At 44.3% G+C, this 72,089-nt stretch overlaps 1 protein-coding gene across 1 annotated transcript; it reads left to right on the top strand.

The window, feature by feature from the left end:
* The first annotated feature begins 49,164 nt into the window (after positions 1–49,164).
* On the top strand, positions 49,165–71,728 carry tshz3a (teashirt zinc finger homeobox 3a). The gene is made up of 2 exons (XM_035798276.2): positions 49,165–49,490; positions 67,148–71,728. The coding sequence occupies exons 1-2, from the start codon at positions 49,451–49,453 to the stop codon at positions 70,690–70,692; spliced, it is 3,585 nt and encodes a 1,194-aa protein (XP_035654169.2). The 5' UTR covers positions 49,165–49,450; the 3' UTR covers positions 70,693–71,728.
* The last annotated feature ends 361 nt before the right edge of the window (positions 71,729–72,089 follow it).

The following is a 72,089-nucleotide window of genomic DNA, read 5'->3' as shown; positions in this document are numbered from 1 at the left end:
ACAAAATGGTTCTTTGTGGGTCCTTCGTTGGGTGAAAAAAGCTCAACCTTGAACCCGAAAAGGGTTCTAAACATACTTTCCACCCTAATGGGCTCTGTGAAATAGTACATACAAGTAGTCCCTCACCTGAAGATCCATTCACATACATAGAGACACATACGTTTCAGAGCAGACCAGGCAGTATGGTATAGTAAACACAGGTACTGTATAAACACTGCTGTGGCAGGACTGATTGAACACCAGCCTGGTAGCTAGTGTCTGTGTTAAAGCACAGTGATGTATGTTCGGTGCTGTGGAGGCCTATTGTCTGCTCAGCTCTAACTAGAAAGATGTATGTGAGGTACAGGGGAAAGGGGAGAAGGGAGATGACAGAATATGCAACAACAAAAAAATACTTTGCTGCAGGGCACTGATTTTAATGATGAATATATTCATTATGGAATAGGGTAATTATGCTTTTGTTGTGGTGGAACGTACACATTCATCATGAATCCACCCTAGACCAAGTCTATTGTCCTGCTTAACAGCACCATCTTGGATGTAGCTTTTACACAATTGCATGAATATACACACACACACACACACACAAGCATATATATATATATATATATATATACACACACACACACACAACTAATGTGTTATTGCTACATTTTTCAAAATTGAGAGAAAAGGAAAAAGGTTTTCTACACCCCCCCACCCCCCCTGAGCCTGTAATCAAACATTTTATGCTAATTGTATTTGTTTATGAGCAAATTAGCAAATTAATGGCAGGGATGCAAAACGAATGATGATGTGGGTGCACACAACATGATGAGATTCCTGAAGAATTCATTAGCTGTTTACAGGTAATTAGAGGCAATAATTAAGGTGATTAGTGTGAATGACACACACACTCACACACAAACAATCACACGTACACATGCGCACAAGCGTGAACACAAGCAAGCACAGATGCACGAACGAATGCACACACACACACACACACAGACACACACACACACAGACAAACACACACACACAGACAAACACACACACACACACACACAGACAAACACACACACACACACACACTACATCAAAGGATCTAAATCGCCCCTGTACCTCCCTCCCTGGGTTTCTCAAAGTCTTAATGGAATGTGCTGACATAGCTGTCTGCTCTAAGGATGCAGAGTTTTTTTAGCCCCCTCTATATCCCCCATCACTCTTTTTCCTCCTAGTGCTCCCTCCTTTCCACCCTTCCCCTCCAGTACCAAATCCCTCACAGCGAGCAGAGGAGAAATCTGACACAGGCAGATGGTATATATTGGCACACTAAAACTATTGCAGATCTATGCTCCTGTGGTACAGTATAGTAGCCTAAATCATTAAATCAACATCTCCAATCCCGTATCTCACAATAGACAATATCTCACTTCCCACCTGGGTCCAAGCCTCCAAGTCCTGTAACACACAACATAAAACCCAGTGATTATTTTATGGGGCATAATTGGCCTGCAGTAGGTTCTGACTGTAACTGTGGCTCATTAGTGTCAGTGGGGGAATAATGATGCTGTAAAACCGAACGCTGTGACTGATGACCACATGGCACAGCCTCACACTGCTGATGTGGGAGGACTTTATAGTCTAATTCTGATGGGTTTATTATCTGGGTCCGTATTCATAAAGGGTCTCAGAGTAGGAGAGCTGATCTAGGATTAGTTGTTCCTTTCACATCAGAAATGAATATGATGATATTGACAAGTGGGATCTGGTCCTAGATCATCACTCTGAATAGTCAAAACAAGAAAGAGAGCTAGCTGGAGATGGGTGAATCCATCTGTGCTGTGTTTAGGGTGAGTTTATTTATGATGGATTAAGACTAGCTTTGGCTGTGCACATTTGGAGAGCTAACTTTAGGTTTCTTTAGGAGTATTATGGATAGGCAGTAGATAGATGGCTGCTTCTGAGCCTGAGAGAGAAGTCAACGTGAAACGTTTATCATATTGATCAACTGAGAGCTGAAAATGTGCCAGTGTGTGAAGGGATTATTGGGTAGAAATTGTATAACACTGTCTCTCATTGGTTTAGACAGGGGTTCTGGGCAGAGTGTAGGCGGTGACTGATGATCCTGGATCAGATTGGGACCCAGACAGTCTGAAACTCAGACTCAGACATTTACTGGTACATGCCACCTGCACTAGAAGTCATTTAAAATGTCCTCTTGGGTCACAGTTACAGCGAGAAATTCAATCACCTTGTCTGCTACTGCAGGGGGACAACTTTCTCTCAAGATTACTAAGTAGAAACTTTATAGCTAAGAGCATTAAAGCAGGTTCCTGCAGGCCGGCTGCCAATAGTGAATAAATGATAGGGCCTCTGCATCCAGACAGCAAAATCAATGCAGAGTACCAGAGGGCTTCTGGTGTTAGTTGTGCTGCTGTGTTTGTGTCAACATGGGAAGTGGTTCCGCTCACACCTCTGAGCTTCATTAGCCTATACCTCTTACCAGCATAGGCCTAGCCGTGGACCAATCCTCCACCTTCTGCTTCATTCTCATTTGGTGGAATGTGAGTGAGTAGGTTTACATGCACAGTCAGGTCCATAATTATTGTTACCTCGATAAAGATGAGCAAAAAATGGACTGTATGAAGTAAGTCATACAAATACTGAACTATACTGTACGCTCATAGCAATTTGGAAATGATATTATTTTACACTAATACAATTACTCAGAGAAAGATATTTTGTTGAACAAGTAAAAAAAAACTCAAAAAGATAGGAGTCAAAATTATTGTTTTCAATACTTTAGCACCCTCCCCTTGTGATGATAATGACACTGATCATTTTCCCAAAATGTTGTATGAGATTGAAGAACACGTCAGAAGGGATCTTTGGCCATTCCGCCATACAGAATCTTTCCAGATCCTCGATATCCTTCGTCTGCTCTTGGGGACAAGGGAGATAGGAGAGAGGAGTGGAGGGGGAGAGCTCTGCTAAGCCGGAGTGACCGGGTGAAAAGGCAGTGCAGATGTAATTTGTCCTCAATGGCTGTTTGGGAAGAGTAATTGTGGTGACATTGGCCGGTCGATAGTATGGATTTTTTGTTTGGAGTGCCCTGTGTGTGTGGTGCTAGGGGGAAGCCAGGAAAAAAAGAACACGGCAGCTCAAATCCAATAAAAATGGATTGAGGGTGTGGTGGTTGTTTGCCGGGCTGGTAGTCATCGTTTGACTGTTTGGCTGTGTGTAGATGTCATACTGTAGATGGGCTGGTTCACAATCACAAATACCCCCTCTGACCTTCCCTGCATGACATGCTATTACCATTGGCTTGTTGGTAATTGAAATTGATATAAATCATTAACAAAAGTATTAGTCAAGCCATAACCCTAAACAAATAGTACTGTGTACGCCCACAAAGAAATGATGGCACACTGAAAAGAAGCCTTGTCATCTTTAACGCCATCATGCCATCAAGATGGCTGTTATCCAACCACACACTACACTGTAGTGTAGTAAGCTCTGACTGCTACAGAAGGTAGTTCATGTATGAAAAAGCTCTACTGTGTTTCTACTGTAACGTCATGGCGGCGGGCAAAGGGAGTCAGTGGGTGGGGTGGACTGACCCCTGCACTGCTGGTACATACAGTGAAGTGACAGTGGGGGACGAGTAGCCCCAGGGTAGACCACTGGAAGCCTGCTATGGTGTCCCATTCAGCCCTAACAAAATGAGGCAACCATGTGTGAGCGCAGTGTGTTGCTGTTTGCTGTATGCTCAACCCAACATGAGAGAAGTAATGAGGGAGAAGGAAAGGGGTTATGACACAGTGGACGGACATAGGCTACACTCTCTGCCCAGGCGTTACACACACACGCCCACACTCTCACACGCCCACACTCTCACACGCACACAAACAGACACACACACACACTCACACATGAATGGACGCCCACACAGATGCGTGTTCACACACATGGACGTGCACACACACGTACACACACACATGAATGGACATACACAGACGCATGCGCACGCACCCACGCACACACACACGCACACAAACATGCGCATACAAATATCTTTGTGATCCACAGCAGGGAGGTTCATTTCAATCATGTCAGTTTCACACTGTGGTTTTATTATATCGTTCACATATTCCCACTGCAGTATACCCAGAAGGCTTCCTTACTCCCTTACTGCAGTATACCCAGAAGGCTCCCTTACTCCCTTACTGCAGTATACCCAGAAGGCTCCCTTACTGCAGTATACCCAGAAGGCTCCCTTACTGCAGTATACCCAGAAGGCTCCCTTACTGCAGTATACCCAGAAGGCTCCCTTACTGCAGTATACCCAGAAGGCCCCTTACTGCAGTATACCCAGAAGGCTCCCTTACTGCAGTATACCCAGAAGGCTCCCTTACTCCCTTACTGCAGTATACCCAGAAGGCTCCCTTACTGCAGTATACCCAGAAGGCCCCTTACTGCAGTATACCCAGAAGGCTCCCTTACTGCAGTATACCCAGAAGGCTCCCTTACTGCAGTATACCCAGAAGGCTCCCTTACTGCAGTATACCCAGAAGGCCCCTTACTGCAGTATACCCAGAAGGCTCCCTTACTGCAGTATACCCAGAAGGCCCCTTACTGCAGTATACCCAGAAGGCTCCCTTACTCCCTTACTGCAGTATACCCAGAAGGCTCCCTTACTGCAGTATACCCAGAAGGCCCCTTACTGCAGTATACCCAGAAGGCTCCCTTACTGCAGTATACCCAGAAGGCTCCCTTACTGCAGTATACCCAGAAGGCTCCCTTACTGCAGTATACCCAGAAGGCCCCCTTACTCCCTTACTGCAGTAAATGCCGATTAGCCTGGTCTTTTTCAGATCATCATTATAATGCATCCCCCCCCAGCAGCATGGAGGTGTCTGGGCTCAGTGTCTGGGCTCAGTGTCTGGTCTCATTGGCACAGCTCTACTGCAGTATGTGCTGGGAGTCTGTGACACTGTGATGGGATATGGTTATATGGGCAAGCCTCCTCCTCTTCTACCTCTCTCTCGCTCCCCCCCTCTCTCTCTTTCTCTCGCTCTCTCTCCCCAACTCTATTCTCTCTCTCTATCTCTCACCTTCTCCCGCTTCCCCCCATTTATCTCTCTATCCCCCCTTTCTCCTCTCCTTCCCCATCTCTCTCCTCCCTCTCCCCCTCTCCTCTCAGTCCAGTGAAGATGTGTGGATTAATGTCTCTAACCTGAGTTGACTGGCCCTACCTCCACACTGTCCTCCCTGCAGTCTGACGGTGTCACCACACGGCCATCGTCTCGGCATTCTTCTTGGCAGCTGTCCACCACCGCCTGGGTAATGACCAGTGTGTGGCCCGTCTTCCTGGGACACCTCCAACTGCGCCCATACCACCATGCCTTCCCTGCCCTCCTCGCCCTCTTCGCTGCGACCTCCGCCAGACCTCCAAGTCATTGTCACCGCTGTGTCACAGCTGTCACCTTGCGTCGGATCCTGTTTCACTCCAAAGTGGACACTCGTTGGGAACTAACAACATACGCTGGGGAACGTTCACCGCAGTGTTAATTCTGTCAACAATAACTATGACAAAAAATACTCATCAACAACCTATTTATCCTGACAAACTAATGACGATAACAAGACGAGAAACCCTGAAAAAGTTCTAACTATTACCAATTACTTTTATTGTTTGTTGATGAAAATGTAAGGAGACGAAAATTCCCTCCAAAGGTTATGATAGGGAGAAAATCAGAGCTAAATTGTTTAACCTGTAGCTTTATATCCTATAGCCTATGCTTAATTATGGCTGGCATTGGTTACAATGTTGCCAGCTAAGATTTAAACAAGGAGATAGTAGGCCTAGTTGGACAAGGCTATCTGAATGTGCACATGATACAAGTAAGAGGTAATATGAATTGTTTAATGGTAAAACATTTACTGACTAAAACAAAACTAAAATTGTCCAGAGTATTCATAGACTGATAATAACTAAGTTTGAGACGACTAAAATGTGACTAAGACTAAAATATATTTTAAGACTAAATCTAACTCCAAATATATCTGAAATAGCTTCCAAAATGAACACTGGTTCACCGAGTCAGTAGAGGCTGAGGGGGCTCCTATTGTGACACAGCATCCGCTGCCCTGACTTAATGGATCCCGACACCTGACGTGGGGAAAAGTTCACGCGGCTCGTCAGCGAGCGGAGCGGAGGAAAGACAGCGAGCGGAGCTCCAGACGGGATGGACACATGGCTGGAGCATGGCCTTCTGGGAGCGGTGGGTAGGACGGGAGACCTGCTGGGAGGTGTCCCTTCTGGTTTCACAACCAGGGTGATGAGCCGACCTCCGAGCTGGACTGAGACGATGAGGATCACGCTAAGTCATCACATGCAAAGAAGAGAGTCTCCTAAGAAGACATCTGAAATCAAGACAGTTGCTTGAAGATGTAAGTCCCCCATGAAATAAGTATAACAAACAAGAGAGTGACTTTTTACAATGACTAAGAAATGGTCTGAAACCAGCAGTTATTGCTTAAAGATGATGCTAAAAATCAAGTCCAACATAGAGATAAGCCACCATCACTGATCAGAAATGTATAGGAATAGCCTAAGGAAATAGGCATGAGACAGACAATGCCAAGTGTTGGGATGGCAGAGTGAGTGAAGATGCAGCTTTGCGTTTTATGTAAGATGGCACAGTGGTTGTCTGTTTGTGTGTCTGTGTGCATGTGTATCTCCCCCTAGCTTCCACATGGAGCAGCAGTATGCTAGTGGGAGATCATCCTCCTAGTGAGAGGCCAAAGACACTGTCTCTTGGGACCCATTAGTGTGGCTTTGGTGTTAGCTGGTGACATCTGACTTGATCAGCGCTGCTCCAGACTGCTGCTCTCCTCTTATCCACTCTTCACTGAAGTCAATAACACATCACCTACACTGTGTAACGGGCCCCCAAGGGGAAGGAGACGTTTACTAAGCTGGTTTCTCTTTGTAAAGGTATAGAATGTAATGAGACATTTAGATTGTCTCTTCCATTCCATCAATGCCATTATTGTCATTTGTAAAGTTTTGATGATCGAAACGCAATCCATAAAAATGTGTCATGTTCTTGAATGAATTATCTTACATATTTTGTGACAACATAAACACATTTACACATTATGATGCTTTAATTTTACATGATAAACGTATTTAAAAAAAATTGTTGATGCTTACATTTCTAAATTCACCAATTTAACTGAGGAGTAGAAGTTTTGATGAAAAATGCACTTCCTAACAAGATATTTGCATGTGTTCACTAAACCACAAGAATAACCAGTCTCTTTCCTGTGCAAGCATTTCTCCCTCCATAAAGGGTGAAACTTTGAAAGTCAAGCGGTCCTTCATCCCTCCCTGCTCTGACCTTTCTGCTAGGCTGCCCTGTATTCACTGGCTGTCAGTGGCTGTTTGTCAGCAGCAATCCGTCTCTGTCCATTCCCCGCCCCCTTCCCCAAGTCCCAGCCGACCCATTAGGAGCGAGGAACCAGGGAGAGGCAGCGCCTCCAGCCTATGGGAGTCGGGCTCAGCCTGCCTCAGGGTCTTGGGAGCCCGCCTGGTATCCTCTGGTATCAAGGTAGCGTTAGCCACGTCCCGCTAGCTAGGCTCAATCAGGTACCCCAGAGAGCTAGCTAACTCTATATATAACATATAACAAAAGCACAACTGTCTGACAGGGACCCATGGGAGAAGGGAGCTTCGGGTTAGCTGAGAGCTATAGGGGGAGAGCGAGCCGATGCTATCACTGCCGGGGGAGAGAAGCTGTTATGCTGTTAGACAAGACTCTAGAGTCTGGTCCACTCTAACTAGCACCTGAATTTGTACAAAATGAGGGGATTACTTTAGACCTGCCTTGAAAACGTGGTGTTATGTCTTATATGGCTGTTATAAAGGCTTTAAGAATGCATGGGGTTACCAAAATGTTCAGGTCTGTTGGTGTTGTATTTAAAAGCATTCTGCATTTCTGCAGTTTTGTTGTTGTTTTACCTGTTGCTCACCCACCTACCCTAAAGACGAGTCAGTGGTGAATGTCACCCTGTGTAAGAAATTCCATGAGAAACAGTGACACACTTTGAATGACCTAAAATGATAAATCCCATATTGGGCATTCAAAGTCAGGCCAACCCAAGTTGTACTGCGCAAGTAGACTAATAGTAGGCCTACTATTGAAACAGATAAATGAGTGTCAACTGAGTCAGAAATTCACAGGTTTCAGATCGTTTTTTAAAATGATTCCTTAAAAAAATAAAATAGAAAATCAACAAAATTGTATGTTCTATGTCCATATAAATGTTTAAACCACATCAGGAGACCACTTTTGAGATCTGAGAAATGTAGATTTCTTTTTGTGTAGTTGCCATTTAGTTCAAGTGTGCAGGCACCTAGCACTGTTGTTTGATTAGTGTGTTTCTGTAGCACATGAGATAGTTTGCTAAAGAAATCGCCACAGGATGTATGCAAATAATGATGATATCATTCTGCCAGGTAGGCATAGGGTACTTCGTAGCTAGTTAACATTGAATTGAGAAGATTTTTGGGAATGCCTTTCCATCTACCAGAAGAAGGTTAGGCCTATCATTAGCATCGCTATACTGTGTTTTGCCTGTTCTTTAGCCTAATTGTTTGAACACTGGACATTTACTTCATATTCTGAGGCATGTCTTACCTTGCTTCAAGGTAACCTATAGCCAAAATCCCACCAAAGAAACGTGCTTGCTAGCTAGCCAACTACGGCTAAAACAGTCAGGTCAAACAGTGCAGCTAGAATAACATAGAATGTGTTTAAGATGTTTTGGATATATCCATAACAATGAGCTAATAATGCACGATTTCACCTGGCATAGAAAATGTGCTCTCTCACCAGGACACTGTTCAGAGGAGCTAGACCGCTAACACAATAACTTCAAACTGAAGCTGGAAAGACAGCAAACTGGCTGCATTTCATGTCATTTTACTTGTTTTTCTATTTACATGTTATTGTATACAATACCGGTCAAAAGTTTTAGAACACCTTATCATTCAAGGGTTTTTCTTTATTTTTTACTATTTTCTACATTGTTAAATAATAGTGAAGACATCAAAACTATGAAACAACACACATGAAATCATGTAGTAACCAAAAAAGTGTTAAACAAATCGAAATATATTTTATATTTGAGATTCATGAAATAGCCAACCTTAAACGGCAGTCCTTCAAGACTGTTGGAAACAGAAAACAAGATTCACATTTTTGCATCATAGGCTTACCTGTGCTAAACAGGTTTTTTAGTATGGCTTAAAACCCATCTCAACCAATAACAATGCTTGTTTTGACCAACACGTTGTAGAATGCTGTGTTATTGATGTTGGGTTATAGAGCTCCACGGTGGAGGTGTAATAATACCCATAAAACCTAGCGGTGAAACGGAAATGTTTCCAAACATTTTTTCTATTAATTTTTCCCAAGGGGTATTTTAATATATGCCATTTAGCAGACGCTTTTATCCAAAGCGACTTACAGTCATGTGTGCATACATTCTACGTATGGGTGGTCCCGGGAATCGAACCCACTACCCTGGCGTTACAAGCGCCATGCTCTACCAACTGAGCTACAGAACCACTGAAACACATAAAATAAGGGCTGTGTTTCGTGTAGGCTTACCCTAGCATGAATTTTTGATAACCATGTAAATAAATCTCTCTCGGACAAGGTGTCTTTAATCAATATATTCAGCTCTATTTAATCTCAGATTCGAAAATGCTAATTAGCATCAAGTAGTCCATCATGCAAGATTACAAATCCTTGCAAACTCCTGCACACCATCTCTAGCTGACACATTTGCTAACAGGTATTGTGTCAATTTAAAACTTGCACAAGACAGTTCACAGAATTGTCAATTTAAAGAAATGTTGACAATGTATTCATGATTAAATGTAGCTAACATTAGTTCTTGTTTGAATGCTAGGTTTTATTGGTATTATGACTCATACTGTTGAGATATAACCCAGTGTGTGGGTTAATTCTCAGCCAAATCCAAAAGATCAAAGTAATCTGCAAACTCATAAATGAGGATTGTTGCAGATGTGTAGCAAGTCTACCCGACAGTGCAGCTGGCACTGAGTGGAACTACTTTTAGATGGACAAATGGGCAAGGTGTTTGTGGCTGACCAAAAATTATCATTAAAAGGCTAGCTAGCTAACATTACTAATGATTCATTTTGGAGTAAATTACCTACCTATCATAATTACATATTATGTCAGTCATTGACAATTTTAGATAATCTTAGCTAGTAAACTAGCTAGCAAATAACCCCATACATGCTAGCTCGACCATTAGCTAGCTATCTAGCTACTTAGCTAACATTTGCTAATTTAGCTGGCTAGCTAACTAGCAACCTATTTTCCTGTGCTGTGTGTGGTAGCAAACATTTTAGGTGTTTGATGAAGTTTGGCTAGCTATGTCAGTGCCTGTAGAAAGCTGGTCTTCTGTAAGCTTAACTTTAACTTTACTGTGTGGTGCATTGTTTCATATCAAGTAGCTGTTCCCTGTGTCTGAGTTAATTTAACATTCATGTAGCTAGTTGGCAAGCTATTAACTCATGATTTTATGGTGGTTCAGTTACTGTATGTTTTTTGTAGCCTAATTTTTTCTGAGTTAGCTAGTCTGGATGAGGCAGGTGTCTCAATTCTTCATCCAAGTTTAGGCTATCCATTTTGACTCTCCACTTAAGTTGTGTTTACGTTATGTCTTTGTCCCCTATTGCCAAGAGACTGGAGGCTGCATAGACCTGACAGTGCTTATCCCACTACCACTGGTATGCAGGTAGCAACATATTTAAATGAATGTTGTTTCTCAAATGTTCATCTACGTTTATCCATTTTGACTGTCTCCTAAAACCTTGTTATGTCTTTGTCCCTCAGATACTAAAGACGACATGGTCCTGGGAGTGTTTCTCCCACCACCAGTGTAACAAGTTGCAAAGAAGACTGCTCGCCCAAGCATTGATGAGGACCGAAAGTCATAATGTAGCGTAAGTATACATTACAGGTAAAAGTGCATCAAAGCTGGGACCGAGAGACTGAAAACAGCTTCTATCTCAAGGCCATCAGACTGTGAAATAGCCATCACTAACATTGAGTGTCTGCTGCCAACATACTGACTCAAATCTGTAGACACTTTAATAATAAAAAATTGGATGTAATAAATGTATCACTAGTCACTTTAAATTAATGCCACTTTATATAATGTTTACATATACCTACATTACTCATCTCATATGTACAGTGGGGGGGAAAAAGTATTTAGTCAGCCACCAATTGTGCAAGTTCTCCCACTTAAAAAGACGAGAGAGGCCTGTAATTTTCATCATAGGTACACTTCAACTATGACAGACAAAATGAGAAAGAAAATCCAGAAAATCACATTGTAGGATTTTTTATGAATTTATTTGCAAATTATGGTGGAAAATAAGTATTTGGTCACCTACAAACAAGCAAGATGTCTGGCTCTCACAGACCTGTAACTTCTTCTTTAAGAGGCTCCTCTGTCCTCCACTCATTACCTGTATTAATGGCACCTGTTTGAACTTGTTATCAGTATAAAAGACACCTGTCCGCAACCTCAAACAGTCACACTCCAAACTCCACTATGGCCAAGACCAAAGAGCTGTCAAAGGACACCAGAAACAAAATTGTAGACCTGCACCAGGCTGGGAAGACTGAATCTGCAATAGGTAAGCAGCTTGGGTTGAAGAAATCAACTGTGGGAGCAATTATTAGGAAATGGAAGACATACAAGACCACTGATAATCTCCCTCGATCTGGGGCTCCACGCAAGATCTCACCCCGTGGGGTCAAAATGATCACAAGAACGGTGGGCAAAAATCCCAGAACCACACGGGGGGACCTAGTGAATGACCTGCAGAGAGCTGGGACCAAAGTAACAAAGCCTACCATCAGTAACACACTACGCCGCCAGGGACTTGAATCCTGCAGTGCCAGACGTGTCCCCCTGCTTAAGCCAGTACATGTCCAGGCCCATCTGAAGTTTGCTAGAGAGCATTTGGATGATCCAGAAGAAGATTGGGAGAATGTCATATGGTCTGGAGTGGCCTAGTATTGAGATACTTTTGTTGTGTGATTTTCTGGATTTTTTTTCTCATTTTGTCTGTCATAGTTGAAGTGTACCTATGATGACAATTACAGGCCTCTCTCATGTTTTTAAGTGGGAGAACTTGCACAATTGGTGGCTGACTAAATACCTTTTTGCCCCACTGTATATACTGTACTCTATACCATCTACTGCATCTTGCCTATGCCGTTTGGCCATCGCTCATCCATATATTTAAATGTACATATTTTTCTTAATTCCTTTACACTTGTGTGTATAAGGTAGTTGTTGTGAATCTATTAGATTACTTGTTAGATATTACTGCACGGTCAGAACTAGAAGCACAAGCACTTCGCTACACTCGCATCAACATCTGCTAACCATGTGTATGTGACCAATAAAATTTGATTTGATTTGGAATGTTGAATACTATTTGATATGAAAATACTGTAAACCAGAAATGGGGGGAAAAAAGCGTTATACATACTATCTTTACTGCAATTAAATAGCTTTTCCAAGTACATGTACTTTTTTTTGTATTTTTCAAAGTCAGTCATTTTACTTCTACTTGAATAAAAATGTAAATTAAGTAACATGACTGCTACTTGAGTTGGCAATTTCAGTATCCTTCCCACCCCTGCTGTAAACCAGGCCCAAAGTGGCTGGACTTAACTCAATGGAGATTAACGTCCTGCACACAGCAATAGACTGTATAGGAGTATAGCATGTTCTGAGCAATAGGAAAGGCCACAATTTGTGTGTGTGTGAATTGTTCAACATTTTATAATCATATTCTCTAATTCCCCGGCTGGAACCAATATGGCTGAATATCTCAACCAGATGACCAAAAGAACAATAGACCCCAACGTTCTGACTCTCTGGGACAATTGCCTCTACTCCCTGCCATTCACCATCGTGAATGGTCAGGCTTTGGAGCAGAAAACATTTTGTTTTGTTTTTGTTGTCGTTTTATATGAATTCATATTGAAAATGTATACCTGGTAGTGGTTGGGGAGTTTTCAGCCCTGTTCCTCAGCTTGAATTGGTAGGGCTGCTGTGATTTTAAAATGTTTGTTTATTTGTTTGTTTTTTATTTGTTGTTTATATTTTGCATGACTTTATTTTGTAGCTGTAATTAATATCTGAAAATAAACATTTTGTATTTTATCTACAGTTTGTTATGATATGTAATTTTAATAATTTCAAATACTGTGTAGTAACATTGTAACATTGATTGTTATTGGTAGAAATATTTTTACCTTTAGAAAATTAACAGATTCAGTAATAGAGAGGAGGTAGAAAAACATAACCCAGCAAAATAGTAAAAAGCAACCCACTGCTAGGTCAAAATAACCCCATTTTTGGGTAGATCATGCAACCCAACGTGTCGGCTCATTCACTTAACCCAACAGTGCTGGGACAAAATAACACAGTGCTGGGTATATTCTATAGTGACCCAGCGCTGGATTTTCCTGCTAATTGCATTTTGGTATATTCACGGGTAGGCCTACTGCGGCTAAAATGTTAAGAAATTGTTTATCAACATTTTAAGCTAAACATTCTGATCTGTTCCATCAACCATATTAATTGCATATACATCCACTACACTACTTTGATATGCATCAGTGAAGATTAAGAAGTGAGTATATGCTATGCCCACTGAAAAATAAGTGGGTATAAGGCGTGTACCTGCGCATGCCCTCCACTACACCAATGTTACGATGAGAGGAAGAGATAGAGAGAGAAAAACAGATTGACAACAGGAAAGAGAGGGGAAGGGGGGCAGTTGTAGCAGCTGATTAATCCTGGGGTGGTATTGGAGATGTGGAGGCAGACTGTGTGAGAGAGAGAGAGAGAGCAGAGTGACAGTAATAAAGTGAACCTGCCTCCCATTCATCTCCCTCACCCCATCTCGCTGTCAAGGCCCTACACCCACTGACTAATGCCAGCTCTGCACGCAGGCACAGACAGGAGTGCCACACAAACAACGGGTTGGGTTGCCCTACAGTATAATCTGTCTTGTTGGTGCTCAGACTCATTCTATTGACCTGAGAGTTTTCTGATCTCTAGACTATAGATAATGTTGTGTACCAACCTCGTGGTTTTCTACTGCATGTACTGTAGCCTAAATGTAAAAAACACAAAGGTGGTAAAATTAGTTGTTTTATTTTCCTTTGTCAAAATGTGCATAATTTTGGCCTCTTTTCAAGGCTGAACATTACATGAGATGTTCAGGTGATTTCTTTTCCATTTTCATGTTGTGGTTCATTTTGGCCTCTGTTCAAGGCTGTGGTTGTTGTTCCATGCACGTCAGTATTTCCCTTTCCTGACCTCCCCCTGGCTGGCTGTGTTAATGATATGCACATCCCATTGTGCCCCCATTAACCTGTCCTTAGATATTTCAGGTCACTGGCTTTTCATTGATTTGACACAGGGGGAGAATACTTTCCCTGTAATAGGGTTATGTCAGGGTTGTTACCTCTTCCCATTACACTTTACCTTTAGAGCTAGACCTGCTGTAATTAATGGAAATCAGGCCTGCTAGCTAATGTAACGTTCGTTGAGGGATGAAGCTCAGAAGCTGAATATTCATGGTTTTGTTAATGTTCACTGCGTTTTAAAAACCAAACCTTTGCTGCAACATGACCTCTGGTGCATGACATGGGGTATTTCCATTCCAGGCGCATAAATTAAATTAGTTGAACCAGTTGTGAATTTAAAAACTGCTCTGTGGTGGTCAGACTAAAACTACAAGGCCACAGATTAGTCTGCTTTGTGTGTTTCTGTGATTCAAGCACTGGAGCCTTCTCTGAGAACCTACGACCAATTGTCTTAAGTTACTTTGCGAGAGGCATGGCACTGACTTGATTCGAGGACTTCCCATGTTATTTAAATCATGAACAACTTTAATTGCACCCAGGTATAATGAAGACATAACTAATTAATAATGAAACCCGGGCAGGGTAGAAACATTAAAACCTCTTCCTCGCTGTCCCCCACCTGCATGCGGTAAATCTGTCTTCATATCAGGCCCCCGACTTTAGCCTGGCCAGACAATAGATTAAACAATGAATGAATGATTTATTAGCTGTCGTTGTCATGCTATTTAGATGGATGGCTGTACACACGGTGTGACCTCACTTCCTTGTACTCTGCCTTGCATGCAGGCAGTGGTGTGAGGGAGGGGTGGGGGGTGGAGACGTGGCAGGGCGAGGCAGGTCAGGAACACCACTGGCCAGTGACAGAACCCAGCCTCTTGATCAATGATCCCAGGATTTGGTTGTGTCGTTGTGTGTGTGTGTGTGTGAGCGCACCCCCACAGCCCAGTTGCATCTGAACTTTAAATAGGAAGTATAGAAGGACACCGAGTGTGTGTGTGTGCAGGAGGGAGGATAAGAGAGTGTGAAACAATGAGAGAATGTACTTACTCTCCAACCTCGCCCCCTATATCTCTCTCCAACCCTCTCTCTCCCTCCCTCATCCCTCTCCCTCAAATGGGTAATTCTGGCGATGCCCCTGACAGGCCATGGTTTGGATTTTGATTTATGTTCCTGTGAAGCTCAAATCAAAGATTCCATCTAGTGCTGCTTTATGGCAGCTGCTATGATGAATGGTGCAGTCTCTCGGTCAAACCAAGCTGCTGTGTCTTTGCCCCACATTTTAATTGCTAAAGTAGCCAGTCATTGCTCAGCCCTCCTACCCCTTCTCTTTCTGTCTCTGAACCTCATCCTTTTCTTTCTCTTGCTTTTCTCCCCCATTGTCTTCCCCTTATTTATGTGTGATTTTCTGCATTCCCTGGCTTTTATTTGTCACCTTATTTTCGGGGTATTTTACTGTTCCTTAATAAGGCTTTCATAAAGTTAGTAGATGAGAAGTTGCCATGATGCCATTTGAAAAATGGACAATCGCTATTCCAGTTCCATCTTCAACCCTAAGCGGTATAATGTCAAACAGACTTTCCTCAGTATTTCCAAACAATATGTCTTCTCCTCTGGCCTACATCCTTTTTTCACTCCACAAGAGTCGCCGCATGATATACTGCAAATAAGTCTGATGAGGGGGAAAATTCCAGAATCAACATAAAAAAACACTTTATTTGGGTCGGAGGAATTTGTTGACGTCAGGCTCTGATAGAGTTGATGTTTTCTCACTATTTTTCAAAAGTAAACTCATCCTCGGGTACATGACATTACTAAGTAGGTTAAGTATAACCCAAAGCCATCATCCATCATGATGGGAATGAACGTAGCATATTCTGTCTCGATGTGAGATTAAAGTTTTCCACTGTACCAAGATTACATAAAAATGTTCACATCTCCTGGGTAGTCCTGGGATACATTTTTGGCAGACCTGGTGCAATTTAGCTGCTTGGCAGTTTGAAACTGTCAGACGAATCATAACATGGATTCAATGGGAGCCAGTCATGGCGTAATATTCTGTCTTTGTCAGAGAAGAGAGAGAGGAGTAGGAGAGGGAGGGGTGCTGAGGCTTTGGACAGTATTCTCCAATCATATTCCTCATACACAGCCACTCTTCCATCCCTCCCCCTATCAAAAACCAAGAGTGGTGGAGTCCACCACTATATGGAGAGCTGTGTGTGGGTGTCTAGGAGGTGACGAGGTCTGTAAGGTCTGGAGTTTGATATTTTGACAAAGAGCACCAAGGAGAAAAATCGATACAGTCAACCTCGCAGAGTCACTGCGAATGCAAAGCTCTCCCTCTAACCCAAGACAAACTCAAATGAGCAAAGAATAGACTGACTGTCCCTGACACAAGCCATTTATTAACCAGGCGGTACGAAACAATGGCGATGCAGAGGATTGAACTGCTGATGGTCTGTGTCAGTATATCAGACCACACAGAAAATGGGATACTTTTAATGTCCAGATCTGTTTGTGGTGTCTTGCCAACAACTTCTAATGTCATTCATTTTGTCAAGACAGTACAAACAGACCTGGGACCAATCTAGGGCACTCATACCATGCAATGCTTGTTTAGAGCTATTCAACTTTATACTTGGCAACATTATACGTAGGACATGGGAGGCATACATGGATGGGGGATTGGTTCTGTTGTATTGTTGTTTGCAGTGATTTGCAGAATGATGCCAGTACTCACCATTCACTTGTAGTCGGTTAAGCCGCCAATCAGGCCTCTCAGGCTGGCGGACACTGCTGTTGTCGGAGCATGTCAGGCTGACTCAGCCTGTCAGGCCGACCCAGAGTTCACAGATCCCCACTGCCCCAGCATGTGAGCGCCTCCACTTTCACTGTGTAAAATCACATTACCCTAATGAGAAGCCAAATGAAAGCATAGTGCTGTGGAATGGCCATAGACGAGTGAGTTGTCAAAAGCAGTTATGTTCGCTGCGATAGAGAGAGAGTCATCTTCCTGTTATAGTGGCTGGGTGCCAGCGATGAAGCCATCCTGGTTCTAACTATGTGTCACTCTATTGTGATTGCTGCTTTTTGGTTAAAGACTGAAGTTTGCGGATATTAACCATTGCAACTCACTGACTACACAAAATAAAAACACGGGAGGCCATCTTGATGTTGTATCCTATTGTACTGACTGACAAAAGGAGGCCATTTTTTATACACAGAGCTCTGTTGCTCTAAAGGGACATAAGGCCGGAAAATGTGAAGTGAAATCTGTTTGCGTATGGTGAGGATGATTCAAAGTGCCATTCAGCTGTGTGAGAACAGCCTTCACAAATACACTCGTCACATAGAGACGTTGTTGTCATGTTCCTCATCCTCATGTGTGTGCTAAGTGATGTCTCCAAGTGCCATCAAATGCATGTAGGTTACACCCACTAACACTCATTTCTACTCCTCCTTTTCCCATAGCTTTCTACCACCATCTTTCCGCTGAAGAGACTGGATATTGTACTAGGATGTGGAACTGAATTCCCACGTGTTCTCACTTGTTTTGATGTTGTATTTTCCCCATATTAGCACCATTGTTTGTTGTTTAACCTCTTTGATGTATGAGGTTATCCAACTAGCTAGCAGGACCGAAGTAGAAATACATTTGAACTACGTATTTCGGGTCAAGTGAAAGTGGCTGTACATGAGGCGAATAATGGTTTGTTGAATACTGAATGGCTTTACTCCTTGCTTCTCTGGTCTGACAGTGGCTGTTTCAAATCCATGTTTTTATACATTTTCAATTCTGGAGCATAGTAAAGTACCTGCAGTGGCGGAGAAACTGAGGTTGGGGAATAGGAAGATCTTTGAATGAGCGTGATTTCTGGCGCCGCCTGGTTGAGTCAACAGTCTAAAAGCACGGATAGTGCTCCTGGGGAGATGATATGTCAACACATACACGGTACACAATTCAAATATGACTACATTTTCGAGGAAAGACAAAAACCATGGCTCATGGAGGCTTGGATAGGTTTCCTTTCAGTATGCTTTCAGTTACATTCCAAGACAGTTATATGGAAAAATATAAATATTACAGGGCTAGGTTCCACACGGTAAGTTATTTTCAGTCCCCGTTTAAGTGACTAGTCCATTAAGGCTGTCTCCAGTAGTTACAATGGAGCCAGTGAAGACATGGCAGCCCCATTACAGCTTTAGTCCCTCCATCCCCCTAAATATCTCTTCTCATTACCTGATCGACCTGGAGAGACCGAGGGAGTGCATTCGTTACCCAAATAGCCTGGCCAGGGCTCCCCGCAGAGTAGTTCAGATAGATTTCCCATTTGAGATCAGAGCAAACTGAAGTCAGCTTCGATTGCACTAGATAACTAGGAGTTCTTCGGGGCAAACCAACTGTGACTGGGTTGATGTGTAGCTGTCACCGTGCCGTGACATGATATAATATGAAATGATATGGAACAACGTCAGTTTGGCACTAAATTGATAGCAAGGCTTCTGCTCTGACAGCAGTCGGTTTATGGCTTTAATCCCAAGGTCTTTTAACCTTGCTTGACATAAAATGAGTTTGGCTTTTGGAGAAAAAATAAATGACAGAGGAAACACTTGATGCCATTGTTCCTTTTTGCCTCAACTAAAAATGTTTTTTTTTCTGATCCAGTAATGTGTGCTACCCAATCAGTGGTTTTGTTTTTGCCTGAGACAGGAAATGAGATTGAGATGTAAAAATAGAGGATTTTTTTTATGTGTGTGTTTGTGTGTGTGCCTATGTGCATGCATGCGTGTAAGCACAGTACTACATTGTAAAACCTTTCGTGTGGTTTTTACGGTAACTTACAGGCAGACAGTTTCCTGTACGTAAACCTTAAAAAAAGGTACAGTATGTTACTGTACTGTATTACTGTTAGTGTAATCCTTTCTGCTGTTATTTTTTACAGTAACTTACAGGCATCTGACTGCCTGTAAGTTACCATAAAACAACAGTACAGTGCATTACTGTAATCTTATTATGGTAATTGTAATGACTTAATGAATGGATGGATTCAATTTATTGAGAGGAGATGGGTTTGCATTTTACAGTATGTTACCATAATTGCATGAGATTGGTGCAAGCAGTGCCAGCTAATGGCTTCCAGGTAATTTATTTACATACAACAGCATATAAATTAAAGCCAGTTTGGAAGCCTTTGTCAAGGAAACTAGAAGTGCAAGTGATATAAAATACCAAATGTTGGTCTTTCATATCACTTGCACATCTAGAGGCCTTAAAAAGGCTACCAAACCGCAGTGACTAAAGGGCAAAACAGACCATTAAAGGTTTGAGACTTGCTGCCATACCAATCTGTCCCCTATACACATTTACATTGTGGGGGCACTACTACTACATATCAGTGAAATTGGTACAGTACTCTCACTAATGGCTAGCACAAATGTAGGCTCTTACAAGGCACTTTTCAAAATATGTTAATGAGCAAATACAACACTGCCCTGCAACCACTAGTGATCAAAAGTTCTTTGGCGCTCCACAAATACAGTACAGTACTGTATACTGTGGGGTGGAATTACAGTACCATTCAAAATACAGCACTTCTTTCCATACCAACAACATTTTCCCACAATGCACCATAATTTACAGTATGCTGTAGTATAATGCTTCACAGTATTTTACTGTTGATAAATGTAAAAATGTACTGTATAAATCACAGTTTTCCATCACAATGTAATTCAGTGTAATACATTTTGTAATGTTGTAGACAACTTGTTTGGTTGGTTCACTTCAGACCTTGATGTCTCTCAATTCTATCAACAACAGAATTGTTTGAAAAAGTAGCCAGTTGCCAATCCCACAATTATGTGCTGTTACAATAATGTACTGTTAAACCCGAGTTTTGGGGGGAATTTACAGTATAATTTACTGTTTAGACCTAAAATCACCCAGTGTGCGTTGCCTTTGAGACTGAGATGTAAATGTAGAGGATCATTATGTGTGTTTGTGCGGGTGCCTGCGAGCATGCATGCATGTGTACATGCATTATGTATGTGGTGCGTGTGTATATATATATATGTGTGTGTGTGTGTGTGTGTGTGTGTGTGTGTGTGTGTGTGTGTGTGTGTGTGTGTGTGTGTGTGTGTGTGTGTGTGTGTGTGTGTGTGTGTGTGTGTGTCAACTACACTGTAAAACTTTTCCTGTTGTTTTTTGGTAACTTACAGGCAGCCGCAAAAAAAGGCACAGTATGTTACTGTACTTTAAGGTATCCAAAGCTGTTACTGTAATATTTTATACATGTTTTTTTACAGTAATTTACAGGCAACAGGCAACAGCCAACAGTACAGTGCAGTGCATTACCAAATGAATGAATGAATGATTTAATAGATTAATTAATTAATTAAATTCATTGAGATGGGTTTGTATTTTACCATAATTGCGTGGGATTGGTACAACTGTGTAAGTGATTGCACGGTATTGTTGTTCTTGAGAGACACCATTTATGGCAATTTACTGTAAATAATGAATACAGTACTTTACTGTTTTTTATTTATTTTTCAACTTTATTTAACCAGGTAGGCTAGTTGAGAACAAGTTATCATTTGCAACTGCGACCTGGCCAAGATAAAGCATAGCAGTGTGAACAGACAACACAGAGTTACACATGGAGTAAACAATTAACAAGTCAATAACACAGTAGAAAAAAAGGGGAGTCTATATACAATGTGTGCAAAAGGCATGAGGAGGTAGGCGAATAATTACAATATTGCAGATTAACACTGGAGTGATAAATGATCAGATGGTCATGTACAGGTAGAGATATTGGTGTGCAAAAGAGCAGAAAAGTAAATAAATAAAAACTGTGGGGATGAGGTAGGTGAAAATGGGTGGGCTATTTACCAATAGATTATGGACAGCTGCAGCGATCGGTTAGCTGCTCAGATAGCTGATGTTTGAAGTTGGTGAGGGAGATAAAAGTCTCCAACTTCAGCGATTTTTGCAATTCGTTCCAGTCACAGGCAGCAGAGTACTGGAACAAAAGGCGGCCGAATGAGGTGTTGGCTTTAGGGATGATCAGTGAGATACACCTGCTGGAGCGCGTGCTACGGATGGGTGTTGCCATCGTGACCAGTGAACTGAGATAAGGCGGAGCTTTACCTAGCATGGACTTGTAGATGACCTGGAGCCAGTGGGTCTGGCGACGAATATGTAGCGAGGGCCAGCCGACTAGAGCATACAAGTCGCAGTGGTGGGTAGTATAACGTGCTTTAGTGACAAAACGGATGGCACTGTGATAAACTGCATCCAGTTTGCTGAGTAGAGTGTTGGAAGCAATTTTGTAGATGACATCGCCGAAGTCGAGGATCGGTAGGATAGTCAGTTTTACTAGGGTAAGCTTGGCAGCGTGAGTGAAGGAGGCTTTGTTGCGGAATAGAAAGCCGACTCTTGATTTGATTTTCGATTGGAGATGTTTGATATGGGTCTGGAAGGAGAGTTTGCAGTCTAGCCAGACACCTAGGTACTTATAGGAGTCCACATATTCAAGGTCGGAACCATCCAGTGTGGTGATGCTAGTCGGGCATGCGGGTGCAGGCAGCGATCGGTTGAAAAGCATGCATTTGGTTTTACTAGCGTTTAAGAGCAGCTGGAGGCCACGGAAGGAGTGTTGTATGGCATTGAAGCTCGTTTGGAGGTTAGATAGCACAGTGTCCAATGACGGGCCGAAAGTATATAGAATGGTGTCGTCTGCGTAGAGGTGGATCAGGGAATCGCCCGCAGCAAGAGCAACATCATTGATATATACAGAGAAAAGAGTCGGCCCGAGAATTGAACCCTGTGGCACACCCATAGAGACTGCCAGAGGACCGGACAGCATGCCCTCCGATTTGACACACTGAACTCTGTCTGCAAAGTAATTGGTGAACCAGGCAAGGCAGTCATCCGAAAAACCGAGGCTACTGAGTCTGTTAGTTTTTATTATATAATACTGTCAAAAGAAGAAGAAAGCTTTACAGTGTACAGTGTACACCATATGCATGCACGACTGGGAGATCAAGTCAGATCAAGTGTCTCTATCTGAATGTACTGTCAGGACTTCAGAGTGTCACAGAGTGACAATGCACACCACCACCCCTAGAGGGTCATGTCTCTCTCCAGCCAACACATCACACTGTGATCCATGATTGATCTGCTATGTAAAGCGTCAATGGAAGCCCCTGAACACAGATCAGACGGAACATTCACCATGACTAATGTCTCAGCCGACAGGGAAAGATAAGAGTCATCCCTCAACTCACCCAAGCCCATTTCTCAGCACTAAAGGATCCTAATGGCATGCTCCTGGGTCGTTATTGTGTGAATAATTGAAATGGTGATTTAAGGGGGCTGAGGTGAGGTCAGAGTCAGAGTCAAAACACCTCAATGAGATATTACTTCATTCTGGAAGACGTCTGACGAGGTGGAAATGTATCTAGCAGTGGAGGGTCAGAGGAAGGGGAGGACCATCCTACTCAGTGAATTTCATAAAAATAATAGTTAAACATTTTTTTTATGTTATCCTTTTTAGATAAAACTATAGCAATTATATTCACGTCACCAAATAATTGATTAAAACACACTGTTTCGCATTGAAGGTTTACAGTAGCCTCAACAGCACCCTCTATGGTAGCATCATGGTGTAATCGGAGGACAGCTATTTTCCAACCTCCTCTGGATACACTGACTTCAATACAAATCCAGGAGGCTCATGGTTCTCACCCCCTTCCATAGACTTACACAGTAATTATGATGAATTCCGGAGATTGTCCTCCAACCAATCAGAGCTCTTGCAGTATAATCTGACACGTTGTCCACCCAATCAAAGGATGAGAGAATCAATGTACTACTGAAAGCATAAACTACAGGTAGCTAACATTGCAGTGCTTAAAGTGAGGTCAGTAGATGACTCAAAGAATGACTCAAAGACAATAGTTGAACAGGTTTGAGCAAATGTATTTATTTAGAAATTAAGGAGATGCACTTACTTAGCTAATGCAGCTAATTTTGCCTACTCAACAACCTGACTCAAACAGAGATAATGCTATTTATGTTAGCTATTTATGTTAGCTAGCTGGCTATCCAACACTGCAACTAAATAAGATTTTGGTTTCATGAATTTATTGCCACCAGGACACGGTGATTGTACACATGGATTGGATTGTGGGTTTACTAACGCGTTAGTTTTAGTTTGTTGACTATAGAGTTAATATGCTGTGTAACGTTAGCGGTTAGTGGTTATGGCATGACGGTTTAGCTTGGGGGTCACGGACAACTGTTGTGTTGAGCACTGAAGTCCACGAGCGAAGGGAAACGGTGAGAGGAGGAGAGCGCTTAGATGTAAAAAGGAGTTATACAACAAGCAAAGTTGTGAAGCTGTATGTGGCTGCTATAAAAGGGAACTGTGTGTGCGGGTGATCAGGGGTGTTGTCATTCTGCCGATTCTGTTGCACCTCCTCCTCCATGCTTTACGGTGGGAAAGAGTGTTGCAAAGCTGTCATCAAGGCAAAGGCTGGCTACTTTAAAGAATTTCAAATATAAAATATATGTTGATTTGTTTAACACTTTTTTGGTTACTACATGATTCATTATGTACTATTTCATCGTTTTAATATCTTCACTATTATTCTACAATGTAGAAAATAATACACATAAAGAAATACCCTTGATTGAGTAGGCGTTCTAAAACTTTTGACCAGTAGTGTATATGAATGGGATATGCATGTCAGTCATCTAATATGCTGTAATAGAAAAAGGCCACAAAATAACACAGACCAAAAAGGTTAAAAAAAATCATTAACTAAGATGGTACTTAGTTAGCTAGATGTTCTGGTGGCATCGGTTTTGAAACCGAAACTGTAACTACGGCACATTAAATTGCAATGTATGAAATGACTGGTGTCATTCAGAAAGAGGAAAGTATGCCTGCTGTGTGTAATGCTGTGATGCTTTTCCATCTGTTTGGCAGAAATCCTGCATGCTCCTCCAAATATTGGCACAGGTACACGAGGAGAGGAGCGATTCAAAATGAGCTGATGCTGATTGGAATGTCTCTGAAGGGGAAAATGGAACCAAGATGGAGTAGACATTACACCACTGGATCTTAGTTAAGGACGCCTCAAAAGTAGGTGACAGTGTCATTAATCTCATGATATGAACAAAGAAACCAATACAATTGAATCACAGGGACTAAAAGAATGCAGTCCTCTATGTACACTGCAAGAAAACCCAGTGAATAACATTGTGTGAGTATCAAGTTTAATTTCACTATTACTTTAGCCTTTTGCAATGTAACATAAACTAGTTTCGTATGTGTTTTTTGCATTTAATTAATGTACTGCCTTGTTCTCTGTTTTAGAGTCAGTATGAGTTTCAGTAGATTCATAGTCAGTATGAGTTAGATTCAGGGTCAGTATGAGTTAGATTCAGAGTCAGTATGAGGCCCAAGTCCTTCTCTGTTTCTGTCTGACGAGATGAAGGGGGCCTCAGCCTGTGTTTCCAACCTGTGTGGCACAGGAGTCCAAGGGGGCCACTTGGCATACGGAGTGACTGCCTGTCATAAGTATGTTAAGATGAAATCTGAATTCTGTTCACTCACTGATAATGACAGGGGATTTGCGATATGCCCCACATCCAGAGTGGTTTACGAAACATGGAAAAGTCAAGGGGCAAACGTTCAAATCCCAACAAATGGAATTCGCATGAGAGTTGAGGTTGGATGCTGGCTGAGACTGCTTGACACAGCGTTGGGTGCATGATATGCATGATTGGCCTCCATGATATGCACTATTGTATTAATAGGCAGCTTTGCCGTTAGACTGCTGGATGATGAGATATTGCGACGACAAAATCCATCTCTTAAACTATCTCTCCTATCTTCACGTCTTACTAAGCCCAGGAGGATCAAAGAGTAATTGGTGAATATTATGAGAAATACAAAGGGGAATGAAATAATTTCACGTTTCGGGGGGTGTGAATTTGAAAATGATCTAATAAATGGCAGAAGACATAGATGGAAATGGCCACTGTAACGTACTTCCTATCCCTCTGCTACTGTAATGTACTTCCTGTCCCTCTGCTACTGTAATGTACTTCCTATCCCTCTGCTACTGTAATGTACTTCCTGTCCCTCTGCTACTGTAACGTACTTCCTATCCCTCTGCTACTGTAATGTACTTCCTGTCCCTCTGCTACTGTAACGTACTTCCTATCCCTCTGCTACTGTAATGTACTTCCTGTCCCTCTGCTACTGTAATGCACTTCCTACCCCTCTGCTACTGTAATGTACTTCCTACCCCTCTGCTACTGTAATGTACTTCCTACACATCTGCAACTGTAACATACTTCCTACCCCTCTGCTATTGTGACGTACATCCTATCCCTCTGCTACTGTAATGTACTTCCTACCCCTCTGCTATTGTGACGTACATCCTGTCCCTCTGCTACTGTAATGTACTTCCTATTCCTCTGCTACTGTAATGTACTTCCTATCCCTCTGCTACTGTAATGTACTTCCTATCCCTCTATCCCTCTGCTACTGTAATGTACTTCCTACCCCTCTGCTACTGTAATGTACTTCCTACCCCTCTGCTACTGTAATGTACTTCCTACCCCTCTGCTACTGTAATGTACTTCCTATTCCTCTGCTACTGTAATGTACTTCCTATCCCTCTGCTACTGTAATGTACTTCCTATCCCTCTGCTACTGTAATGTACTTCCTGTCCCTCTGCTACTGTAATGTACTTCCTGTAATGTATCCCTCTGCTACTGTAATGTACTTCCTACCCCTCTGCTACTGTAATGTACTTCCTATCCCTCTGCTACTGTAATGTACTTCCTGTCCCTCTGCTACTGTAACGTACTTCCTATCCCTCTGCTACTGTAATGTACTTCCTGTCCCTCTGCTACTGTAATGTACTTCCTATCCCTCTGCTACTGTAATGTACTTCCTGTCCCTCTGCTACTGTAACGTACTTCCTATCCCTCTGCTACTGTAATGTACTTCCTGTCCCTCTGCTACTGTAACGTACTTCCTATCCCTCTGCTACTGTAATGTACTTCCTGTCCCTCTGCTACTGTAATGCACTTCCTACCCCTCTGCTACTGTAATGTACTTCCTACCCCTCTGCTACTGTAATGTACTTCCTACACATCTGCTACTGTAACATACTTCCTACCCCTCTGCTACTTTAATGTACTTCCTACCCCTCTGCTACTGTAATGTACTTCCTACCCCTCTGCTACTGTAATGTACTTCCTACCCCTCTGCTACTGTAATGTACTTCCTATTCCTCTGCTACTGTAATGTACTTCCTATCCCTCTGCTACTGTAATGTACTTCCTTATCCCTCTGCTATCCCTCTGCTACTGTAATGTACTTCCTACCCCTCTGCTACTGTAATGTACTTCCTACCCCTCTGCTACTGTAATGTACTTCCTATCCCTCTGCTACTGTAATGTACTTCCTACCCCTCTGCTATTGTGACGTACATCCTATCCCTCTGCTACTGTAATGTACTTCCTACCCCTCTGCTACTGTAATGTACTTCCTACCCCTCTGCTACTGTAACATACTTCATACCCCTCTGCTACTGTAAAGTACTTCCTATCCCTCTGCTACTGTAATGTACTTCCTGTCCCTCTGCTACTGTAATGCACTTCCTACCCCTCTGCTACTGTAATGTACTTCTACTTTACCTCTGCTACTGTAATGTACTTCCTACCCCTCTGCTATTGTGACGTCTTCCTATCCCTCTGCTACTGTAATGTACTTCCTACACATCTGCTACTGTAACATACATCCTATCCTCTGCTACTGTAATGTACTTCCTACCCCTCTGCTATTGTGACGTCATCCTATCCCTCTGCTACTGTAATGTACTTCCTACACATCTGCTACTGTAACATACATCCTACCCTCTGCTACTGTAATGTACTTCCTACCCCTCTGCTATTGTGACGTACATCCTGTCCCTCTGCTACTGTAATGTACTTCCTACCCCTCTGCTACTGTAATGTACTTCCTACCCCTCTGCTACTGTAACATACTTCATACCCCTCTGCTACTGTAACGTACTACCTACCCCTCTTCTACAGTAATGTCCTTCCCACCCCTCTGCTACTGTAATGTACTTCATACCCTTCTGCTACTGTAACGTCCTTCCTACCCCATCTGCTACTGTAACGTACTTCATACCCCTCTTCTACTGTAATGTCCTTCCGACCCCTCTGCTACTGTAACGTACTTCATACCCCTCTGCTACTGTAACGCACTTCCTACCCCTCTCCTACTGTAATGTCCTTCCTACCCCTCTGCTACTGTAACGTACTTCCTACCCCTCTGCTACTGTAACGTACTTCCTATCCCTCTGCTACTGTAATGTCCTTCCTACCCCTCTGCTGCTGTAACATACTTCATACCCCTCTGCTACTGTAATGTCCTTCCTACCCCTCTGCTACTGTAACATACTTCATACCCCTCTTCTACTGTAATGTCCTTCCTACACCTCTTCTACTGTAATGTCCTTCCTACCCCTCTGCTACTGTAACGTACTTCCTACCCCTCTGCTACTGTAACGTCCTTCCTACCCCATCTGCTACTGTAACGTACTTCCTACCCCTCTGCTACTGTAACGTACTTCCTACCCCTCTGCTACTGTAACGTACTTCCTATCTCTCTGCTACTGTAACATCCTTCCTACCCCTCTGCTACTGTAACGTACTTCATACCCCTCTTCTACTTTAATGTCCTTCCTACCCCTCTGCTACTGTAACGTACTTCATACCCCTCTGCTACTGTAACACACTTCATACCCCTCTTCTACTGTAACGTACTTCATACCCCTCTTCTACTTTAATGTCCTTCCTACCCCTCTGCTACTGTAACATCCTTCCTACCCCTCTGCTACTGTAACGTACTTCATACCCCTCTTCTACTTTAATGTCCTTCCTACCCCTCTGCTACTGTAACATCCTTCCTACCCCTCTGCTACTGTAACGTCCTTCCTACCCCTCTGCTACTGTAATGTACTTCCTACCCCTCTGCTACTTTAATGTCCTTCCTACCCCTCTGCTACTGTAACGTCCTTCCCACCCCTCTGCTACTGTAACGTACTTCATACCCCTCTGCTACTGTAACACACTTCATACCCCTCTGCTACTGTAACGCACTTCATACCCCTCTGCTACTATAACGTACTTTCTAACCCTCTGCTACTGTAATGTAGTTCCTATCCCTCTGCTACTGTAATGTCCGTCCTACCCCTCTGCTACTGAAATGTACTTCCTACCCCTCTGCTACTGTAACGTACTTCATACCCCTTTGCTACTGTAACGCACTTCCCACCCCTCTGCTACTGTAACGTACTTCATACCCCTCTGCTACTGTAATGTACTTCCTACCCCTCTGCTACTGTAATGTCCTTCCTTCCCCTCTGCTACTGTAACATCCTCCGTACCCATCTGCTACTGTAACGTACTTCCTACCCCTCTGCTACTGTAACGTACTTCCGACCCCTCTGCTACTGTAACGTACTTCCTATCCCTCTGCTACTGTAACATCCTTACTACCCCTCTGCTACTGTAACGTACTTCATACCCCTCTTCTACTTTAATGTCCTTCCTACCCCTCTGCTACTGTAACGTACTTCATACCCCTTTGCTACTGTAACGCACTTCCCACCCCTCTGCTACTGTAACGTACTTAATACCCCTCTGCAACTGAAATGTACTTCCTACCCCTCTGCTACTGTAACGTACTTCATACCCCTCTGCTACTGTAATGTACTTCCTACCGCTCTGCTGCTGTAATGTATTTCCTACCCCTCTTCTACTGTAACATCCTCCGTACCCCTCTGCTACTGTAATGTCCTTCCTACCCCTCTGCTACTGTAATGTACTTCATACCCCTCTGCTACTGTAACCTCCTTCCTATCCCTCTGCTACTCTAACGTACCTCCTACCCCTCTGCTACTGTAACGTACTTCATACCCCTCTGCTACTGTAACATACTTCCTACCCCTCTGCTTCTGTAACGTACTTCATACCCCTCTGCTACTGTAACCTCCTCCTATCCTTCTGCAACTGTAATGTACTTCCTACCCCTCTGCAACTGTAACGTACTTCCTACCCCTCTTCTACTGTAAGGTCTTTCCTACCCCTCTGCTACTGTAACGTACTTCATACCCATCTGCTACTGTAACGTCCTTCCTACCCCATCTGCTACTGTAACGTTCCTACTTCTGCCGCGCTGCTACTGTAACGTTCTTCCTACCCCTCTTCTACTGTAATGTCCTTCATACCCCTCTTCTACTGTATTGTCCTTCCTACCCCATCTGCTACTGTAACGTCCTTCATACCCTCTGCTACTGTAATGTCCTTCCTACCCCTCTACTACTGTAATGTACTTCCTACCGCTCTGCTACTGTAATGTCCTTCCTACCGCTCTGCTACTGTAATGTCCTTCCTACCCATCTGCTACTGTAATGTCCCTCCTACCGCTCTGCTACTGTAATGTACTTCCTTCCCCTCTGCTACTGTAACATCCTCCGTACCCATCTGCTACTGTAACGTACTTCCTACCCCTCTTCTACTTTAATGTCCTTCCTACCACTCTGCTACTGTAATATCCCCCGTACCCATCTGCTCTGTAATGTACTTCCTACCCCTCTGCTACTGTAACGTACTTCCGACCCCTCTGCTACTGTAACGTACTTCCTATCCCTCTGCTACTGTAACACACTTCATACCCCTCTGCTACTGTAACGTACTTCCGACCCCTCTGCTGCTGTAATGTCCCTCCTACCCTCTGCTACTGAAATGTACTTCCTTCCCTCTGCTACTGTAACATCCTCCGTACCCATCTGCTACTGTAATGTACTTCCTACCCCTCTGCTACTGTATAACGTACTTCCTACCCTCTGCTACTGTAATGTACTTCATACCCTCTGCTACTGTAACCTCCTTCCTATCCCTCTGCTACTGTAATGTACCTCCTACCCTCTGCTACTGTAACGTACCTCCTACCACCCTGCTACTGTAACGTACTTCCTACCCCTCAGCTACTGTAACGTACTTCATACCCCTCTGCTACTGTAACGTACTTCATACCCCTCTGCTACTGTAACTTCCTTCCTATCCCTCTGCTACTGTAATGTACTTCCTACCCTCTGCTACTGTAATGTACCTCCTACCCTCTACTACTGTAACGTACTTCATACCCCTCTGCTACTGTAATGTCCTTCCTACCCCTCTTCTACTGTAACGTACTTCATACCCCTCTGCTACTGTAACTTCCTTCCTATCCCTCTGCTACTGTAACGCACTTCCTACCCCTCTGCTACTGTAACGTACTTCATACCCTCTGCTACTGTAACGTACTTCATACCCCTCTGCTACTGTAACTTCCTTCCTATCCCTCTGCTACTGTAATGTACTTCCTACCCCTCTGCTACTGTAATGTACCTCCTACCCTCTGCTACTGTAACGTACTTCATACCCTCTGCTACTGTAATGTCCTTCCTACCCCTCTGCTACTGTAACGTACTTCATACCCTCTGCTACTGTAACGTACTTCATACCCCTGCTACTGTAACTTCCTTCCTATCCCTCTGCTACTGTAATGTACTTCCTACCCTCTGCTACTGTAATGTCCTTCCTACCCCTCTGCTACTGTAACGTACTTCCTACCCCTCTGCTACTGTAACGTCCTTCCTACCCCATCTGCTACTGTAACGTACTTCATACCCATCTGCTACTGTAATGTACTTCCTACCCTCTGCTACTGTAACGTACTTCCTATCTCTCTGCTACTGTAACATCCTTCCTACCCTCTGCTACTGTAACGTACTTCATACCCCTCTTCTACTTTAATGTCCTTCCTACCCTCTGCTACTGTAACGTACTTCCTACCCTCTGCTACTGTAACACACTTCATACCCCTCTTCTACTGTAACGTACTTCCGACCCCTCTGCTACTGTAACATACTTCCTATCCTCTGCTACTGTAATGTCCGTCCTACCCTCTGCTACTGTAATGTACTTCCTTCCCTCTGCTACTATGACGTACTTCCGACCCCTCTGCTACTGTAACATACTTCCTATCCCTCTGCTACTGTAATGTCCGTCCTACCCCTCTGCTACTGAAATGTACTTCCTTCCCCTCTGCTACTGTAACGTCCTTCCCACCCTCTGCTACTGTAACGTACTTCATACCCCTCTGCTACTGTAACACACTTCATACCCCTCTGCTACTGTAACACACTTCATACCCCTCTGCTACTGTAACGCACTTCATACCCTCTGCTACTATAACGTACTTTCTGTATAACCCTCTGCTACTGTAATGTAGTTCCTATCCCTCTGCTACTGTAATGTCCGTCCTACCCTCTGCTACTGAAATGTACTTCCTACCCTCTGCTACTGTAACGTACTTCATACCCTTTGCTACTGTAACGCACTTCACACCCCTCTGCTACTGTAACGTACTTCATACCTCTCTGCTACTGAAATGTACTTCATACCCCTCTGCTACTGTAACGTACTTCCTACCACTCTGCTACTGTAATGTCCTTCCTACCCTCTGCTACTGTAATATCCTCCGGTACCCATCTGCTCTGTAATGTACTTCCTACCCTCTGCTACTGTAACGTACTTCCGACCCTCTGCTACTGTAACGTACTTCCTATCCCTCTGCTACTGTAACGTACTTCATACCCCTCTTCTACTTTAATGTCCTTCCTACCCCTCTGCTACTGTAACATACTTCATACCCTTTGCTACTGTAACGCACTTCCCACCCTCTGCTACTGTAACGTACTTCATACCCTCTGCAACTGAAATGTACTTCCTACCCTCTGCTACTGTAACGTACTTCATACCCCTCTGCTACTGTAATGTACTTCCTACCGCTCTGCTACTGTAATGTATTTCCTACCCCTCTTCTACTGTAACATCCTCCGTACCACTCTGCTACTGTAATGTCCTTCCTACCCTCTGCTACTGTAATGTACTTCATACCCTCTGCTACTGTAACCTCCTTCCTATCCCTCTGCTACTGTAATGTACTTCCTATCCCTCTGCTACTCTAACGTACCTCCTACCCTCTGCTTCTGTAACGTACTTCATACCCCTCTGCTACTGTAACATACTTCCTACCCTTCTGCTACTGTAACGCACTTCCCACCCCTCTGCTACTGTAACCTCCCTCCTATCCTTCTGCAACTGTAATGTACTTCCTACCCCTCTGCAACTGTAACGTACTTCCTACCCCTCTTCTACTGTAAGTTCTTTCCTACCCCTCTGCTACTGTAACGTACTTCATACCCATCTGCTACTGTAACGTCCTTCCTACCCCATCTGCTACTGTAACGTACTTCATACCGCGCTGCTACTGTAACGTTCTTCCTACCCCTCTTCTACTGTAATGTCCTTCATACCCCTCTTCTACTGTATTGTCCTTCCTACCCCATCTGCTACTGTAACGTCCTTCATACCCCTCTGCTACTGTAATGTCCTTCCTACCCCTCTACTACTGTAATGTACTTCCTACCGCTCTGCTACTGTAATGTCCTTCCTACCGCTCTGCTACTGTAATGTCCTTCCTACCCATCTGCTACTGTAATGTCCCTCCTACCGCTCTGCTACTGTATTGTCCTTCCTTCCCCTCTGCTACTGTAACATCCTCCGTACCCATCTGCTACTGTAACGTACTTCCTACCCCTCTTCTACTTTAATGTCCTTCCTACCACTCTGCTACTGTAATATCCCCCGTACCCATCTGCTCTGTAATGTACTTCCTACCCCTCTGCTACTGTAACGTACTTCCGACCCCTCTGCTACTGTAACGTGCTTCATACCCCTCTGCTACTGTAACACACTTCATACCCTCTGCTACTGTAACGTACCCCTCTGCTACGACCCCTCTGCTGCTGTAATGTCCCTCCTACCCCTCTGCTACTGAAATGTACCCCTCTTCCCCCTCTGCTACTGTAACCTCCTTCCTATCCCTCTGCTACTGTCTGCTACTCTGCTAATGTACTTCCTACCACCCTGCTCTGCTACTGTATCAGCTACTGTAACGTACTTCATACCCCTCTGCTACTGTAATGTACTTCATACCCCTCTGCTACTGTAACCTCCTTCCTATCCCTCTGCTACTGTAACGTACTTCCTACCCCTCTGCTACTGTAATGTACTTCATACCCCTCTGCTACTGTAACGTACTTCCTACCCCTCTGCTACTGTAACGTACTTCATACCCCTCTGCTACTGTAATGTACTTCATACCCCTCTGCTACTGTAACTTCCTTCCTATCCCTCTGCTACTGTAATGTACTTCCTACCCCTCTGCTACTGTAATGTACTTCATACCCCTCTGCTACTGTAACGTACTTCATACCCCTCTGCTACTGTAACACACTTCATACCCCTCTGCTACTGTAATGTACTTCATACCCCTCTGCTACTGTAACCTCCTTCCTATCCCTCTGCTACTGTAACGTACTTCCTACCCCTCTGCTACTGTAACGTACTTCATACCCCTCTGCTACTGTAACGTACTTCATACCCCTCTGCTACTGTAACGTCCTTCCTACCCCTCTGCTACTGTAATGTACTTCCTACCCCTCTGCTACTGTAATGTACCTCCTACCCCTCTGCTACTGTAACGTACTTCATACCCCTCTGCTACTGTAATGTCCTTCCTACCCCTCTTCTACTGTAACGTACTTCATACCCCTCTGCTACTGTAACCTCCCTCCTATCCCTCTGCCACTGTAATGTACTTCCTACCCCTCTGCTACTGTAACGTACTTCCTACCCCTCTGCTACTGTAACGTACTTCCTACCCTTCTGCTACTGTAACGTACTTCCTACCCCTCTGCTACTGTAATGTACTTCCTATCCCTCTGCTACTGTAATGTACTTCCCATCCCTCTGCTACTGTAACGTACTTTCTACCCCTCTGCTACTGTAACATACTTTCTACCCCTCTGCTACTGTAATGTACTTCCTACCCCTCTGCTACTGTAACGTTCTCCCTACCCCTCTGCTACTGTAATGTACTTCCTACCCCTCTGCTACTGTAACTTCCTTCCTATCCCTCTGCTACTGTAATGTCCTTCCTACCCCTCTGCTCCTGTAATGTACTTCCTACCCCTCTGCTACTGTAACGTACTTCCTACCCCTCCTCTACTTTAACGTCCTCCCTACACCTCTGCTACTGTAATATCCTCCGTACCCCTCTGCTACTGTAATATCCTCCGTACCCCTCTGCTACTGTAATGTACTTCCTACCCCTCTGTCCCCCTCTCTCCTCATCTGCTTTCCTGTCTTCTGGATCCATCCCCCTCTCTCTGGAGGAGTGATGATGCTGTCTGTCTGCTCAGCTCAGATTCCCCTCAACCCGACATTTCGACATGTGGAAAAAGAATGTTCCTGTCCGTCTGTCTCTTCACATCACAGACGTCCTGACTCCACTCCCTCTCTCTCTTACCCGAGACTGTGATTCTTTTATTTTCAAATCTGACTGTCCATCATGAACATCTTCTCTTTTATGTTCCCCACCTGTCTCAGACAGGAAGGAGAAGAGAGAAACCCAACGGCTAACAATATCCAAACTGACAGCATTGGCTGACACTGTAGACTGACATCAGAAGTGATGCCTGTTTTATACAGTATGTTCTTATTAAAACAACACACAATGCAACAATTTCAAAGGTTTTACTGAGTTACAGTTCATAGAAGGAAATCAGTCAATTGAAATTAATTCATTAGGCCCTCTAATCTATGGATTTCACGTGGGCGGGTGGACCTGGGCAGGAGCGCAGCAATGAGTGGGATGGGAGGGTATAGGCCCACCCTCTTGGGAGCTAGGTTCACCCACTGGGGAGCCAAGCCCAGTCAATCATAATGAGTTTTTCCCCACAAAAGGGCTTTATTACGGACAGAAATACTCCTCAGCACCATCCTTCCCTTCCTCAGACGAGCCCACAGGTGAAGAAGCCAGATGTGAAGATCCTAGGTTGGCGTGGTTACACGTGGTCTGCGGTTGTAAGGCCGGTTGGATGTACTGCCAAATTCTCTAAAACGAGGAGGTGGCTTATTGTAGAGAAATAAACATTACATTATCTGGCAACAGCTCTGGTGGACATTCCTGCAGTCAGCATGCCAATTGTACACTCCCTCAAAACTTGAGGCATCTGTGGCATTGTGTTGAGTGACATAACTGGTCATTTTAGAGTAGCCTTTTATTGTCCTCAGCACAAGGTGCACCTGTGTAATGATCATGCTGTTTAATCAGCTTCTTGATATGCCACACCTGTCAGGTATATATTTTGGCAAAGGAGAAATGCTCAATAACAGGGATGTAATCAAATCTGTGCATGAAATTTGAGACATACGTTTTGTGTGTTTGGAACATTTCTGGGATCTTTAATTTCAGCTCATGGAAAATGTGACCAAAACAACATTGATTCAACGAGCAAAAACTGGTTTAATCAATGTTGTTTCAACAAAAAAAATTAAATGGGAGGATGTTGAATCATTGTGGAAAACTGATCTGATTTGCAAAACGTCATCAACGTACGGGAATTTTGTGGTGGCATTTTTTGTTGATTTCAAGTTGAATTCATGTTAGTTGACAACTCAAACAAATGTAAATCAAAACTAAAGTCTGTGCCCAGTGGGATCCTAGTCCTTTAATCAGTCTTCTCCCAAATGATCTGAGCAATAGCGCCCCTGAAATTAAATCCTTCACCTTGACTCTCCATATAAATGTAATTCTGTCAACATAAGAGATATAAATAGATAGGGGTGTAACAATTCATAATCTACCTGAATATTTAAAGGGCCCTTTGGGCGACGAGGGAGAGAAAAGACTTGATCGATCGTCTTGACTTCCACCTCTACAATCAGAAACATGAGCATTAGAACGGGGGTACCATCTATTCTGCCACCATGTAGGATAATCATAACTTGATAAGACTCATGTTAAGGAGGTTTAACATTACAGTAGTAGCGCGATGGCCTGGGCAGCGGTCTGTTTCTGTTCTTTTGCCAACTCCTTGTGGAATTGTCATGCCAAACATGTGAGCAGAAATATCCTGGTACCCAGTCTAAAGGCTAGTAGCACTGCACTACAGCCTAATTCTAAAATCTACTCTCCTATCACAAATGCATCTAATAATATGCCTGGGCATTGGCAGAGTGTTAGCTGTTGTTGTGTATGGAGGAACTATTCTCTGCAGGGGAGAAATGTTAAGACCTTTTCACTGTCGCACTCAGCACAGTGTGTGAATGGTAATGTTCTTTACGAAGACATGAGCAGAAGTCTCTGAACTACACAAGCACATTAAGAACAGTAAAGGGAAGAAAGGTGACAGGGAAGAACAATTTGATGAACACTGTAGAGACTGCAAAAAAAAAAAAACAGTTGATGATAAATACAAGAGAAGAAGGATAATCATGTATAGGACGCAATAGGATAGGTTTGGATAGGTTAAGAAATTCTGAATCCTCATCAGTTTTCCACCGCTTCCCAAGCTTTTCTATTTTCAGGGTAAAACTAATTAATCTGGTGCTGGAAATGTTCCTCTGAAGGTTTACAATGAGCAATGATGAGAGCTCAATGGCAATGCCTAAAAGGTAGGTGTGACTGTGAAAACTCAAAAAATGAGAGTGAGAAAGTCGTCTCATGTTCCCGCTACCAGTTACAAAAAAATACCCCACGTCATATAGCGCTGATTTATGGAAATCAGATTATTCATTGTAAGAAATGCATATATGAAACAAAATTAGTAAAGGTAGCTTTAATTATGTATGTATTAGGAAATCTGTTTAACTTCATAGACTGCTAAAGCTACGGGACATTACTGACTGGTTGGTTTTGGGCATTAATGAATTAATCTCCCACACAACAACACTAGGCTGGCAAGCAAACACAGAACTTGTCATTGCAATGACCTGATGTTCAGCTACACCTGAAAAGGGTACCTACTTCAAATCATGCATTGCACAATGACTGTATAGCTACAAAACACATGTAAAGGAATTATGTTCTTGCCATTTTGTTGTTTTTCATCCCCAATCTAATAAGCAATGTTGAACACTAGCCCAGTCCATTCCATATGACTAGACCCGCCTCTGGTGTTTGAGAGGGACATTGCGTTGACCACGATGTCACATATCTCCTGGGGGATACCTCCATGTGATTTGTGGAGTAGTAGGACTGATGAAGTGCTGTTGCCATCCTGCTTCTTTCCTAGATCAATTATACATGTAGGACTGGGCTTTATGAATGATGGAGACCTCCTCAAGTCATCCATACAGCTGCCCAAAGACACAGCCCTGGCCCCTGTAGCCCTCAGAGGCCGGAATAAAGCAATCACTCTTCTCTACAGGACGATGCATTACAGAGTACACGCCCACACAATGATACACACGTATTGTACATGCCTGGACAAACAGACACATGTACTGTATCCAGTGTTGGGATTAGTTACTTGAAAAACAAATATATTACTTTTTACATTTAACAAAACATGTTACTTTACCGCTTTGTGTGGAAAGTTCCGCGTTATATTACTTTGTATTACTTTCATGAAACAAAATCTCTAAGTCTTACCATTTGTTTGACTGCCGGAGGGAGCAAGGCAGGCCACTCACACCCTACCAAAGATAGGCTGCTTACTAACTCAGATTTGATCACGAGTTTCTCCTTTCATCTGTGGCACTGCTTTCCTGTGCTAGTCTACAAGTGCTACACTATCATATGGGCTGCTTAATTAGCCATATATACTGTAAGCCAATCAAATCGAATGTTATTTGTCACATGCTCTGTAAAACAACAGGTGTAGACCAACAGTGAAAAGCTTAGTTATGGGCCCTTCCCAACAATGCAGAGAGAACATTTTTGAAATAATAGAAAAATAATAACACAAGGAATAAATACACAATGAGTAATGATAAGTTGGCTATATACACAGTGTACCAGTACTGAGTCGATGTGCAAGGGTATGAGGTAACTGAGGTAGATATGTACATATTGGCAGAGATAAAGTGACTGGGTAACAGGGTGGTCAGATGGTGCCAACAAATAAGGTCTCTGGAGATAACATCGATGAATACGCCAACTCAGTCACTAGATTTACACAAATAATGCATAGAGGATGTTATCCCAATGGTGTCTTTCATAACATACCCCAATCAGAAACAGTGGATTGATGGCAGCCTTGTCTGGAAACTGAAGGAAAGAGATGCTACTCATAAACACGGGAAAGTGACCCGGGACAATTGTATGGTTAAACAGTACAAATACGACCTACACAGATTGATCAAGATGGCGAAACACAAGTATAGGGACAAAGTGGAGGAGAAATTCTGCCCGTCGGACACGAGGAATATGTGGCAGGGGCTTCTAACGATCACGGATGACGGAAAGAAAGCCAGTGACGTCACAGACACCAGCGCTGCCCTGTCGAACAAGCTAAATACCTTTTTCTCCCGCTTCGAGCATCACAACTCTGAGCTGCAGAGGAGAGCCCCTGAGGAAAACGAGGGCTACGTGCTGACGGTCTCCATGGAGGAGTCAATCAAACTCGTTAATTCTCACAATGCTGCCGGGCCCAGACGGCATACTTAGCCACACCCTCAGAGCATGTGCACGTTTTTCGGGACATTTTCAATCTCTCTCTAGCTCAGGCCGTTATCCCCACCTGCTTCAAGGTGTCCACTATCCTCCCGTGCCCAAGAAAGGGAAAGTAACTGAACTGAATGACTACTGACCCATAGCTACCGACCCGTATCTAGTCAAAGACCACATCACCTCCTCCGTCCCCGACACACTTGACCCTCTCCAATTCGCCTACCACCCTAACAGATCCACAGACGTTGCAACCGCTATTGCATTGCACACTGCCCTCACCCACCTGGACAAAAGGAATGCATATGTGAGGATAATCTGTCCTTCAATACCACAGTGCCCTTTAAGCTCACCACAAAGTTCATGGCACTGGGACTGAACTCCTCCCTATGCAACTGGGTCCTGGACTTCCTGATGGGCCGCCCCCAGGTGGTGAAGGTAGGCAACATTACATCCACACTGATCCTCAACATGGGGGCCCCACAAGGGTGCATCCACAGTCCCTTCCTGTACTCCCTGTATACCCACGACTGCTTGGCCTCGCACAGTTCCAACTCCATCATTAAGTTCGCTGAGGACACGACAGTAGTAGGCCTGATTACCAACAACAAAGCAACGGCCTACAGGGAAGAGGTAGGCACTCTGACAGCGTGGTGCAAGGTAAACAATCTCTCCTTCAACATCAGCAAAACAAAGGAGCTGATTGTGGACTTCAGGAGGAAGCCTTTGTGGAGACAGTCAAAAACATTAAGTTCCTCAGTGTACACATCTCCAGGGAGCTGAAATGGTCAAACCCAACGGACACCCTGGTGTTGAAGAAATTTGGCCTGTCCCCAAGGGCCCTCCCAGTGTTTACAGGAGCCCCATTGAGTGCTGCATCACAGCCTGGTACAGCAACTCCACCACCGTTCACCGCAAGGTGCTACAGAAGGTGGTACGCTCAGCTTAACACACCATTGGGTGCCCACTGCCTGCCCTCCAGGACACCTACATCACTAGGTGATGCAGGAGGGCCAAGAAGATCATCAGGGATCCCAGCCATCTGAGCCACAGACTGTCCTGCCCACTTCCATCACTCAGATGGGGGCAGTATACTGTAGGAGCATCATGGAAAAAAATGGCCAATAGCTTCTACCCCCAGACCACCTTGCTGCTCCCCCTATGGACATTTAAAATGCGTAACCCCCACCTCAATGGAGATTTACTCTGCCTCCACCCAATGTACATTTAAATAACCACCACTAGTCAGCTACCTGCCCGACCCCCCTTCCCCAGCGTATGTGATGAGTCAAAAAGGGTCAATACACATAGTCCTGGTAGCTTTTGGTTAACTATTTAACTAACTATTTAGCATTCCTATTGTTTGGGGGTAGAAGCTGTTCAGGGTCCTGTTGGTTCCAAACTTGGTGCATCGGTAGAAGTGGTGAAAAGTACTTAAGTAAAAATATTTTAAAGTACTACTTAAGTAGTACGTTTTTTAGGGTGTCTGTACTTTCATTTACAATGTATATTTTTACAACTTTTACTTCACTACATTGTTTAAAAAAATAATGTACTTTTTACTCCATACATTGTTATGACACCCAAAAGTACTCATTACATTTTGAATGCTTAGCAGGACTGGAAAATGGTCCAATTCCCACACTTATCAAGAGAACATCCCTGGTCATCCATACTGCTTCTGATCTGGCGGACTCACTAAGCACACATGCTTCATTTGTAAATTATGTCTGAGTGTTGGAGCGTGCCCCGGGATATCTGTAAATAAATTTTAAAAATAAAAATGTGTGCGTCTGGTTTCTTAATATAAGGAATTTGACATCATTTCTACTTTTAATTTTGATACTTCAGTATATTTAAAACCAAATACTTTGAGACGATTTCAATCGAAGAAAGTAGCAGATCCTGTATGACAGGGAGCTCGGCCCCAGTGATGTACTGGGACATACGCACTACCCTCTATAGTGCCTTTACGGTCAGATGCTAAGCAGTTGCCCTACCAAGCAGTGATGCAGCCAGTCAAGCTGCTCTCAATGGTGCAGCTATAGACATGTTTGAGGATCTGAGGGTCCTTCTTCATGACTGTGTTGGTGTATGTAGACCATAATCATTCCTTAGTGATGTAGACACCGAGGAACTTGAAACTCTCAACCCGCTCCACTACAGCACTTTCAATGTGGATTGGGCGTGCTTGGCCCTCCCTTTCCTGCAGTCCATGATCAGCGTGGCAGATGTGTTGTTGTCTACCCTCACCACCTGGGGGCAGCCAGCCAGGAAGTCCAGGATCCAGTTGCAGAGGGAGGTGTTCAGTCCCAGGGTGATGAGCTTAGTGATGACCTTGAGGGCACAATGTTGTTAAACGCTGAGCTGTAGTCTATTAACAGCATTGCAATAGGGGCTCCAGAGTGGTGCAGCGGTCTAAGGCACTGCATCTCAGTGCTAAATGCATCACTACAGGCCCTGGTCCAATTCCAGGCTATGTCACAACTGGCTGTGATTGGGTGGCACACAATTGGCCCAGTATCGTTAGGGTTTGGCCCGGGGTAGGCCATCATTGTAAATAAGATTGTGTTCTTAACTGACTTGCCGAGTTAAATAAATACAAATGTGAGTTCTATGGGGCGATAGTCATTTAGACAGATTACCTTGGTGTTCTTGGGCACAGATTCCTGTCTTTTCATTCAAAATCTTTCTCTCGCGCCGCCATTTCTGGTTGTAGACCGCAGGTACACAGACCCATAGAGATGTATAGAGGGCACACTTGCCACTAGACGGGAAAGCCCTCTATGGGCTTTGCTATCACAGAAGCGATCAATGTATAGAGGTGCGACCTCTATACATTTTCATGGAGGCCGCTGACGACATTTCTCCAAACAGCCTCGAAAACTAAATGAGGAAACAAGCCGAGATCAGATCATGGAAACACACCCGATAGAGGCATAATTCTGAAAGTAACTAAGTAGTACTGTTACTTATACTGAACAAAAATATAAACGCAACATGTAAAGTGTTGGTCTGAAATAAAAGATCCCATAAATGTTCCATATGTACGAAAAGCTTATTTCTCTCAAAATGTGTGCACAATTCTTTTTACATCCCTGTTAGCGAGCATTTCTCCTTTGATTAAGATAATCCATCCACCTGACAGGTGTGGCATATCAAGAATCTGATCAAACAGCATGATCATTACACAGGTCCACCTTATGCTGGGGACAATAAAAGGCCACAGTTTTGTACAGTTTTGTCACACAACACAATGCCACAGACATCTCAAGTTTTGAGGGAGTGTGCAATTGGCATGCTGACTGCATGTCCACCAGAGCTGTTACCAGATAATTGAATGCTCATTTTTCTACCATACGCCGCCTCCAACGTCCATCTGTATGAATGTCGCGTCATTGAGATACAGTGTGAATATGACCCCTATTTATCAAAGTCACTATTTCCAATCATTTTGCATCTCTTTTCCTTCTACTACTTTAGTTTAATTCTACTTTTTTTAGTTATATCCAATTGGGACTGATGGGGGAAGAAGCACAGTCAGGGTGCAGCACACTCTGTTATCTCTGGATGGGCCCACAACTGGGTGCTTGCCAATAAGTAACATCTGATGGTATTGAGGGATTAAATCAAATTGTATTCATCACATGCAGGTTCAGCACTCCTCTGAAGGCTGAATCGCATCTTGAAACAGAGCGGCATGCATAGTCCTGCCTCCTGCAGAGAGGTTGAAAGAGAAAAGTGGAGCGCAATGAATACTTGAGTGTTCTGGAGGCTGTGAAATTGAAAGGCCTCTCCCCATTTTTTTCAGAAGATTTCAATAGAAGAAAGAATCAGGGCGTGCTTTTTAATCTCAACTTTTAGATTGATTGGTTGAATGTATGTGTACAAATCAATGCGGCTCTGACATACCTTTTATGGTAATCCTCATGGCTACCTGACGCACAAAGAGGAGCACATGAGCCTTGTACAAAAAAAATATATATATATATATATAATCTCCAAAACAGAAGAACTTGACCTGATTTAAATGATAGTGGTTGACACCACGTGAAACAAGAGTGAAAATGAAGTGATGTTCGTCTTATCAAAGAAACAAGAAAATGATGATTTCCATGCTTTTTATTTGACAACTCTATCAAGAACATACTATATGCTTCGTTTCATAATCCATCTAGGCCTTTATGTTTATGCCCATGATTCAAGGACATTTACAGTATCCCCAGCAAACAGAGGAAATCCTAAGGACATTTGGCAACAATCCCATTAGGTACCTTAAGGGTTTCAGCTATGTGACTCACTGACTTTCTGAAAACGTTCTAGGGACATTTGTCTAGTTCCCTGTAAGTTCCCAGGACATGACTGAGGACCATGTCAGGACTTTCCTTTTACTAGTCCTTAGGACGTTGTGTGATGGTCCTGAGGGAATGTTCTCTGGGGGTCCTTTGTCTAGTTCCCTGTGAATTTACCAGGACGTCACTGAGGACCATGTCAGGACCATTTTAGAACGTTCTCAGGACTTTCATTTTACTAGTCCTTGGGACTTTTTGTGATGGTCCCAAGGGAACGTTCTCTGGGAGACCTTTTTCTAGTCCCTGGTTTGTCCCAAGGACGTTTTTTGGACGTTCTTGGGATGTTGTGGCATGGTCCCCTGGAAGTTTTGTCTAATTTGTCCCAGGGACATCCCAAGGAAGTTTTTAGCAGGTTCTTGGGACGTTGTGTCATGGTCCCCTGAACGTTCTTAGGATGTTGTGTCATGGTCCACTGGACATCCTTAGGATGTTGTGTCATGGTCCCCTGGAGGTTTTTGTCATGTGATGGTTCCAGGTGTCCCATAACATTATAAGTAAAGGTATGAAATGGTCTGGGTAGTTTTAGTACACTGTTCAGCTAAAATAGTGTAATCAATGACAGTATGATTACAATTGACATGATCACTTAATACTGACTTTTCAATATAAAGCCACAACCTCTGGATTTGGGGTATGCTAATATTTCTGCTGCTCCACAAAGCTTGTAGAATCCTTTACACATTCCTTACGTATAATACATCTCTGCACATGTTGAAATTGTGCTATCTGCACTGGTATGTTATTTATCTGTTAATGTGACTATTCTCATATTGATTTAATTTACTTAAAGTATTTCAACAATTTGAGTTAGGGTTTTCAGTATAGTTGTCTAATGTGGGTGGGGCATATTATTATGTTTTAATGTTACTGATGAATCCCTAAGATACATATTATAGTTTTTCATGTTTTTAACAAAGCTGGCCTACTACAGGTGAAATGAGTTGTTGCTACAGACATGGTGGCGTAGCAGGAAGATCAGGATGCTGTGAACTGAGAGGTTATGAGTTCAAATCCCAGGTGAGGACTGTAATCATGTACTGTATGCCTGTGTTTCAAATACTGTATGTAAGTTGAGAACACTGTTTTTGTGAGTCCCTAAAATTGTCAAAAGACAAAGCGCTGAGAATTGATTTGTGGTCCACCCATCAGGGCCTTGATGGGCTTGGCAACAATTACAAGGGGTGATGTGTATGAAACTAGGGTGCGTGTTCCCTGGGTAAAAACATTTTGGGGGAAAATGTTTCTTTGTGACCATCAGGTGACGTCCCCGGGACAACCTGGGAACTAGACAAAAACCTACAGGGGACCATGACACCACATCCCATGAATGTCCTAAAAATGTAATGGGGATGTCCTAAAAACTTCCTCGGGGACGTCCTTGGGACAAATCGGGAACTAGGCAAAACCTCCAGGGAACCATGACACAATGTCCCAAGAACATCCTCAAAACGTCCTCGGGGACATCCCCAGGACAAACTAGGAACTAGACAAAACCTCCAGGGGACCATGACACAATGTGCCAAGAACGTCCTCGGGGACTACACAAAACCTCCAGGGGACCATGACACAACGTCTTGACCACTTTAGGCAACCATTTCCTAACGTTCCGGGGACTTCCTAACAACTCATTTTTGTTTGCAGGGTCTGTACTACAATATGTAAATCATATTTATTGTTTTCACATTTAATTACAAGGTAAGTTATCTACAAGGTTACGTATAGGCTAGGGGTATTTTATGTCCAGGCGTTCTACAGTCTCCCCCACCAAGACATATGGCACAGATAACTCCCTTTTACAGTGGAGGAAAAGCACCCAGATGCTGCAGTATTTATGGGTTAATCGATATGCAGTCAAGATGACACCATGTTCCTGTAACTTTCTGTCACCATGATGGCTCACTAATTTTGGAGAGGATGCTTTCCCCACCTCCGACAGTCCCTGAGATGGTTTAATTTGGCAGTAAAAATGCCAATCAGCCAGTCACTGTCGGTTACTTGTTGTTCCTCGGGAGGTCATGATGAGGGTAAATCCATGGGAGGAAATATATTCACATACTGCAGCGAGAGACACTTCTAACCCCTGACATCCCATTTGGGTTGTAATTTCATGTTGTTAAAGTGACTAGGCTGAGACTGCAGTCCCTGTGCTGTTAGAAGGGGGCATGGCCAGATCAGGGGGATTTATGCTTTAATTTGTGTGTGTGTGTGTGTGTGTGTGTGTGTGTGTGTGTGTGTGTGTGTGTGTGTGTGTGTGTGTGTGTGTGTGTGTGTGTGTGTGTGTGTGTGTGTGTGTGTGTGTGTGTGCAGCTTTTGCTGACAGAGGTCAGTACCGGTCAAAAGCACAAGGGGATCCCAAGGACCTTACCCCCCTTGAAGGATTGTCCCAAGCCAAAGGGATGGGGGAAATGAACATGGCCATGTAATCATTACCCTGCTTCCAACACTAAAAACTACATTTTGATGATGTTCTATAACTGAATGTGATTCACATTTAAAAAAATAAAATGTTTTTTTTATTCTAAAAAATAAATTCTTGACATTTTCAAACAGTTAATTTAGTAAGAACCACATCCATAGAGACACATACCATACCACATACTGGTAGTACAGCACCTGTCGACAACACAAGTTGTTCTGCTTCCACGAGCACATCCAATGCTAGAATCAGTAATTCTACATTTGTTGTTAGCCCAGCTAGCATCGACACTGACAGTTGTGAATCTGACGCAGCCGAAGAGCTACTGCCCCCTTACCCGGGAAAGCACTGAACAACAGACAGGGACGTTGGACCATCGAAGAGGCGCACATATGATGAGAACTACAGTGATTTGGAGTTCACTTATATTGGGAGTAGTGCCTTTCCTCAGCCACAGTGTGTTATATGTGCACAAGTGCTATCTCACAACTCAATGACACCTTCACTCTTACACAGACATTTAGAAACGAAACCTGCCAATTTGAAAAATAAGCCATGCAAGTTTTTTGAGCGAGAATTAAGAAGACTTTCGATTAGTAAGACATGTATAAAAGCAACAGATACCATTAATAAGAAGGGGCTAGAATCGTCTTATATGGTTAGCTACCGAGTGACTGGGACAGGCAAGTCACATATTATTGTGGAGGACTTAATTCTTCCTGCTGCCGCGGATATGGTTGGGACAATGCTGGAGCAAAGGCCAAAAAAACTATACAGACGATGACTTCATCAAACAACACTGTTTCACAATGCATCAGTGACATGGCAGGAGATGTTTTGAAACAATTACTGCTTTGCATACAAGCCAGAGAAATCGATACGTTTGGCCTGGCACAGCTCCTGGTATATGTCTGTTACGTTTATGGGGGTCAATTAAGGAAGACATCCTCTTCTGCAAACCACTGGAAACCATGACAACAGGAGAGGATATTTTTAAAGTACTGGACAGCTTTGTGACATCAAATGGACTTTGGTGGTCAAGATGTGTTGGTATTTGTACTGATGGCCCAAAAGCCATAACAGGGAGACATAGTGGAGTGGTAACGTGCATGCAAGCAGTTGCTCCCGCCGCCAACACTGCAGCATCAACCGAGAGGCTCTTGCTGCCGAGGGAATGCCTGACGGCTTGAAATACGTTTTGCACACTACAGTGAAAATTGATATTAAAGCAAGGACTCTGAATTCTCGTGTATTTTCTGCACTATGCAAGTATATGGAGAGTAAACATGTAACGCTTTTACAACATACAGAAGTGCACTGGTTATTAAGGGGCAAAGTATTGACACAATTCTTTGAATTGAGAGATGAGCTTAAAGGTTTCTTTACTGACCATATTTTTCACTTGTCTGACCGCTTGCATGATGCTGAGTTTCTCACACGATTGGCCTATCTGGGTGATGTTTTTTCTCACATGAATTTTCTGTATCTAGGATTACAGGGACTCTCCTCAACTATATTCAATGTGCGGGACAAAATTGAGGCTATGATTAAGAAGTTGGAGCTCTTCTTTTTCTGCATTAACAAGGACAACACACCGGTCTTTCTGTCATTGTATGATTTTTTGTGTGCAAATGATCTCAAGCTTATGGACAATTGTCCATTGTGATATAGCGAAGCACCTGAGTGAGTTGGGTGCGCAATTACGCAGGTACTTTCCCAAAACGGATGACAGAAACAACTAGATTCGTTATATCTTTCATGCCCTGCCTCCAGTCCACTTACCAATATCTGAACAAGAGAGCCTCATCGAAATTGCATCAAGCGGTTCTGTGAAAATTTTATTTAATCAGAAGCCACTGCTAGATTTCTTGATTGGGCTGCACTCAGAGTATCTTGCCTTGGCAAATCATGCTGTTAAGACACTGATGCCCTTTGCAACCACGTACCTATGTGAGTGTGGATTCTCGGCCCTCACTAGCATGAAAACTAAATACAGGCATCGTATAGCGTGTATGTAGCAGGCTTAAAATGATGGCAAAAAACAACATTTGAGAGTGCACTGACCCTGGTGCTAGAGGGGTACGCATCTGGAGGTTGAATGTTTGAAATGGTACGGGACTATAAAAAATTTGAGAACCACTGCTATAGAACATTATACCCTTTAATCACATAGCCCTAGACTGGACAAAATATATTTCCCTATCAAAACATAAACTATTCTTTACTGGACAAAAATATAAATGCAACATGCAACAATTTCAAGGATTTTACTGAGTTACAGTCAGTCAATTGAAATAAATAATTAGGCCCTAATCTATGGATTTCACATGACTGGGCAGGGGTGCAGGTCCAACCTATCAGAATTAGTTTTCCCCCACAAAAGGGCTTTATTACAGAAATACTCCTCAGTTTCATCCGCTGTCCGGGTGACTGGTCTTAAGACGATCCCTCAAGTGAAGAAGCCGGATGTGGAGATCCTGTGCTGGCGTGGTTACAGGTGGTCTGCGGTTGTGAGGCCGGTTTGACATACTGCCAAATTCTCTAAAATGACGTTGGAGGCGGCTTATGGTAGAGAAATGAACATTCAATTCTCTGGTAACAGCTCTGGGGGACATTCGTGCAGATAGCATGCCAATTGCACGCTCCCTCAACTTGATACATCTGTGGCATTGTGTTGTGTGACAAAACTGCACATTTTAGAGTGGGCTTTTATTGTCCCAAGCACAAGGTGCATCTATGTAATGATCTTGCTGTTTAATCAGCTTCTTTATATGCCAGTGGATGGATTATCTTGGCAAAGGCGAAATGCTCACTGACAGGGATGAAAACATATTTGTGCACAAAATTGGAATGAAATAAGCTTATTGTGTGTATTTTACATTTTTGGGATCTTTTATTTCAGCTCAGCATGGGACCAACACTTTGCATGTTGCGTTTATATTTTTCAGTATAATTAGTGCTATCCGGGAACCTTGGGATGTCCCTGCACTAAGCCTTACCCCAACCTTAACCCTTACCTTTTTAAATGTCAACTTCAATGGGGTGACGTCAGAGTTGGACACCCAGTGATCTCGTTTAGACTTTTACATTAAAATGACTAGTCATTTGTTGTTTTCAGTCAATAGATGTAGCCCACACATTGTTGACAGTAAAGAGAATAGAACTGCCTTGTGTCATAATGTCCCTCCCCTCTCGAGGTGTAAAGAGTTAACGGAGCAGTGGGTTTGCCCATTCTCATGTTTTGAGTGACGCGATCATCTATGAGACAAGAGAGGATCCGAGGTGGCCGCGTTTAACGCTGTTGACCACTACAGTCATTGCGCGCGGGGGACGATAGACATTCGCCGTTTTTCGCCCCTGACCTGCTGTGTTTTTCCCGCGGACTTTTCTGTGCTATTTGACAACAATGCTCTTAGTTTTCTTCCGGACAATAGTCACTGTGTCGTGTATGAAGGCGTAATCGCGGTGTAGTGGAGCAGCTCGGATTCTACGAGGCCAAAGAACTCTTCTTTGGGAAACCAAACATGCCGCGGCGGAAACAAGAAGCGCCCAAGCGCGCGGCAGGTACGTAGCCCACTACGACAGGAGTGGTTTTATTTGAAGCGATAGCAGCTCAAAGATTTGTTGTTCTCAATCTCAAACCTTTGGAGTTCCGTTTCCAGTATTTCTTCCCCATAGGAATACTAGTGCATCTACTCGATGTATAGGCTAACTTGATTTGTAATAACACTTTGTAATACGAACCCACTATCCCAGGAGTAGCATACTAGTACTGTAACTGTAGGCCTATCCCTCGAATATTACCATTTGTTCCCCCTCGTTACAAAGTAGCCATACTATTTGTCACAGTATCACCCACATCCAATGGCTGCCGTCAACTTTCCCCTTCCCATTGTTCCCATGGATAGTTTACTTTCCCGGTAAACGTTAACTTACCTTTTTGTGGAAGAATTAAAATGTGTGAAAAGTGTTCCATCTGTAATAGCGAAATGCCCAAGGCGGTGCCAATACTCTGAGTCTATAGGGGCTTTGAACATTTGATCCAAGCGGCTAACTTTGGAATTGGGAGGTGGACGAATAACTTACGCTTTTGTATTTGTATAAAACAAACAATTGGGTCCAGACGAAGAGATTGTGGACTGAAAGAAGGTATAATCGACAGTTGCCATGTCTGATTTGACAGTTGATTGATTAGCTGTCATCCGCTTTGATCTGTTTCTTCCCGATCTACATCAGGAAATCATTCCCCCATGTTATGCAGCCCCATGACGTCACATTAAAAGCACTTTGAAAGCATCGTGTACCCCCCCTGCAATGGTCAAGTGACTCACAAAAAGCAGAGGGGTAAAGTGGTTTCACAGTTTGACACACACACACACACACACACACACACACACACACACACACACACACACACACACACACACACACACACTACAAACACACATGCACACAAGGGGGGGTGTAAAATGAGAAGTGCACAATTTAATGGAGGGGAGGAATGGTTTTCTCTATTAGACCAGGCAGTCGGGAAGGCTTTGTTTCATGTTTGATTTAATTGTCTCTTCTCTGACAGGCCCATTCATCAATGGCTTTAATGGTCAATCAGAGACAGGCTGAGTGAGTGCTCCCATTCTGTTTAGCCATACGCTGGCCCAGGCTTTTATTTCATCAGAATGCCCCTGCCTAATGTACACACTCGCTCAGAGGGAGAGAGGGAGAGCATAAAGAATGTCTGAAAGCTTTCTGATTTCAGAACGAGAAATATTTGTTTCTGTAGTTTTTTTTATCTTTTCTGTCCATTTGTTTTGTCTCTGAGACAGGATCATGGGATGTTGTAAAATAGACCCATTCTGTGTTTGTTGTGGAAATGTTGGGGAACTTTTAATGTCATTCTTTGTTCATTTATTCTTTATTTTTACCTCCTTTTTGTCAGTGGGTCCCTCCAGCTGCAAGTTATAAAGTTGTCAACTGTTCAGTGGCACACAAAGGGTGATGATGAATTGATTGCAGCACAGAGCATGGTGATGGAGAGTGCAAAGAAAAGGATGACAGATGATGGGCCTTGATTAGGGACTGAGGGGGAAAGCAAGCCCACAGCAACCTTGAGACTTGCATGAAAAATCTCCTCTCTCTCTCTCTCTCTCTCTCTCATATTCTCTATATCTCTCACCCGCTGTCCTTCCCCTCCCCCCTCAGCATTTTCCTAGAAAAAGGCGAAGTTTTGCTTGCTTCATTAGACTTCACCTAATTAGCTGGAAAGGCTGATGGAGTCTTGACAGGCTTAATGATTGGAGATGACAAGTCTGTGTGCCCGGCCTCAACCAACCAGGTTTGCCACCACTTTGATGTAATCAAGTTGATATTACACAGTGCCTCCCCTCCCGGCGCAGCGCTAGCCTTTGGTCGTGCTGTAACTCAATTTTCCGCTGCAGGTGACAAATGGCCGGGCGTACCTGTGTGGGTCAGGTTTGAGTGCTTTTAACAACCAAGGGCAGCCTGACAGGAGAAACGCAAACAGCTGGGGAAGAATCTCCGGATGCATTCACATAGCTTATGATTAGCTTAGGCTGTAGGCCCAGGGGCTATGATGTTTTACATTAAAGCATTCTAGTGAGTGTACTCAGTGTAGTGACTGGGACCTAACAAGATGGCCCCATAAGTTAGCATCCTCACAGTTAGTGGCTCTATTTGGTATGTGTGTGCCTGTGTGGGTACTTGCGTGCGTGCATGTTTTGGTTTGATGTGTTTCTATGAGAGTGCGTTTTATTTTTATTTAAAAATTAAATAAAAAAAATTCAGGCAGGTATCGAGTCTCCTACTAAGTCAGGTTAGTGAAATCAAGCCCCCTGCTCTAATCCGGCCTCCCTGTGCTCCAGTAATCTTTGTGAGCAGTTCCAGTGGCGCTGGGAGTTCTGGTTTAGACTGGGCTCTACGGCTAGAGGTCTCCTGTTTCTGCAGGGTCAGGCCTATAGCTGCCAGGTCAGCTGTGGCAGCCATCGTGTGTGTGTGTGTGTGTGTGGGTGGGTGGGTGGGTGGTTTGGATGGCAGGGGTGATGAAAGGAATTGCAACCATAGAGGCCCCAGTGTCAGTCATAGGCCATCGTTCCTCTGAATTCTTTCATCTCTCTACCTCTCCCCTCCATCTACCCCCTCCACTCCTCATCCCCCCTCCTCATTGTTACTCACAACTGTTGTCGTCACTGGAGCATCTATTATACTGTGACAGAAATGTTCTCAGGTACTGTATATTATCATTACAGCGCACATAGAACAAAAATACTAATTGAAATTGAAACCACATATGATTACTTACAAATATGCTTATTGACATATGAATTGCAGAGACCAACAAAAATGTTTTTTTGTTTTATATCTGTGGGTGACTGCGTGTGTGTGTTCTATATTTGTCATTAGAGGAATGAGGGGGCATATGGGCTCGTAATTGTTCCACTAACAGGTAGGACTAGACCGTGCAGGTTCGAGTCTCAAGGAAGTTCTTTTTGTAGTTTTGTAGGCAGCGCCACCCATGGCTAATGAAAGTTACTGTGGTTGGATTCCGGCGGGGTTGAGTCATGCCTGTGATCTATGTGTCTGATAAGTGCATACCTAATGAGTTCGCTGCACCTGCCTGCCATGCCATTGAGGAGGGGTGGTTGACTGAGTGCTTCCCACAGGTATTGACAGACACCACCCAGTGTAATGATAACAATGCCACCTTAAACTGGGAGGGAGGGAGAGGTGGAACGGGCTCCTCTTTTTTTGTGTTTTTTTTTTAACCCCACTTGGCAGATGTCAGACTTTGGGCCGGGCTCCAAAACAGAAAAGGGAGTGAACCGAATCACAAAAAGACTAAGCCACCCTCTTCCGGAGCCGAGACGATACCAGTATCACAATACTCGTTAGTAACGTGGCAAGAAAACAAAACAAAACACGGAGCGGACTTAACTCCTTTAGGAAAACAGCCCTAATGTTGGAAACAAACATTAGATTCTCATTCGGAATCACATTTATTTATTTTCCAAGCTATAGCACACAATATTTCACATGCAGCACGTTTTTAAAGGACCAGCTTGATCTGCTTCATTTTTTTTCAAATTTTTGCCATGGAAAAAAATATTGTGCTACTGGCATCTTCACAGCTCTACCCTCCTCAGATCAGGTTTCAGGGCCCTAATGTATGTGAGTGGAGTAGGCCTACGTAGATACTTTATAAAAATAGTCCCGCCATTCGTTGTTGTGATAGATGCAGCTGCGATATGGCAACAATTGGGGCAGTCTTGCTTACGCAAACCCTCAACTCCCCTCCCAGAGGGCAACGCGTCAGAGCCTAGTGGGATGTGTGGTCTTTTCAGGATACTGAGCCCGCTCTGGTCTTCAGGGGTCCTGAAACCAAATCCAGGAGGAGAATAGCCCGGCCATGCCAAAGAGCCGATTTCCTTTTCAACAGAGTCATTTATCACTGACCCACCCTTCGTTCCTGACACACGGACGTGTGTCATTTATCATACTGGCTTTAGCAGACACACAGGGAGGGAGGGAGCAAGAGGGAGCGAGCAAGAGAATGAAAGAGGAGAGAAGTAGACCGAGAGGGACTGAGAGAAACAAAGAGAGAGGGGGGAAGGAATTGAGAAAGAGAGGCAGAGTGAGGTATAGTTAGAAAATGAGCAGAAAGAAAGTAACAAAGAGAAACGGCACAGTTTTAAGACTCACAACAGTATGGTACTGTACAAAATACTGGTGAGAAGGTGGTGGGGAGGACGATGACAACGGGAAGGGTTTTTTTTTTAGATGACAGAGGATTAAGTTACGTGATGTTTTGATGAGTGACAGAATATTCTTCCATGAGTCTCTGGATGTTTGGTTATTGAATATATGATGTGTTTGAGTGTGTGTGAATATGTATATGTGTGTGTAATTTACACCTTGTGTTACGGTGCGTGTTTGCGTGTGTGCAATGGAGTTTGTGTGTGTGGCTGTGTGAGAGAGGGAGATGGTGTGTGCGACTGATGAGCGGGATGATGGGTATCACTCATGCTAGGCTGGCCTCCAAATGAACCCAAGCTGCTCTGCTATCCTGTGGTCCTAACCAGCACTCCCCAAGAGTAAAAAGCAGATTAATGATGGATACCAGGCTTATAGTGCCATTTATCATGGAGAATATTATTTAGGCTGGCCGTGTAGGGCTGTAACTGGAGAGCAGGACGAGCAGAGTGGAAAGCCTTAGACAGACACTCACTGTGTGATGAATGACCGTGCTCTCTGGCGGAGTGTTACTAGACACCCGGGCCACAGCAGTTGGGCCGAATCATATGGCCCAGCTATAGTGGATGATATGACATTTATCCCTCAACTACACTACCCAGATTGCTTTGCCTGGAGGGTTCGGCCCTCTGACAAAACTCGGTCCCCGTCTTTTATAAGCTAACAATGTGCTTGCAAATCATTTAATGGGAAAATTGTGCCTTGCTTCCTAGGTGTAAAAAAAAGTGATGGTTAGTTTTAATGGATATTCAGTTTGATTAGTGTAGCGTAAATTAGAAATACAATGGACTAGATGTCTGACCAAAACCCTCCCATTTTACTGTGCCCTGTGGAGGTCAGCAGGCTTCTGCTCCTCTGTGCTCCGGGCAGTTACTCCACAATCATGAATAAGAGTACAGTGAGGGGTCAAGGCAAGGTCAGCTCCGCTGCTTCCTCTCTCTTCCACAATTAGAAAAAAGGTTGTTTTGTTTCTCTCTCCCGCCCCACACACATAGACACTGGTGTTGTGATTTATGGTGCCCATCCATCTTAGGTCCCCGTCCATCACCTCCTCGTTGCTAGGCGATCATCGCAGCAGCTGTTTGTTGGGAGTGGAGTGGGCCTTGAATGGTTGTCCCTTTGATGTGGTGAGAACATAACATCTGAGAGGGTCTCTATCTCTTTCTCCTCAGATTTGTTTGTGTGTGAGAGATCTTTGTCTTTTTAATGTAGCTGGTTGAATGTCAGATTAACCAATATACACTGTGTACAAAACATTAAGAACACCTAGGGTTATTGCTGTGACCATATTACCGTCACACCGGCAGTCATGAGACATGACCACAGTAAAACTCTATGTGACCGTTGAGTCACGGTAATCTCCTCTTATGCACTCTGGACATGTTAGTGAACATCAAATACAATTTTATTAGTCACATGAATACAATAGGTGTAGACCTTACAGTGAAATGCCTACTTATGAGCCTCTAACCAACAATGCCGTTTCAAAAAAATACAGATAAGAATAAGAGATAAAAGTAACAAGTAATTAAAGAGCAGCAGTGAAATAACAATAGCGAGACTATATACAGGGGGTCACCAATACAGAGTCAATGTGCGGGCGCACTGGTTAGTTGAGGTAGTATATACATGTAGCTAGTGTTATTAAAGTGACTATGCGTAGCTGACAACAGAGAGTAGTAAGGGGGGTGGTGTCTGGCTGGCTGGGTAGCCATTTGACTAGATGTTCAGGAGTCTTATGGCTTTTGGGTAGAAGCTGTTTAGAAGCCTCTTGGGCCTAGAATTGTCGCTCCGGTACTGCTTGCCGTGCGGTAGCAGAGAGAACAGTCTATGACTATGGTGGCTAGAGTCTTTGAGAATTTTTAGGGCCTTCCTCTGACACCGCCTGGTATAGAGGTCCTGGATGACAGGACGTACTGGGCCGTTCGCACTACACTCTGAAGTGCCTTGCGGTCGGAGGCAGAGCAGTTGCCATACCAGGCAGTGATGCAACCAGTCAGGATGCTCTCGATGGTGCAGCTGTAGAACCTTTTGAGGATCTGAGGACCCATGCCAAATCTTTTCAGTCTCCTGAGGGGGAATAGGTTTTGTCGTGCCCTCTTCACGGTCTTGGTGTGCTTGGACCTGTTGGTGATGTGGACACTAAGGAACTTAACTCTCAACCTGCTCCACTGCAGTCCCGTCGATGAGAATGGGGTCGTGCCCTGTCCTCTTTTTCCTGTAGTCCACAATAATCTCCTTTGTCTTGATCATGTTGAGGGAAAGGTTGATGTCCTGGCACCACATGGCCAGGTTTCTGACCACCTCCCTATAGGCTGTCTCGTCATTGTCGGTGATCAGGCCTACCACTGTTGTCATCGGCCAATTTAATGATGGTGTTGGAGTCGTGCCTGGCCGTGCAGTCATGAGTGTGAACAGGGAGTACAGGAGGGGACTAAGCACGCACCCCTGAGGAGCCCCTGTGTTGAGGATCAGTGTGGCATGTTGTTGCCTACCCTTACCACCTGGGGGTGACCCGTCAGGAAGTCCAGGATCCAGTTGCAGAGGGAGGTGTTTAGTCCCAGGGTCCTTGGCTTATTGATGAGCTTTGAGGGAACTATGGGTGTTGAATGCTGAGCTGTAGCCAATGAATAGCATTTTCACATAGGTGTTCCTTTTGTCCAGGTGGGAAAGGTCACTGGATTGCAATGGAGATTACATCGTCTGTGGATCTGTTGGGGAGGTATGCAAATTGGAGTGGGTCCAGGGTTTCTGGGATGATGGTGTTGTGAGCTATAACCAGCCTTTCAAAGGCTACAGACTTGGGTGCTACGGGTTGGTAGTCATTTAAGCAGGTTACCTTAGTGTTCTTGGGCACAGGGACTATGGTGGTCTGCTTAAAATGTTTTGCATGTCCTTGTAATCCGTATGGCCCTGCAGCCTTGTGAATGTTGGCCTGTTTAAAGGTCTTAATCACATCGGCTGCGTAAAGCGTGATCACAAAGTCTTCCGGGAACAGCTGGTGTTCTCATGCATTGTTTCAGTGTTATTTGCCTCTATGCGAGAAAATAAGTAGTTTAGCTTGTCTGGTCGGCTTGTGTCACTGGGCAGCTCTCGGCTGTGCTTCTCTTTTTAGTCTAATGTTTGCAAGCCATGCACATCCGATGAGCGTCAGCTGGTATAGTACGACTCGATCTTAGTCCTGTATTGACGCTTTGCCTGTTTGATGGTTCGTCGGAGGGCATAGCGGGATTTCTTATAAGCTTCCGGGTTATTGTCCCGCTCCTTGAAAGCGGCAGCTTTAGCTCAGTTCGGATGTGGCCTGTAATCCATGGCTTCTGGTTGGGGTATGTACGTACGGTTACTGTTTGGACGACGTCATCGATGCACATATTGATGAAGCCAATGACGTAGTTAGGAGTATCCAACTCACTATTGGCCTGGTTCTCGGCACTCTATTGTCCCTCTTTATTTATTTTATTTCCCCTTTCTTTAACCAGGTAGGACAGTCGAGAACAAGTTCTCATTTACAACTGCGACCTTGCCAAGATAAAGCAAAGCAGTGCGACAAGAACAACAACACAGTTACACATACACAAACGTACAGTCAATAACACATAGATTCGTTCCTATGTACAGTGTGTACAAATGTAGGGAGGTAGGCAATAAATAGGCCTCCAACCACTGACATCAATGCAAATACAAACACAATGAAACACAATGAAATGGACAGCCTTTCTAAGGTGGTATAAATGTGTGTGTGTAAATTTAAATAATGATTGTGCCATTATATAATATTCCTTTCTCTGGTGTGCAGAGAGCTGGGCTGTTTAGTTATGAAAAAATGTTACTACAGATTTCACTTGGTTTCCCAAATTAAGTGCTGGGTGTTGCACACCAGTATCTCTACCTGTACATGACCATCTGATCATTTATCACTCCAGTGTTAATCTGCAAAATTGTAATTATTCGCCTACCTCCTCATGCCTTTTGCACACAATGTATATAGACTCTTTTTTTTCCCCCTATTTTTTCTACTGTGTTATTGACTTGTTAACTGTTTACTCCATGTGTAACATGTGTTGTCTGTTCACACTGCTATGTGTTATCTTGGCCAGGTCACAGTTGTAAATGAGAACTTGTTCTCAACTAGCCTACCTGGTTAAAAAAAGGTGAAATAAAAATTCAAAATACATTTAAAAAACTGCAGGAACAGGCAGCAAATAACCCGAGTAGGCTACCAGACATGAGTGAAACGAACCACGCGGAAAGTGGCCTCCATTCTCTGTACCTGCACCTTTTATTTAACTAGGCAAGTCAGTTAAGAACAAATCTTATTTACAATGACGGCCTACCGGGGAACAGTGGGTTAACTGCCTTGTTCAGGGGTCAGAACGACAGATTTGTCAGCTCGAGGATTCGATCCAGCAACCTTTCGGTTCCTGGCCCAACGCTCTAACCACTAGGGTACCTGCCTAGAGGAGTATCCAACATATATTATGTTTATAATAGGCCATTCTAAATCAAAACTAATTTGACATATTAGTAAAGACAAGATTAACTTGAGAAAATATGATGACTTGATGAGAGAACAGGGTGTGCATAGCCAAATAACATACAGTAGGTCAACTTTGTTAAATGTAGATGTTACAAAGGCTTGTATGGAGATGCTAAACCTGCCTGTTAATTTTATTTTTATTTTATTTTACCTTTATTTTACTAGGCAAGTCAGTTAAGAACAAATTCTTATTTTCAATGACGGCCTAGGAACAGTGGGTTAACTGCCTGTTCAGGGGCAGAACGACAGATTTTTGTACCTTGTCAGCTCGGGGTTTCGAACTTGCAACCTTTCGGTTACTAGTCCAACCACTAGGCTACCCTGCCGCCCCAATCACCGTGAGACCGCCAGTATTTTGCATGACAATAACCGGCTGTCAAAATTTCATGACTGCCACAGCTCTAAGAACACCTTAATAATATTGAGTTGTACCCCTCAATTCATCGGGGTATGGACTCTACAAGGTGGCGAAAGCGTTCCATAGGGATGCTGGCCCATGTTGACTCCAATGCTTCCCACAGTTGTGTCAACTTGGCTGGATGTCCTTTGGGTGGTGGACCATTCTTGATATACACAGGAAACTGTTGAGCATGAAAAATCCAGCAGCGTTGCAGTTCTTGACACAAACCAGTGCACCTGGCACCTACTACCATACCCTGTTCAAAGGCAGTTAAATCTTTTGTCTAGCCCATTCACCATCTGAATGGCACACATACACTGACTATACAAATCATTAAGAACACCTGTACTTTCCATGACATACTGACCAGGTGAATCCAGGTGAACGCTATGATCCCTTATTGATGTCACTTGTTAAATTCACTTCAATCAGTGTACACGAAGGGGTGGAGACAGGTAAAGAAGGATTTTAAAAGCTTTGAGACAGATTGTGTATGTGTGCCATTTAGAGGGTGAATGGGCTAGACAAAAGATTCAAGTGCCTTTTGAATGGGGTATGTTAGTAGGTGCCAGGCACGGTTTGTGTCGAACTGCTGGGTTTTTCACGCTCAACAATTTCCATGTGTCAAGAATGGCACCCAACGGAAATCCAGCCAACTTTATACAAGTTAAAGCATTGGGAAGCATTGGAGACAACATGGGCCAACAGCCCTGGGGATGTCTTTCGACACCTTGTTGAGTCCATACGCCAATTAATTGAGGCTGTGTTGAGGGCAAAATATCCTTCATTTACACTGATTTGAAGTGGATTTAACAAGACCTCAATAAGTGACCTCAAGGAATCATAGTGTTCATCTAGTCAGTCTGTCATGGAAAGAGCAGGTGTTCTTAATGTTTTGTACACAGTATAGCTCAGGTCCTGAAGGTCTGTATACAGCTGCCTGTTGTAGGTCCAGTCATAACACAACAATGCAGCATTCTGGGAGTACAGTACAGTTTGATCTATCTGCTTTCCCAGTCTCACTCGCTCTCTCAACATGGTACAGCATTGAGCCTCACCTGGAGCAAGAGGAATCTGTTTTTCCCATCTCCTTGAGCACACATCCTGCACTACAATCAGCGGACACAGTGCATTCAATCATTCATTAGGGGGTAGAAAATAGGAACAGAATAGGAGGAACATTGATGTACGGTAATAGACTGCCGGGAGCATCTCTTTTTGAGCGATCAAACACAGCCACATATTAGTAAATCTTTCTCTTATGGTTATGACTTACGCCACTATTTTCTACCATTTCGAGTGTTGGACTATGTTGTCTTACCTCCACTGACGGTTGAGAGAAACTCCACCTGTAGCTGTTACCGACCACCTTGATTCGGTCTTATGTAGCAAAATGTTTAATTGTGTTTTTTTTTATTTTTTACATCGGATGAAAGTAGAGCGCTAGAAAATCTTACATCATACACAGCAGTCGAGGAACAACTCCTTTGAAAGTTGATAAACTTGTAACCCCACTTTTGAGAAAATGGCCCTTGAATGTTTCTGCATTGTTTATACCCTCATAAGCATTAGCCCCACCCATCTCTTTAAGGATTCACATGTGAGGCCATGTACTAAACAGAGTGAGTAGTTTAGTAAACAATCAAAGATTTGAAGACTATGAAAGTGGTAAAAGTAGTAGCTTACAATAAGATAAACTCCAGGTAAAAATACACTATCTAGCCCTTGCCCTATATCCTAATCTGATTTTGGTGTATTGTCAATGTTGTTCACATAATTGTCTCTGGTATAATAAAATAAAGTAAATAAAATAAAATCTATGTGGATTGGTCACTTATGTCTAGACATGTACTCATGTTTATGAAATACTATAGATGGCTGTAATCACCCCCAGACACACCTGGCTAACTTGATGTAATCAACTGGCAAAGTGGAGTCTTTTGTTTAGACATGGAGCTAGCTAGCTCAACAATGAACCGGCATAATTCCAACTCCTATTACTACCAATACAAACATTGTCATAGCTTTAGTATGAATCTGCAGGTAGCTAAAGCTAATAAACTAGGTTTTAATGTTAGCTAGCTAACATTAGGCTACAACTAGCAATGCAACTGGTTTTCTGATTCTAATAACATTACTACACAGATCATACACGTAACGTTAGCTAGCTAGCAAGCTAACGTTCACTAGCTAGCTAATAGTATGCCGTAACTTGCAATGAAAATGACTTTCTGACTTATAATATCTGAAAATGTAGCTAGACTCTTACCTGTATAAATGGATGAATGCTGCACAGCAGACTGGAACCATTTAAACTCTGTTTTTGTTTGTAGCGACATCTTGTTTGGCCAGTGTTGTCAAGTCACTCCAGTTCACACTGACAGTGGTGTGTGCAGAAATTACTCCATCTTTTCCAACTGATCTGTCGATAGCACCTGCTAAATTCAGGGCATCAATGCTGTTGAGAATTGTAGCAAAACGTTTGTAGTTCTCGATGGCTAATGTTATATCTTTCGAAATTGGCACTGTAGAAAGGGCTATCAACACATACTGAGCAGTTCACCTTATAGACAGAAGCGGCTACATGGCAGACCAATCCAAATTCATCTCCCAGCATGTCCAGTCCATCCATTATCTCAGCCAATCATGGCTAGTGAGAAGGTTCCTGACTTTCTGTGGCTAAACCAACTAGGCTCGTAATTTAACAATTTTATTTGTATTTACTGATTGGAATACACATTTGTTATTAAGGCACATGAAAGTTAATGTGTTCCAGATTTTGATTTAAAACAAAATATATATTTATGTTCAAATGCATCTCCTGTGAAGTAGTGACGTGCGACATATGCCTAGTTTCCTGAAACAAGTCACATTTTTTTCTGACAGAGTATAATTTCACCTCATGCTACTCCCTCCTTCCTAGCAACAGAGGACACGAGTGGAATACCACCACAAGACCAATGAGTGGTTAGCCTAGCATGACAAATGTTAAGGAATGAAGACATTTCATTTTACTTTCCCCACTGATCTTCGGACATTTTGATAGAACCAAACAAGACTGTTTTGGTATGGAATTATTCAAATCTATTTTAAAGCCTGGAGTCAGTCGACTGCTGGGAAACTGGAACTAGTGGAAGTCGGTGGTTTGCGGTTGTGTGATTTTTAGGCTGTGGTGACTTCCTGGAGGTTCTAAGTGTTATTTAAGGCTCCTTCCTGTAAGTAAGGCCCCCCTGCCGAGGCACTGTGTTGCTTTAAGAGCAAGAGGGCCCAGTTAAAGAACAAATGTCCGGAATAAGAAACACCACAGCTGGGGAGTGAGGCCCTGCTTAACTCTCTCCACTCTCAGTACCCTTACTGTGATCTCTGATCATACTGTAGAGTGTTGTTCACTACCACCTCGTGATCCTCTAAGGATGTTGCCACTTTGAAGCATGTCTTAACAATTTTCAGACTTACCTCCTATTTTTCTAGTTACCCTAAAAGCAGCCTATTGGGACAGGAGAGATTTATCCACGGTTTGGATTTGTTTAAATAGCCGCCCTGCTATAACTACCTATTGTTAGCCAATTCTCACCAAAAGCAATGTGTGGGATAGAGGCAGGCTCATCATGTTCAATGAATGAATCCATTCTCTTCTCCCTTATTCCTCCTCCGTTTTTAACTCTAGCTGGCTGTTTTAGCTGGCCAACCCCTGGCCTCCTATCTGTGGAACTGTTATTGTTACGTGGTACAGTAGCAGAACGAGATAGGAAAGGGATGCCATCATTAAGCTATGAATAGCCATTAGCCACATTTGCTTCGGTGCCAGCTATGATAGCCTAAGTCTGTCGCTTTAGGCTAGTTGGTGGTTGGACCACCGACAAATATAACACTCTCCTTCTTTTACTCCTTTTGACTTCTCCTTCCTCTCCCTCTTTTCAGCTGTTCTGTGGTCAGCTCCTGTAGCTAGCTGTAAGCTGCTATGTCATTCAGTGGTTGAAGTGCAGACTCTGGTAGTAGTGTCTTGATTACACGTCCTGTTTACCCCAGTGTTGTGTGTGATTTGGCTCCCAGCTCTACTGGCTGTTACCCCATCTGTGTGGAGGCTGAGTGAGGTGATCACTGGGCAATGCAGGGAGCTGAGGGTGAACAGATCCACCCTTACTGTTCTTAAAAGCTGATTACTTCAGGATGCATGTTTTTGTTTTCTTTCATATTTTTTTTTCAGTTGAAGACTTCACCGTTTCTTGTGTCTTGCTTCCATCACTCACCAGCCTTTCCCGGACAAGGGTGTGAGTCCTGCCTTTGACTAAATGATTACTGATGATGTACTAGGGTGTACCATCTACCATCAGAAGAGAGGGCCTGGTTTTGCGTCTAACTTTTGGTGTATAGTCACAGTGCCTGTTCATCCCATTCATCCCATGTTTCTTCCCTGTTCCTGATCGTCGGAACACTAGAACCACAAAGGGTTCTTTAGATGGTTCCATGTCAAACCTTACACCTCCACAAATAACCCTTTGATAATCCTCGAGAGTGTCGCTAGCTATTTTTATTTATTTCACCTTTATTTGTTAATTCTCCTTCCAGGTGTATTCCTAATAATCCAGCATTCTTCCCAGAATGAACCCAACACACCCATCACATTTCATTAGAGTGATAAATCACCTCTGTTGTCAGTCAAGCTTGGGAGAATAATTGGATGGTGGTTGTCACCCACGGTGATGGATGATCAGTCATTGGGGATCAAATTAACAGATAGTGCTCAGATGTAATGACTGTTTTGCATTTTAAATTGCCTGGGAGCGTTGACTGCTGGTCGTCCGTTTTTATTGCGATGCCCTTTCAGCCCACATTTTAGCCTTGCTGTCTAGACTTTAGACTAGACTAGGAGATTGGAATTATGTTCTTAATATTTTTTTAAACATTTTTTGTGTTAGGAAAGGCTTACCAAAATGAAACACAAAAAGTAGTCATATACAGCTAGAACAAAGGTTCAAAGGAATATGTGAAGCATGTTCACGGTGGGTCATTGATCAAGACTATAAGAGCGAACTAAGGACTTCTCTTTCAACCTGCCTGCTAATGCCAGAGTCATAACCTCAGTGATTGAACCTGACATCTGTGACCAGCTGCTCTGGATACAAACACATTAACGTAGCCACCTCATCCTGACTGTATTTCCTCCTTCAAATTAGACACTCACACGAACACCATCCGGAGATCGGAGGAGAGAAAAAAACCTAAGCCTGAGATATCTCCCCTGCTAGTTTGTCTGCCGAGCGGTGAGAGATTTACCTCCTCAGAACCCCCCTCACATTATCATAATTGTGTCCAGGACATGAGGCCAGGGAAGTGATCATGTCATTTTATTTACACCCAGCTTGGCCCTCTTTACGAGCGGTGTGCCAGGCCCTGCCAAGCGCACGGGGCCCAGTGACATCTTTTGATCAGGGCTGTCGCAGAAGATCAGCGGAGACTGGCAGGTAATGGATACCCAGTGACAAACTAAATCTACGGGCAGGATGGGAGACTAGACCGCACCTGCCAGGTCCCTATTAGACGGGCCCTTTCAGTGGGGCTGCCTGCCTGCCTACTGACACCCACCACCCCCAGGGCCAACATCAGACCACCGCCCAGCCGCCCTGAGATTAGGTGTTAGCACAGGATATGGGGGTTATTCCAGCGATGCCATTTTTGTTTAGACTGGATGTGTTTGTGTGTGTGTAAAGGGATTAGTGAATTGTGTGTGTGTGTGTGTGTGTGTGTGTGTGTGTGTGTGTGTGTGTGTGTGTGTGTGTGTGTGTGTGTGTGTGTGTGTGTGTGGCCAGAATGCTCACCTGTCATAAGTATACAGGATGTTCGCCTGTCATAAGTATACAGGATGTTCAAAACATCTTTGCTCATAGGTTGTTGGGTTTTTTGGGGGGGGGGGATCTATATAATGAAGTGGGCAGAAGGGGCAAAGGGAGGAGGCTGGTGACGTGTCCTTCACCAAGACATTTGTCCCACTTAGCTGTGACAGTGTGTGGGGACCCGAGTGGGGGAGGGTCTGTCACTACAGGGGACCGTCACTCTCTGAAGACGGGAGGGGGGGGTGCTGAGGGAGGGTCGCTGTCCCCTGTGATCGGTCAGGGCCAGGCACCCAGAAAACGTACACACCTGTCTAAGGTGAGCCGAGGGCGCACACATTGCAAAGTGACAGGTCGCTTATGTTGCCATCATCTCTTACTCAACCTCGCACTCTTATGTCTGTTTCTCTCTGAGGAAATGTCTCTGTCCTGTGTATGTGTGTTTTGCCTAACACCAAGCACCTGTTAGCCTGCTCCAAAAGGCACTTCTAGTCTGTCTGTGATACTCATCACCATTGGTAATCTCATGTGCCTCACTTCCATTTAGTTGACTTTGAAAGGTGTCGATCTAACATTTTAAATAGTCTTATCATCATAAATCATATTTCCCTTTATTAGCAATGAGTGGAAATCCTGTGTGTCCCTGTCTGTCTGTGTGTGTCCCTGTCTGTCTGTGTGTGTCCCTGTCTGTCTGTGTGTGTGTCCCTGTCTGTCTGTGTGTGTGTCCCTGTCTGTCTGTGTGTGTGTGTCCCTGTCTGTCTGTGTGTGTGTGTCCCTGTCTGTCTGTGTGTGTGTGGAGACGGACAGACAGACAGACGAGAGGCAGTTGAAGAGGCGTCAGACAAATTAACTGACAGATGGAGGTTGATCCAACTCATTTATTACCCCAGAGGAGAATGCCACAGCACGATTGAGCTTCATTAATTTCCGATTTAGCTTTCATTTCAAGCTGTTGCGCCCTGAGATAAATAAAATGGCACATTGTGTTTTTGCCAAGATATTGTTTTTTGTTTTACCCCACCATAAACAAAGTAAAGGAGAGAGTAGAGGAGAATCAGCTAGTTATATGTGTGGCTGGGGTAGTATATAAACACAGGCTTGTCTGGGAGGAAAATAACACCTTAATGGTTGATGAGGTGAAATGGGATGACTGTCATTTCTCAACTCTGCTTTCACTCGCCTCCCGCACAGATGGCTCATTTATCCCTGCGAGTCCTCAGGCGCCCGTAGTAGAGAAACTTTCTCTCCAATAGTTCAACTAACACCCTGTGTGGGAAAGATGGGGCAGTCTTTGGACATCTGAGGGTTGGAATTAAGATAAGTGACTGGTTGATATACACTGAGTGTACATACCTTTAGGAACACCTGCTCTTTTCCATGAGACTGACTAGGTGAATCGAGTTGAAAGCTATGAACCGTTATTTATGTCACATGTAGATGAAGGGGAGGAGACGGGTTAAAGAAGGATTTTTAAGCCTTGAGCCAATTGAGACATGGATTGTGCGTGTGCTGTTCAGAGGGTGAATGGGCAAGACAAAAGATTTAAGCGCCTTTGAACAGGGTATGGTAGTAGGTGCCAGGCGCACCAGTTTGTGTCAAGAACTGCAACACTGCTGGGTTGTGTCACGCTCAACAGTTTCCCGTGTGTATCAAGAATGGTCCACCACCCAAAGGAGATCTAGCCAAACCGTGGGAAACAGTGGCGTCAATATGGGCCAGCCTCCATGTGGAACACTTTCAACACCTTTTAGTCCATGTCCCAACGAATTGAGGCTGTGCCGAGGGCAAAAGGGGGTGCAACGCTATATTAGGATGGTGCTCTTAATGTTTTGTACACTGAGTGTGTTCAAACCTTCCTAATATTGAGTTGCACCCCCTTTGCCCTCAGAACAGCATGAGTTTGTCAAATGGACTCTAAAAGGTGTCAAAAGCGTTCCACAGGGATGCTGGCCCATGTTCACTCCAATGCTTTTCAGGTGTCAAGTTGGTTGGATGTCCTTTGGGTGGTGGGCCGTGCTTGATACCAGTAGAGGTTGCTGAGGAGAAGATGGCTCATAATAACGGCTGCAACGGAGCTCATGGAATGAAATCAAATGCATAGAAACCATGTGTTTGATACTATTCCGCTCCAGCCATTACCACGAGCCCGTTCTCCCCAATTAAGGTGCCACCAAACTCCTGTGCTTGATACACACGGGAAACTGTTGAGTGGGAAAAACCCAGCCGCGTTGCAGTTCCTGACACAAACCAGTGCACCTGGCACCTACTACCATACCCTGTTCAAAGGCACTTCAATATTTTTCCTTGCCCATTCACCCTCTGAATGGCACACACACAATCCATGTCTCAATTGTCTCGAGGCTGAAAAATCCTTGTTTATTCTGTCTCCTCCCCTTCATCTACACTGATTTGAAGTGGATTTAACAAGTGACATCAATAAGGGATCATAGCTTTCACCTGGTCAGTCAATGTCATGGAAACATCCGGGTTCTTAATGTTTTGTATACTCAGTGAATATCTATATTATTTCAATGTAACAATTTTCATGCTTTCCACCAAGTCCTCCAACCAGGGGAGAGGGTAGTTCAATAAAAGAAAAAAAGTTATCAGATATGATTAAATTAATAGAATTAGTCAGTGTGTTCAGTGGCCTTCATATAACACACCCTCTCTTTTGTTTCCCCTCCAGCCTACTCTCCAGAGGAGTTGGAGGAGATGAAGGAGCATGCGATTGAGGAGGTGGAAGAAGAGGGCGTGGACTTTCAAGAGGACGGAGAGAGCTCAGAAAAGGACCTCACCATAGAGCCACTGGGTGACCGGGACTCCATTGTTGGGGCCGAGCTCTCTGCTCAGGAGATGGACATTGAATCACACGTGAGCGATGCCAGCGACCCCTTGTCAGACTTTGAGACCACCTCTGTCGACGCCGAGGAGAGGCCTGTCAAAGAGCCTCTGAACGGAGCAGGGGTGAGGCTGGACACTCCCTTGGCGCTGGACACTCCCTTGGCGCTGGACACTCCCTTGGCGCTGGACACTCCCTTGGCGCTGGACACTCCCTTGGCGCTGGACACTCCCTTGGCGCTGGACACTCCCTTGGCGCTGGACACTCCCTTGGCGCTAGACACCCTGGAACAGATGAAGACCATCTACTCCAGCTTCCTGACCAACACCTATTGGTCGCCCCTGAACTTTAACCCCACCCCAACGCCAACTCAGACACTGACACATGTGGAGAAGCCACCCCGGACTAGCAGCTCTAGCAGCAGCAGCAGTAGCAGCAGCAGTAGTTATGACTGGCACCAGTCTGCAGTGGCTAAGTCCCTGCAGCAGCAGGCCTCTCAGAGCCGCCACCACCCTCATCCCTCAGAGCCCAGTCTCTTCAGCACAGTGCAGCTCCATAGACAGAACCCCAGATTGTACGGCAACATCTTCACCGGGGCCAGCAAGTTCCGTTGCAAGGGCTGCAGTGCCGCCTACGACACCCTGGTGGAGCTCACTGTGCACATGAACGACACGGGCCATTACCGCGATGACAATCATGAGAGGGGAGCCAATGGGGCCAAGGGGCACTGGTCCAAGCCTCGCAAGCGCTCCCTGCTGGAGATGGAAGGCAAGGAGGATGCTGCGAAGGTGCTGAAGTGCATGTACTGTGGCCACTCCTTCGAGTCCCTGCAGGACCTGAGCGTTCACATGATCAAGACCAAACACTACCAGAAAGTGCCTCTGAAGGAGCCACTGGCCCCTGTGGCAGCCAAAATGATCTCAAGGAAGAGAGGCCCACTCTCTGGGAGCCTGGACCTCCCTGGCTCCCCAAGCTCAAGAGAGGTGACCCCCAAACCCAAAGCATCCCTGAGTGGTGACCCCAACGACCCCTCCCACAAGGTCTCCAACCCCTATATCACCCCCAGCAACCGCTTCGGCCACCAGAACGGCGCCAGCTATGCGTGGCAGTTCGAATCGCGCAAGTCCCAGATCCTCAAGTGCATGGAGTGCGGAAGTTCCCACAATACCCTGCAGGAGCTGACCGCCCACATGATGGTGACTGGTCACTTCCTCCGGGTCACCAATGGCAACCCCCCCAGCAAGAGAGGAGGCAGGCCTGTCCCAGAGGCTGCCTCCCCCAGCTCTGTACAGGCCACACCCCCCACACAGGAGGGGGTTCAGTCAATCCCATTGGCTCCTACATTCTCCCCCCCTCCACCCTCTGCCGTTTCAGCCCTGGCCATCTCCCCTCCTCTCAAAGACATTAAGAAAGAGGAGATGGAGGACGAGTGTACTAAGGACATGGTCAGCCATGACAAGGTTTCGAACGGGGACGAGGAGGTGGAGGAGAAGTTTCACAACTCCACAAAGTATAACTATCTGACCGAGGAGGACCTGAAGGAGAGCCCCAAGGGCGGCTTCGACATTCTCAAGTCCCTGGAGAACACGGTGACTTCGGCCATCAACAAAGCCCAGAGTGGCAACCCCAGCTGCGGGGGATACCCCAGTATCCACGCTGCATATCAGTTCCCCAACTCCCTGAAGATGCCCCAGGGTAGTGCTGAGAAGAGCTCCCCTCTCAAGTACCTATTCACTGGAGGAGAGGGGGTGCTCTCTTCCCTCAGCAAGAGCCAGCCCCTGATCTCCCCACCGGCTAGTCAGAGCTACCCCCTCCCCCACCTCAACAACTTCCAGGCCATGGAGGAGCTGGTTAAGAAGGTGACTGAGAAAGTGGCCAAAGTGGAGCGGAGGGTAAAGAGAGAGGTGTCCCCCAAGAGAGAGGTGTCCCCCAAGAGAGAGGTGTCCCCCAAGAGAGAGGTGTCCCCCAAGAGAGAGGTGTCCCCCAAGAGAGAGGTGTCCCCCAAGAGAGAGGTGTCCCCCAAGAGAGAGGTGCACCGGCCCCCCTGTGGAAGTGACGCTGCAGAGTCCACTGGAGCAGAGTCCCTGCTTCGAGAGTGGAGGGCGGTGACTCCGGCTAACAGTGACAGTAGCCATAGCGACAGAGCCTCGCCGTCTGCGAGAGCGAGCAGGAGAAAAACGGTTCCGTTGCCTGCCTCTGCTCTGAGCTGCAGCTCAGCCTTCATAACAGGCCACGCCCCTCTGGAGCAGCCCTTCGTTAACCCTTTAAGTGCTCTTCAATCTGTGATGAATGTCCACCTGGGGAAGGCAGCCAAGCCCACCCTGCCCAGCCAGGACCCTCTCAGTCTGCTGTCCAGGCTGAGCCAGAGTATGGCCGAGAGGGCTGCCGTGGCCTCCTCCCCCACGCACACCAAGAGACACCCAGAGCCTGTGGCTTGTCGCGGCATAAGTCAGTCCAATGATGACCAGCCCATGGACCTGACAAAAGGGAAGCGTGATCGAGGAGGCTCTATGGGCTCTGACCCTCTGACTCCCTCATCCACAGCCTCCTCCGTCTCCCCTTCCTCAATGGTGACCCCTGCTAAGATGACAGTGGTCTCTCCCTTCACATCCAGCAGCCCGTTACATGAAAACGCTCTGTCGGACATCTCCGACATGCTGAGGAACCTGACACAATCAGCACACCACGTCTCCAAGCCCCCCTCCAGGACGCGGATCACAGAGCGGGTCACAGATGTAGTGGGCTCCACCACCCAAGAGGAGGCTGAGGGGTCCATGGCCAATAAGAGGAAGGGCCGTCAGTCCAACTGGAACCCCCAGCACCTGCTTCTCCTACAGGCCCAGTTCTCTTCCAGCCTCAGGCCGACATCCGAGGGCAAGTACATCATGTCCGACCTGAGCCCCCAGGAGAGGATGCACGTGTCCCGCTTCACGGGCCTCTCCATGACCACCATCAGTCACTGGCTGGCCAACGTCAAGTACCAGCTGAGGAGAACCGGCAGGACCAAGTTCCTCAAGAACCTGGACTCAGGCCAGCCGGTGTTCTTCTGCAGCGAGTGCGCTTCACAGATCCGGACCCCCGCTGCCTACATTTGCCACCTGGAGGCCCACCTGGGCTTCAGACTGAAGGACCTGGCCAAGCTCTCCCCCAAACAGACCCTGAGGGACTCCTCGAAAGGTGGGTCTGATGAACTGCCCCTCCTGGACCCTTTCCTCTTCTCTTCTGCACCCTCTTCTCAGTCACAAGAGGAGGGCGGTGGGACTGTGTACCGGTGCCAGCTGTGTATCCGTAAGTTTGCCAGTAAGCATGCCATCAAGCTCCACCTCAGCAAGAGCCATGGGAAGTCCCCAGAGGACCATCTCCTGTATGTCTCTGGGATGGGGAAACACTAGAAGTAGAATTGACATTTCATTATAGAAACACTTGAGTGCTCCCAGCATTGGACATACTGGAATATAAGTTGTTAAAAAAAGAGAACTTAAAAAGAAACTTAAAAGAAAACAGTTGAAGGTGTGACAAAAGTAACTACTGTTAAGTGTCAGCACAACGTGTTTACATTCATGGCCTATGCTTGTCTGTATTTTTCTCCATTTCAAAATATGTTAATTTCACATGTTGAAGATATAGATCATGAATATTCAGCTTTTAAAGGGATAGTTCGCCCAATTACTAATTTACATATTTTTCCTTACCTTTTACCACAAGTTGTCTATTGGCCAGGAGTGACCACGATACAAACTTTAGATTTGTTTTCATCTCTGAAGATAAGGACACATTTAAGTAATTTTGTATTTTGGGTGAACTCTCCATTTGTAAAATATAGTAATTTGAGATTTATTATATTGTAATGTAGTTATTTTTACATTTTTGTGAAGTTTATTGGAATTTGTTGACTCTTTGAACTACATGTATGTATGTATGTATGTATGTATTAACAAGTTAACAGTTCAAAACTAGTTTGATACTCCAGTTTTTAGTTGGCTTTTGTCACCTTAAGCGGGGTTTGCTGATGAAGCATTTCTACTCTGAGATCAGCCATGAACCTGGGAGTGCTCTTCGGGAGAATTAGCCAAACAAATAAATTACATTGTACTAGCCAGTAATATCACATTTTATATACAGTTTGTGTTGCAGGTTTTGTCGACTCTGCAGTATTGCTTATCATCATGTCAGGGGCCCTCAAACCACGTCTATGTACAAATGTACATACGGTATATAGGCTAACCACTTTCTTGTTTAAGTTATGCATACTTGTTATATTTCCTAATTTAAGAGGACTATGACTATCCACTGGTGCAGAGCCTTTGAAGACAGAAATTACATTGTTTTGCACAATAGTTTTATAAATGTTATTTGATAAGAAAATATATAAAATTGAACTTTTGTTCATGCTCTGTTGCTTCTATTATTAAATTGACTTGAAGTGCTGCACACAACTTTTGTATTTCTTAAAATATCACAAATGCTTATTACACCTCTTATTGTATTGTTACCAGGTCCCAAACACACCCCAGCACGACAAAACAGATTCGGCATCCACAAAACACACGTAGTTACTGCAGAGCCTTCAGCCCTGTCTAGGCTCTGTAATGTCTGCACAGGCACAGTCCTACCAAACACAAACTGTAGTGTGTGTGTGGCTAAGAGACAGTGTGTTGCACCGAGACGTCTGCCAGGTGCTGCTGCATGTCAACCACCAGATGTTCCTGAAACAAGCCACTGGAGGAGAGTGCAACAGCAGGCAGAGTGGGCTGATTACCACCGGGGCTTCAATGCCATCATCATGAGG

This window comes from Oncorhynchus keta, chromosome 22 (genome assembly GCF_023373465.1).
Source record: "Oncorhynchus keta strain PuntledgeMale-10-30-2019 chromosome 22, Oket_V2, whole genome shotgun sequence".
Lineage (NCBI taxonomy): Eukaryota > Metazoa > Chordata > Actinopteri > Salmoniformes > Salmonidae > Oncorhynchus > Oncorhynchus keta.
The sequence above is the reverse complement of the archived record's forward strand: the minus strand, read 5'-3'. Positions and strand labels throughout refer to the sequence as shown.

What these genes read in the sequence shown, in the direction of transcription:
- tshz3a (XM_035798276.2), top strand. Translation starts at nt 49,451, where the DNA reads ATGCCGCGGCGGAAACAAGAAGCGCCCAAGCGCGCGGCAG. An exon ending in AGCGCCCAAGCGCGCGGCAG is followed by an intron (nt 49,491 to 67,147) that starts GTACGTAGCCCA and finishes TTTCCCCTCCAG; the next exon opens with CCTACTCTCCAGAGGAGTTG.